Here is a 72,089-nt window from a genome sequence, read left to right on the forward strand (position 1 = left end):
TGTCCTAGACATGTACAGTGAGAATGAAAGAGGAATCAGGACTTGGAGGGGTGAGATCCTGTTTGCAGACAATTTTTAATCCTCATGGTCTTTGCTGCCTTTGGCATTATTGACCATCTTCTCCTTCTGTGTATTCTCTCCTCCTCATTTTTTTCCCTTCATCTGTGTATGAATGTAAATCAAGGTTATTTTCATCTCTCTCTCTCTCTCTCTCTCTCTCTCACACACACACACACACACACACACACATACACACACATACACACACACACTGCCTCCAACTATATCATTTCTTAATTACTCCACACACTCCCTCTCCTCAACCACATGGACTTTTTATGTTTTGGTAGAAAAGAGTGAGCATCAGGGACAGCTAGGTGGCACAGTAGATAGTGCATCAACCCTGGAGACAGGAGGAACTGAGTTCAGATCCAGCCTCAGACACTTGACACTTACTAACTGTGTGATGTGGGTAATCTGCTTAACCCTGATTACCTACTAAAAGAAAAGAATGAACATCAGATGGCAATCAAGTATGAATGAGTTGTGATATGTTTTGAAAATCTCATTACTTCATCTTTTCTCCAAAACCTGTTGCTCTTAAGAATTTTCAAGTTACTCTCCAAGGCACCACCATCTTTCCAGTCATTTAAGTTCACAATTCGTTGTCACTTTCAACACCTAACACTCCCTCACTCTATCTATCTAATCTGTTGCCAAGTCTGTTTTTTCTACCTCAGTCTTTTCCCTCTTTTCTTAGTTCATACAGACTCTCAACTCCAAACTTCAGGGCCTTATAACTTCTTATCTGTACTACCATAAGAGCCTCCTAATTGGTTTTGCCACCTCTGGTCTCTCCTCTCTACAAACTATCTTCTTTATTCACATGCCGTTGGTAAGTGTGACCATATTACTCTACTAAGAAGGTACCAGAGGCTTTGGGATCATATATTCTACCTATATCTCATTCTATAAAATATTTTGCTAAGTTTATGATGTATAAAATTATTTGTACTGTCGAGCATCTGAAATGATTAAATATACAAATATTGAGGATCCATATCCTTTTCCCTAATACCAAATAAGGATGTGCAATTAAAAAAAAAGATTTAGAGGTTACTTGTCAAGACCTAGGAGGAATACCATTTGGTGGCTTACCAGCACAATTGGAGTACAGCCAACCTGGGGTTTGGAAACCATTAGTACAAATGCAAAAGAAGGCCTCCCTCCTATGACATACATATCCCTTTACAGAAAATCTTTGTTCAACATTTCACTGTCAGAGGTTAAAAGAATAAAAGCTACATGGATTCATAAATAAACCTACAAGATCCCAATTGGCTATAAAATTCATCTGCGCAGGCGGTTCATTTATAATGCCAGTGGGATCATTTTGCATTGATCTACACCGTCTTTAGGTGGTTACGGTAAGTCATGATCTATGATTCCATTCTTCAGCCATCAAGAATTCTCATGACATATTCTTACATAATGTCAGAAATGGATCCCAGGAGTTATGAAATAATCTGAAGATAAGGCATATACCTGCAGGACATTAAAACTGTTACTCATATAATAAAAAATATATTCTACCTGGCCCTCCACTTGTATGGAGATGATGGAGAATGTCTCCATTGGAAATTTGACTTCATAGAGCCTTATTGCTTTGAGTTCATTTGCTCTTTATGCCCGGCAGAAGTACCTTCTGGAAACCAAGCTTAAGGTCTTGAGTCCTAAACGCATAGACGATGGGGTTGAGGGCTGGAGGGATGATGTTGTGCAGCACATTGAAGAGCACAGGGATCAGGGGATACTTTCTCCCTGCCAGGTGGGTGACACAAATAACAACAATGACTGTATAGAAGAAGAGGATGAGGATGAGGTGGGAGCTACAAGTTCCCATGGCCTTGGATGCAGCTTCTGCTGAATTCAACTTTAGCACAGAGCAGAGGATAAAAGTATAGGAAAGGATAATCAGGCTTAAGTCAGTCCCCATTACCAGCACAGCCACAATCATCTGGCAAATGCTATTGAGTCTCCTGTCATCACAGGCCAGGCTGGTGACTCCCAAGTTGGAACAAAGGCAGTGGTCTATTTCGTTGGAGGAACAGTAATCTCTCTGAGTAGCCAGCACAGGCACTGGGATAACAACCAGTCCATTTCTCAACATTATGAAAACTGTGGCTTTGAAGACAAAAGAACCTGTGACAATGGTGGGGTAGCGGAGTGGATGACAAATAGCTACATATCTGTCAAAAGCCATGCAGAGGAAGATGCCTGATTCTATGCCTACAAAGCAGTGTATGGCATAGATCTGAGCAAAGCACTCAGGGAGGCTGATGGCCTTGGCATCAAACCAGAAGATGGCCAGTATCTTGGGTGTGATGGTTGTGGCCAGGCCAATATCCACAACAGACAGAATGCTTAGGAATCGATACATGGGTTGGTGCAATTTAGGTTCCTTCCAGATGGTGATAAAGATGAGCAGATTAGCACTGATGGAGGAAAGGTAAAGTAATGCTAGGGGTAGAGATAACCAGTGTTGCCAACTATGGATTCCAGGGAATCCCATAAGGATAAATTCTTTCACCTGGAAGTGTGATCCATTGAAGAGTCCTGTAGCTGGAGTCATCATTCTCTGAGAAGAAAAGTTCCCCAGAATCATTATTGTACAGCAAGTTCTCTACCATTCAACAGGGCTTATTTGATGCCTGTTTGCATGTGGTATAGTATTTCAAAATGTATACATAGAATTCTAGCAATAGAAGTCCTGTCCCTTAAGGCCTTGAAGTTCTGGGAAAAAGCAGAATTCTGAGGTACTGCATACAAGGATCTAGGGTCTATTAATTGCCCAGATTCTGTATCCACTCATACAGCCAAGGCTAATAGGTGAAAGACTTTTTCATGAGTAAAATTCTTCTTTATCATGTGGTATTGATCATAATCATTCCTTCCATATACTTTGTTTTCAAGTCTACTTATAAAAACAAAAGTAAACAAAACTTCCCTGGGGACACAGGGAACAAAAATTTGTATACACATTAATATAAAAGGGAAAACTACCACAGAACAGGTGACCCTGAAGGCCTAGAGTAGCCTTCTATTTCAAACAGATTTTTATCTCAGTGTATTTACACTCTGATTTCAAAATAATCATGTCTAAAGTATTGATGTACTGGACTAGCTTTTAAAATAGAAGCTACAAGCCCAAGTCTCTTCCTGAACCAGTCTTTGAAGTGCAAGTTTCATAGCCTTTGGGTAAGACTGGTGGAGATGAGATGGTGAAGTTAGTAACAATAGCCATTGGCTTCTCATCTCTATAGCACAGCTACCTGATCTCTATCAGGAAGAATACATACCAGAAAGAACCTTTCCTCCCAGAGATTTGTGTGCCAGAGTGTCCAACTGCTCTTAGCTCTCTTCCCTAAAAGGGACATACCCACTCATTCACCCATACTCTGCTCCAACCTCACCTTGAACAATGTAATTCTCTCAGTCATTCAGGTTGGTGAGAACCTGAATTTGGTTCCATGAAAACCTTTACCAAATAAGAACATAAGAAATGTTCCCCTTCTTTCCCCCAGCCCAGGATCATAGCATCACCATGTTGTTCTCAATAGATTTTCTCCCTTTTATTGGTGCTCTGTAGCATTATATCAGAAAGTTTAAGGTACCACTATGTAACTCATGGCCTCCAGTTGTCTAGTTATATAGTGTTTTGCTACTTGGAGAGATTCCTAAAGTCTTCATGCAAGATATCTTGGTTTAAGTTATTAGGATCTCTCTGTCTCAGCCAACCATTCCTTTTAAGTAGCAGAACTCGTTGATATTCTCTTACGTCCCCAAATTTCCTAGATCACCTAAGCCTTTGCTATTATTTGCTACCACCCAATAAGACTTTTGTGTGTATTTGTTGCACTACTATTTCCCCAAACAATTGGAGGTTAAACTCAATGATAATAGGAATGGGGTTTTGATTTACTGTGTTAGTGGCATGTCAAAGAGTGTGGTGGTATAGAGATTAAAGCACTGGATTGGGAGTCAGAAAGACTGAGTTCAAATGCTGCCTCAGATACTTACAATCTGAATGAATTTAGGCAAGTCACTTAAATTCTCTCAGCCTCAGTTTCCTCATCTGAAAAAATGGAGATGGTAATACCTACCTCTCAGGGTAGCAGAGAGGAACAAATGAGATAACATCTTTAAAATGTTACATGATGTTTTAAACTAACACTCATACTGATTATATTTCTCAAACCTAATAGCATCTAGGGCATGGTAGCAACTTAATATAATGGTTTATTGACTTGAGTTAAATCAGTCATGGTTCTTTGTGATGGTTGTTCAGTATCATAGTTAATGTGTAACAGAAGTTATTTCATATGAAGATGAGGTAGTTATTCTTGTAGATTGTAAGTTCAATAAGTCAGTCATATTATATGGAAGTTAGAAAAAAAAGAATGGAATCCCAGCCATCAATAATCCAAGTATGATGAAGGTGATAATCTTGTTATCTCCTATCCTGCTTTGTTCTGATCTAGAATTCCATACTCTATTCTGATGGTGGCATTTAAGATGAGGCAGTGGAGGACAGGGGTTAATGAAGAGGAAAACAACATAGATTTACAAAATTTCTGTTGCAGCTCTTTTTTATTGTAGCCCCAAACAGGAAGCTGAAGGGATGCTCTCTTAAGGGTGTATTGCTGAAAAAAAATATGCTGTTTGTAGATAATGGAATAATATAACTCTATAAGAAATAATAAAATAATTTCAGAAGTAATTGAAATGACCTCTATGAACTGATGTCAACTGAAGTGAGTAGGACAAATGATGACAATATAGAGAAAAAACATCTTTGAAAGACTTTAAAAGTCAGGTTGATACATTGATAAATCATGAGTCCAGAAGACTGAAGATGAAACATCCTACAAATCTACTGGCAGAGAAGTGATGAACTCCAAATCAAGAATGATTCATACAAATTTGGACTGAGTGATGTGAACCTTTGTGGTTGATAGACCATGCACATTTGTTAGGAGGGTCTTTTTTTAAATTGTTCTATTGTGTTGTAGTGGGAAGAAGAGATAATAAATCCTGGAAAAAAATAAACAATTAATAAATAAACAGTTAATTAAAACGAACACCAAGATTCTACTGTTGTAAAATTGTAAAGTTCTTCAGGTATGGACACTTGCTACCCTGATTCAGACAAACGGTTCTGACATCTCTAAGACTTTTTCTTTTTCATGTGGAAACTTTTGAGTGTAGGAAACAGGATTAAAATGCTGCCTTAGTCTCATATAGTTAAAACAATCCTCACTCAGTCTTACAGAATGTTTTGTGATCTTTTCAGTTTTCTGCTAGGCTAGAGGATCATTGAATCACTGTTATTTGTGACCCAAAGAGAATTCTTTCATCCAGGTGCTAGTTGTATTTCAGTGCCAACACAACCTTGCCAAGCTCACCTTGCCACCCATGTAGCAGTTGATTCCCTCTCTTCTTTGGCACATTTCATAGTCAGTTTTAGGTAAAAGGACTAAGAGTTTTATCACTACTACTGCTAGCCTAGATCTTTTGTCATTCACTAAGAGAATGAGAGCATAGTAGGACTACCGTACTCACCATGGCCATTGACAGAGATGTGGGAGGCTACAGTAATTGACCCTACAGGAGTCAAGACAAGGAGCTGCACTGAACTCACAGTTTGGCAGTAACTACAGCCTCACAGGGGAGAAATGGGATTTTATAGCCCAGGCAAAGCAATTCAAGGGACTGAGGGAGGGCTTAGGAGCACATCAGACACTTGATTAAAGGGAGGAGGAAGGGCTAAAAGAAAGTCAGTGCCTCAGCGGAGTCAAGGGAGGTAAGCCCAGGAAGCAGAATAAATGGTTCAACTGACATTAATTATAAAGTTTGACTATGTAGTACAGATCTGGGAAACATAAATGCTACTGAAATGTATGCCAGTATTTTTTTTCTTGCTTGTCATTTTTAAATTCATGAAGATAATTTCACTACTTAGAGGAAGCATCTGACAAATTTTCTTGAGAACAAAACTTCCTAGTGCGAAACAAATTCTTCCAGTTCCCATCTAGCCCATGTGAAACCATTTTGTAGATTATTCTGAGACTTATTTATTCAGCCCTACCCTCTCTCATGACTGATCTGATATCTCCAATTGCCTCCTGGATATCTTCAACTAGATGTCCTATAGACACCATCACTGAATATGTTCAAAACTGAATTCATTATCTTACCCCCACTTCTCCACCAACACCCCCCTATCCCCAACACAAAGCCATGCATACACCCCTACCCTCCTTGCTCTCCTCCTGAACTTTTCTGTTAGTATATCAGTCCCCCAGGTTTGCAGCCTAGATACCATCCTAAAAGCTTCATCTGAACTGTCCTCCTTCCCTCTACCCCAGTCAATCTATTGCTAAGATATTGATTTTAGCTCTGCAACATCTCTCCTTGGTGATGCCTTCTCTCCTCTGACACTACCACCAACGTGGTGCAGGACCTCATCAACTAATGCCAGGATAATGACAATAACCTGCTGGTTAGTCTCCCTGCTGCAAGTCTCCCCTACTCTAGTTAGCTTCTACTTGATTATCAGAAGGATCTTTCTAACTGTGACTTGGTATCATTTCCAGGATCAAATGACTGTGTGGCTTGGTATCATTTCCAGAATCAAATATAAAATCCCCTATTTGACTGTGAAAATCCTTCAAAAACTGCTCTCTTTGTCTCTTTTCTGTCTTCTTATGCTATGTTCCTTTCACTGATCTATTGACACTGGTTTTCTTATTAGTAAAAATAATAATTAGATTTTACGTGGTACTTTAAGATTTACAAGGTGCTTTCCATATGTTATCTCATTTGATCTTCACAACAACTTGCAAGACAGGTGCTGTTGTCACCCCCATGTTATAGTTGAGGAAACTGGGGCACATAAGGGTTAAGTGACTTGTCCAGGGAAGCACAATAAGTGTTTGAGGTCAGTCTTGAAGTCAGGGGTCCCTGCCAGGCCTAGCATGCTATCCACTCCATCACTTTATTGTCTCAGTTAGGTGTTTAATAAATGCTTATTGACATGATTCCCCCCCAACTCAATCCTCCAATATCACATTACTATATAAGACTCACTATTCAGAGCTTATCAATACACCCCTTCTCTTTAAATGGAAATTATAGTGACTTCAACTAAAATTTAAGAAATACTTAGATATTTGCATTCAGATTTTAAGAAAATTATCTCCTGTTTCCCAGTTTCTTAAATCCCTAATCTATTTTGGAGTATATCATTACATCCATAATGGGAAGACAAAGGAATGAGTCAGCTGACTTGAGCTAGAATTTGAAGGTGTTCTACATTTTAATGCATTACCTTAGGGAGTGTTTCAGCTTCCTTGGGTCTCACTTTTCTCATCTGTAAAATGACATGGTAACTTGTAAGGTCTTTTTCAGCACTAAATCTTCAAGTCCTAGGATCTTATTTGCTGAATTATACTTTTAGAAAAATCTTTAAATTTCCATTTCACATATATTGTCTCTCATGACCAATCTTTAATTTCTCCTAGAGACTACTCAGCTATTCAAGCAGACCTGTAGGTGTAGGTGTATTATTTCAGCTGAGAAAAACAAATGAATCCAATGAAAATCTACTTACCTAGTTTCTTAAAAGACCCCAGCTATTAGGTGCTCTAGACTGACTTGAAAGTCACTAATTCTGATAACTTGAACTTTGTTTAATTAAAAATAGGTGCCCCTCAAATAATACAAGAAAATAATATTAAATTCTCACATCTCCACAACAATATCAACATATTTCACCAATATTTGTGTTGTGAGCATCAAAATCCTAACCTGAAAAGAAAATAGAGGTTTTGTACTAGGTCAGAGAAAGAACAAAATGCAGTTTTTTTTTCTTCCAGACAGATGCACATAACAAAGTCAAGAACATGGATCTGAAAATGAGCAGAGTTGGAGTAAGGGTGAGGCTATGTCTTTGTCTTCACTTAGTTCCAATTCTTGCTTTAGTTTGCATGCCAACCAAAGAAGATCTAGAGAGGGAGAAAAGCTTCCTGGCCCCAGCCTGTATCTACTTCTTATGTTTCTTTTTATTGAGGATAATGTGTAGATTTGGGAGCCACAGGATCCCAATCAAGAATCTAAAATAGATTGCTGTACTATTCTCTATCTGTAAATCATTTCTTTAAGCACTGAGAGGAGGAAAAGTTCAAAGAGAAAAGGGCGAAAGGAAAATATTCTGGGTCTTCCTATCATTTTAGATATATATTTTTTCCCTGATGGACTATTTTACTTCATCCCCCCAGAAAGGATACATTATCTTATCATCATACTTTTTTACATAGTTATTCCCTGTATGAGCTCTTCTTGTTCTCATTTCTTTTTTTAAATTTTATTTTTCATTTTTAACACAGTTTGTAACAGATAAAACCATTCAAACTTTTGGTCATGTGATACTTCCTTTTAAAGCATTTACAATATGGACCACAATAGAATTTTTTTTAAACATTAACCAGTTGAGGCACAAATAACATTTACCTTTGCTAACTTCACAAGCTCTTGACCTAATTATCTCCACAGTATTACTAAGAATTAAAGGACCCTAACTTATTGTTGTTGGTTTAAAGTTCTATGCCTAATAGCTTAATTTTAGACTTAACCTTGGACGTTCCCCTACCAATAATGTATAATTTAAAAGATCTGGTATTAAGCTTGCAAACCTTTCGACTATAGGAAATTGCCACCAAGAGTAGGAACATTGCAGGGAAACAATATCTCATCAACTTCATGTCAGTTCCAGGCAGGAGTAGATTGTCAACTTGCATTCAGTCAGGTTTAAAGTCTGCCAGATGTGAATGGGGAAACTGAGTCAGGAGAATCCTACCTCAGCCCAGGCTGAACAGCCACTCTCCCACCCTTCCCATGAGATCACCCTTTTGCAGTTCATACCAGCATCTCACAGGCTTACTGGCATCACGGATTTGATGCTTAGACTGCCTTTCTTGCTACCCATACCTGGAGTTAGACTCAGAATAACAGTCACTTAATAGTCCCATAGCATGTAAAAATGGCAAGTTCCAACAACAGGTTTCAGATAATGATTATAATTTCACTTTGGCTAAGGAACAATTTTTGAGGCAAATCTTAAGTGACTTACATGCTTTTCTATACATGTCCTAGTTCCTGATTAAATAGCAATCATAAAATCAAATTTACCGTTAAAATCTTAACTTTTCCATCAATGCCAAATTTTTCCCGAGGTTTCCTTCCTCTAGGAAATTTAGACTAAAATTCTTTTCCCCAAATTAAAGATGTCATTGATTTATTCTTAGTAATTAATTCAGTCAATTATTTTAATACTAATTGCTTTTACTTCACTTTGTAATATGTCCAATTTTTCTCCCCATCACTCCCCTCTCCCTGCTTCCTAATACCTTGCATTCTGATTACTCCTTCCCTCAATGTACCCTTCCTTCTATCACACCCCACCCTTCCCTTATCCCCATCTTCTCTCTTTTCTTGTAGGGCAAGATAAACTTCAATACCCCATTCCCTATATTTCTTATTTCCCAATTATATGCAATAAAAATTCTCAACATTCGTTGCTAATAGTTTAAATTCTCTCCCTCTCCCCCCTCCCTCCCCAACTCCACTGAGAAGGTAAGCAATTCAATACAGAATAAATATTTGTTTTTTTTTTGCAAAAGACTTCCATAATAATCATGTTGTGTAATACTGACTATATTGCCCTCTGTCGTACTCTATCTCCCCTTATTTTTCCCCCCTCAATTGACCTTATCCCTTCTCAAAAGTGTTTATTTTTAGTAACTCCCTTCTCCCATTTGCCCTCCCTTCTATCATTCCCCTCACCCCACTTGTCACCTCCTCTCCTACTTTCCTGTGGTGTAAGAAAGATTTTCATATCAAATTTAGTGAGCATGTTATTCCCTCCTTCAGCCATATGTAGAGAGAGTAACTTCACTTTTACCCTCTCTCCTTCTCCCTTTTCTCCTCCATTGAACAAGATTTTTCTTATCTATTTTATGAGTTATAGCCTTTCTGTTCCATTTCCCCCTTTCTCCTCCTGGTATTTTCATCCCTCACCTCTTAATTTTTATTTTGTTTTATTTTATTTTATTTTTTGAGTGTGGATATCATCTCTTCTGATTCCACATACCCTGTACTCTCTGTCTATATATGTATATGTGCATGCATGTGTGTGTGCGTGCATGTGTGTGTGTATGTACAATTTCTCCATCTACCCAAATATTAAGAAAAGATTCTAGTTATAAATATTTTCTTTCCATGTAGTAATGTAAACAGTTCACCTTTAGAAAGTCTTTTTATGATTTTTCTTTCCTGTTTACCTTTTCATGCTTCTCTTGATTCTTGTATTATAAAGTCAAATTTTCTATACCGATCTGATTTTTCCTCAGTATGAATGATTCAAAGTCCTGTACATCATTGAATGACCATTTATTACCTTGAAGTATTATACTCAGATTTGCTGGGTAGGTGATTCTTAGTTTCGATCCCAGTTCCTTTGACCTCTGGAATATCCCACTCCAAGCCCTTCGATCCCTTAATGTTGAAGCTGCCAGATCCTGTGTTATCCTGATTGTATTTCCACAATACTCAAATTGTTTCTTTCTAGCTACTTGCAGTATTTTCTCCTTGATCTGGGAACTTTGAAATTTGGCCACAATATTCCTAGGAGTTTCCCTGTTCAGGTCTCTTTCAGGAGGTGATTGGTGGATTCTTTCAATATTTATTTTGCCCTCTGATTCTAGAATATCAGCACAGTTTTCCTTGATAATTTAATGGACAATAATGTGTAGGTTCTTTTTTGATCATGGCTTTCAGGTAATTCCATAATTTTTAAATTGTTTATACCAGATCTATTTTTCAGGTCAGTTGTTTTTCCAATGAGATGTTTCACATTATCTTCTATTTTTTCAAACTTTTGATTTTATTTTTTAACTGCTTGGTTTATCTCATAGTCATTCATTTCCCTGAACTCAATTATCTCTTTCAACAAATTATTTTGTTTAGTGAGCTTTTGAACCTTCTCTTCCATTTGGCTAATTCTGCTTTTTAAAGCCTGCATCTCTTCATTGGCTTTTTGGACCTCTTTTCCCAACTGAATTAGCCTCTTTTTAAAGTTGTTATTTTCCTCAGCATTTTTTTCATTCTCCTTTTGGTAGGTCTTAACTTGTTTTTCAAGCCCTTCTATTGCCTGAGTCCAGTTTAAGTTCCCTTTGGAGGCCCTGGAGGCAGGGGCCTTGACTTTCTCTGACAGCATGCCTTGTTCTTCCTCATCTGAAAGGATGGGGGGAGACACCTATTCACCAAGAAAGTAAGCTTCCACAGTCTTATTTTTTTTGTTTGTTTGTTTTTTTGGGCATTTTCCCAGCCATTTACTTGACTTCTGAATTTCCTCCCCACATCCACCTTGCCTCCAGTTCCACCAAACCAGCATGGGGGGCTGAGATTCAGATGAGCTGCTCCAATACCTCAGGGGCTTTAGGTGGGGGCAGGGCTGCTATTCAGTGTGAGATTAAGATCACCTGCTTAGGTGGGGGCAGGGTCACTACACAGGGCTCAGTTCCCTCAGGGGCTTTACAATGAGACCTTCAACAATGGATGTGGGATGTTGCCTGCCTTGGGAGCCCTGTTTACTGTTGTCTCCACTGCTGCCACCTGAGGAGACCTGCATTATGGGGATACCCTACTCCCTTCTCTGCCAGCTGAAAAAACCCACTCATTGACCCTTAGCACCTATGGGTTGAGGGATCTGTGCTGCTGCTGGAGATTCTGTCCCTGTAGCCTGCTCAGTTCTGCTCTTCTTGGTGCTGCATAGGCAATGCTGGACTGGGCTCTGTTCCGTGTCCAGTGCAACAGACCTTTCCCATTGTTCTTTCAGGTCACTCTGGGCTAGAAATCTCCTCCACTCCATTGTTCTGTGGCTTCTGCTGCTCTAGAATTTGTTGAGAATTCTTCTTTATAGGTATTTTATGGGCTGTGGGATAAGAGCTAGTGTATGAGCATCTTTCTACTGCACCATCTTGGCTCTGCCCCTCTTATTCTCATTTCTAAGACTGCCATTATATAGTGTTCAATCAGTTCTATTTATTTTCCTTTAATTCCATATATCAATTCTAATTTTTACCATGCTATTTTCTGTGAAGTTCATGCTTATATTTTTGCATTTTTACATTACATGTTCAGGTTTTTTCCTCCTAAAATTACCTCCCAATACTAAATAATATGTAACATCTTTCATATTCCCCTTCCAATGATGCTTAACAGTTTTAAAACTAATTTTTCCAACAATTTGTTCAGCTTGACACTTTCTCTTTGTTTTGTAGGATATATACAGCTCTGAGAATGGAACAATAAAATCTCCTATATGTATTATTTTACTTTTGCAGCTTTATTAACCTTTAATTTGGGAGTATAGATTCTTTATCACTTAGTGCCATGGTGTCAAACTCAAATAGAAATAAATTCCTATGGGCAGCATTTTGACTTAGAAATTCATAAATTAACTTTATGTATGATGTTCTGCATATTTAGTTACTCAGTTAAACATTTCCCAGTTACAGTTTAGTATCTCTCAGGATATCCTCTGGAGTTTTGTTGGCCATGCATGACTGGCATCTCTGACAGTCCATGTCTATTAAATGGTGATATTGTTTTATTTTATATGGTGCATTTAAGCACAGTAGAGATTCTCTCTCTATCTTTCTATTTATCCTTGTTGATTTAGCTTTGTCTGAAGTCATGACAGCAACTCCTGCATCTTAGAAATTACCTGACAAGTAGCAAATTTTCCCCTTCATAGTCCTTGATATTGCTTTGTTTGCTTTAAAACCAACTATATTGATTAATAATAATATTAGTATTAAAACCAACTTCATTTAAAGAAAAATACACAATAACTGCAACAATGCAAATAGAAAATAACAAAAATAAATACTAAGTGTGGCATCAATGTAATAATCAAATGTGACTCTAAAGTAGAGATAGCAGAATCTATCTCCTTGTCTTCTTTGCACACTTGGGGAAAAAACTCTGTAGAAAACTACATAAACTGACAAATTTAATTGGTTTGTTAGCTTAACTGCATTGTTTTTCTTTCTCTTTCTCTTTTCTTTCTTCTTTCAAGGACAGACTCCCTCATTGTGTCACATAAAGGATATATTAGAAAATTATGGTGGTGTTCATCCTTCATATTTGAAGAAGACCACAATATCAGAGAAATGATGACAAGACTTTCACTTGACTTTGTTTTGAGTGAGGGAGGGCTGTGCAAGGTCACCAGTCTCACTTTCTCCTCCTGAGTCATCTGGATCCAGTGACCAGATATTCATCAGGATGACTGGAGATGGCCCAGGATGCATTGGGAGATGTTGGCCTTTTTAAGATAGGCCTTTTAAGGTATTCACTTAGAGGGAGGTAATGAGCATTGAATGAATGGGCCTTTTTAAGAAGTAGTCAGGGAATGGCCCAGTCAGGGAATGGCCCTTTTAATGAGCAAAAGAAAAAAAAAATAACTGAATTATGCTGGGAGGGAAAGAGGAACTGTTACTATTGATAATCATTCTAAGCCAGCCATTAAGTGGAGCTTGAGCAGGGACCTATTGTTGTTCAACCTATTGCCTTCAGAGTTCACTGGGTTTAAAGTTTTGGGGGAAGGAAGGAAGGAAGGAAGGAAGGAAGGAAGGAAGGAAGGAAGGAAGGAAGGAAGGAAGGAAGGAAGGAAGGATGGACATCTAGTTAGTAAACCCAAAGGAAGGGGATAGGGGGACAGAAGGGACAGGATGAGCTGGGTTACCCAGCTAACTGGGTCCCCACTCAGGCAGCTTGGTATGTTCATCTTTTGTTTGCAAGTAGACCATGATATGAGAGAAATTATGACATGACTTGCATTTGACTTTGTTTTAAGTGTCAGAGGGCTGTTGAAGGTCATAAGCCTCACTTTCACTTCCTGAGCCATCTGGATCCAGTGACCAAATATTCATCAGGGTGGCTGTAGACAACCCAGGAGGCAATTGGAAACCTTGTTTTTTTTAGGCTAAGCCCTTTTCAGGTACTCACTTGGGGTTAGGAAATACCCTTTCAGTGAGTAAGCCTCTTTAAGAAGTAATCAGGGAATGGTGCCTTTAATAAGCAAAAGAAAAAAAAATAACTAAATCAAGCTGGGAGGGAAAGAGAAACAGCTACTACTGATAATAATTCAAAGCCAGGAGGATCCAGAAATAAGCCACTGAGTCGAGCTTGGGCAGGGACCTATTATTGTCCAATCTATGGCCTTCAGAGTGCCCTTGGTTTATGTTTTGAAAAAGACAAGAAAGAGTGAAAGACAAAAAGACAGACAGAAAGGAAGGAAGGAAAGAAGGAAGGAAGGAAGGAAGGACTCAGGGGACTGAATCACTGGCAGCTGTAGTGGTTTCCAGACTTCTCAACCCATAAATGCCAAAGGCAACTTAGAAAATCAGTAGGAAAGGCCCATCAGACCTGAGTGAGAGAGGTCTGGCCCCAGACCAAGGGCAGTGGAGGCAGAAGCAACACAGCTGCTTCCAGAGCTTTCAGCCAACAGACAGTAGAGGGATGAAGAGGCTGAGCAGAGGGGGGATTGCAAGGATTTCTTTGCTTGCACTAAGGCTGGATTCTCTTGCTTTGCCCATGTTTGGATCTGGGTCACAGCTCTGCGTGGTGGGCCTAGAATGAGGAGGAGTTCTGGCTTGGCAGAGCTTGTGGTGGCAGTGGAAAGGGAATAATCCTCCTCGCAGTTCCAAGACAGAAAAGATTGCTTGTAGTCACACATGGATGGAAGCATAGGCCGGGAGAGGAGTAAACACCTCTCCTTTGATTATACTGCCTTGGAAAAACTGAAAATGTACAGATCCCTAGAAGTATCTCTGGAAACAACCACACAAAACCCCTGAAACATGGGACAGTACACCCTCTACACTGGGAGGAGATTGCTACCTTAACAAAAAATTAAATGGTCAAGTAATTGGCTGGGAAAATGATCCAACAGTGGAAAAAAACATCAGACTATAGAATCTTATTTTGGTGAGAAAGATCAAAACATTTAACCAGAAGAAGAAAACAAAGCCAAAACTCCTATATCCAAAGCCTCCTAAAAAATATGAATTGGTTCCAGGCCATGGAAGAGCTCAAAAAGAATTTTGAAAATCAAGTAAGAGAAGTAGAGGACAAATTAGGAAGAGAAATGAGAGTGATGCAAGAAATCGTGAAAAATGAGTCAATAACTTGCTAACGGAGATGCCCAAAATACTGAAGAAAATAACACCTTAAAAAGTAGACTAACCAAAATGGAAAAAGAGATCCAAAAAGCCAGTGAGGAGAAGAATGCTTGCATTCTTGGCAAAATTGTCCAAGTGGAAAAGGAAGTCCAAAAGCTCAATGAAGAAAATAATTCCCTAAAAATCAGAATGGAGAAAATGGAAGCTAATGACTCTATGAGAAATCAAGAAATTATAAAACAAAACAAAAAGAATGAAAAAAATAGAAGATATTGGGGGAAAAAATCTGACCTGGAAAATAGATCCAAGGGAGATAATTTAAAAATTATTGGACTCTCTGAAAGTCATGATCAAAAAAAAGAACCTAGACATCATCTTTCAAGAAATTATCAAGGAAAACTGCCCTATTTTTCTAGAATAAGAGGGTAAAGTAAATATCGAAAGAATCCAGTGATCACCTTCTAGAAGAGATCCCAAAAGGAAAACTCCTAGGGATATGATAGCCAAATTCCAGAGTTCCCAGGCCAAGGAGAAAATATTGCAAGCAGCCAGAAAGAAACAATTCAAGTATTGTAGAAACACAATCACGATGACACAAGATTTAGCAACTTGCACATTAAGGAACTGGAAGACATGGAATATGATATTGCAGATGTCAAAGGAGCTAGTACATTAGACAGAGGGCACAGCTATGAGTTAAATATGAAAGACTGACATCTAAAAAATAAAATTAAGGGGTGAGAGAATAATATACTGAGAGAGGGAGAAAGAGAGATGTAGAATGGGGTAAATCATCTTAATTAAAAGAGGCAAGAAAAAAGTTTCACAGTAGAAGAGAAGAGGGGGACAATGAGAGGGAATGAATGAACCTTACTATCATCTAATTTGGCTTAGCAAGGAAATTGCATACATACTCAATTAGGTGTGGAAATCTATCTTATCCTATAAGAAAGTAAGGGGGGAAGGGGATAAGAGAGGGAGGGATGATAGAACAGAGCACAGATTGAGGGAGGGGGGTAATCAGAAGCAAATACTCTTGAGGAGGGGGCAGGATAGGATGGAGGGAAATATAGTTAGTTTTTCACAACATGACTATTATAGAAGTGTTTTTCATGACTACACACACATTTATAACCTACATCGACTTGCCTTCTCAATGAGAGTGGTGGGGAGGGAGGAAGGGAAAGAATTTTGATCTCAAAGTTTAAAAATGAATGCTGAAAATTGTTTTTACATGCAACAAGTAAATAAGATATACAGACAATGGGGTATAGAAATGTCTTGTCTTCATGAAAATAGAAGGGGAAGTGGAAAAGAAGAAAAGGGGTGTGATAGAAGGAAGGGGAGATTGAGGGAAGGTGCAATCAGAATGCATGCCATCTTGAGTGGGAGGAGAGAAGAGACGGAGAAAACTTGGAATTCAAAATCTTATGAAAGTGAATGTTGAAAAATAAAAATAAATTTAAGAATTAAAAAAAATACTTTCAGATCACTTCTGTCTATCTGTCTCTATATACATAAATATATGTGTCTAATGGTCATCTCTAGTTTGGAGGAAGGGAAGAAAAAAATTTTAAAAATTACATAATCATTTTATTGTATATTTAAAAGGAATATCAAGTTATGCATAGCAGATTTGCAGTTTCATACATAATTTTCTTTCTTATTATTCTGTCTTATGAAAATGTTGTTTTATTCCATGAATTAAAAATAAAAGAAAAAGAAAAATATCCTTTCAGGTCACTCAAAGTGGGAAAAAGATAAAAAGCTCAAATAGATTGAAGGACCAGCCATTTGATGAATTGTGGATTATTGTTGGGCATATTCACATCCATACACAGGACAGAAATCTAAAATAGGGCACTAAAATATCCTAGACATGTACAGTGTGAGTGAAGGAGGACTCAGGATGTAGAGGGGGGAGATTCTGCTTGCAGACTATTTTTAGTTCTCAGGCTTTCTGTTGCATTTTGTATTAATCATCAATTTCTCCCATACATTTTCTCCTCCTTTTTTCCCTAGTTCTTTTACTTATGATTCTTTCTTACTTTTGTTTACTGTACTGTCACCCATGTCCCATCATCTGTGTGTGAATATTAACCAACGTTCTCTCCTGGTTTTCTCTCCTCCTCCTCTTTCTGTTCTCTTTCTTGCTCCTCCTCCTTCCTTCTCCTCCTCCTTTTCTTCTCTCTCATTAAGTCCTTTCTTTTTCTCCCCAACTCTGCCTTAAACTCTATCATTATTAATTGCTATAGATGCTCCCTCTCACCCCCCCATGCAAATTTTGCTTTTCGTAAAAAAAAAAAAAATCAGAAGATAAGCAGGCATGAGTGAGTTGCAATTTACTTTGCAAATCTCATTACTTCATTTTTGCACCAAAACCTATTTTTCTTTAGAATTTTCAGGTCACTGTACAAGGCAATACCTTCTTTCTAGTCATTTAAATTCACAATTTTGGTATCATTCTAAACTCTAACACTCCCTCACCCTTACCCATCTAATCTGTTGCCAGATACATTCTTTCTATCTTTTCCCCCCTTTCTTCATTCACACAGATTCTAAACTTCAAGCTTCAGGGCTTCAACACTTTTGTCTTTTCATCAGAAGAAACTCCTAATTGGTCTCCCTTTCTCAAATCTCTCCCTGCTACAATCAAACCCTTCTAACTGCATCCATTGGTAAATGTGGCCATGTTACTCCCCTTACAAGGTCCCAGAGGCTTTAGCATCAGATATTCCATCTTTTCCTCATCTTACACATTTTTTGTTTTGTGTCAGTTTTATTAGGTATACAAGTAACAGTACTGCAGAGCATCCAGAAATTATTAAATATACAAATAATGAGGATTCACATCCTTTCCTCCTCTACTAAAGAAGGATGAGCAATTTTTAAAAGGTGATTGGGGCTTGGAGATCACTTGCCAAGACCTTAGAAGGAATACCATTTGCTGACTTACCAGCCCAAATGAGTTACTGCAAACCTGGAGTTTATAAACCATTAGTGCCAATGCAAAGCAAAACATCCTATGGCATACATATCTCTTTACACGAAATCTTTATTCAATACCTCACTGTGAGTGGATAAAAGTGTAAAAGCCACACAGATTCACAAATGGACCTAGAAAAAACCAATTGGCTACTAAGTTCTCCTGCCTGGGCTATTCATTACAACCAACACAAGTGGAAACATTTTGCATTCATCCAAGGCATCTTTAAGTGGTTACAATAAGTCATGATCTATGATTCCATTCTTCAGGTCATCAAGAATTCCCATGATGCATTCTGACATAATGGTAGAAATGAATCCTAGGAGCTATAAAATAATTTAAAGATAAGTCAAATACTTGTGGGTATTAAAACTGTTGCTCACATAGTAAAAAATTCCACCTGGGCCTCCACTTGTCTGGAGGAGATGGAGATTGTACACATTGGATATTTGACTCCAGAGAGCCTGGTTTCTTCGAGCTCAATTGCTCTTTATGCCTGGCAGAAACACCTTCTGGAAGCCAAGCTTGAGGTCTTGGGTTCTAAATGCATAGACGATCAGGTTGAGGGCTGGGGGGATGATGTTGTGCAGCACATTGAAGAGCACAGGGATCAGGGGATACTTTCTCCCTGCCAAGTGGGTGACACAAATAACAACAATGACTGTATAGAAGAAGAGGATGAGGATGAGGTGGGAGCTACAGTTTCCCATGGCCTTGGATGCAGCTTCTGCTGAATTCAGCTTTAGCACAGAGCAGAGGATAAAGGTATAGGAAAGGATGATCAGGTTTAAGTCAGTCCCCATTATCAGCACAGCCAGTATCATCTGGCAAATGCTGTTCAACCTCCTATCATCACAGGCCAGGCTAGTGACCCCCAAATTTGAGCAAAGGCAGTGGTCTATTTCATTGGAGGAGCAGTAATCTCTCTGAGCAGCCAGTACAGGAACTGAGATGGCAAGCAGTCCATTTCTGAGCACCATGAAAACTGTGGCTTTGAAGACAAAAGAGTCTGTGACAATGGTGGGATAATGGAGGGGTTTGCAAATAGCTACATATCTGTCAAAAGCCATGCAGAGGAAGATGCCTGACTCTATGCCTACAAAGCAGTGTATGGCATAGATCTGAGCAAAGCACTCAGGGAGGCTGATGGCCTTGGCATCAAACCAGAAGATGGCCAATATCTTGGGTGTGATGGTAGTGGCCAGGCCCATGTCCACAACAGACAGAATGCTTAGGAATCTATACATAGGCTGGTACAATTTGGGTTCCTTCCAGATGGTGATAAAGATGAGCAGATTGGCACTGATGGAGGAGAGGTAGAGTAATGCCAGGGGTAGAGATAACCAGTGTTGCCAACTATGGATTCCAGGGAATCCCATAAGGATAAATTCTTTCACCTGGAAGTGTGATCCATTGAAGAGTCTTGTAGCTGGCGTCATCATTCTCTGAGAGAAAAGTTCCCCAGAATCATTATTGTACAACATAGTTTCTACCATTCAATAGGGTTTATTACGTACCTCTTTGTATGACATACAGTATTTCAAAATGTATACATAGAATTCTAGCAATGCCCCTTAATACCTTGCAGTCAGTTCTAAGATAAATCAGAATTCTGACATGCAGCATACAAGGATCTAGGGTCTGTTAATTGTCCAGATTCTGAGTCCACTCACAGTCAATGCTAATAGAAGAGGGGAGTGATGAAAGACCTTTTCATTGGTGAAATTTTTCTATATCTAGCAATAGTGATCACGATCATTCCTTCCATGTTCTTTCTTCTCAAGAGTACAGGAAACTGATCACAAAACTTGGTACACAAAACTTCCCTGGAGATACGGGGAATGAAAAAAATTGCATACCCATCAATATAAAAGGAAAACCTACCACAGAACAGGTGATGCTGAAATACCCACTATTCTATTTTGAAGAAAATTTGTATCTCTTTCCTTGCATTCCCTATTTCAAGATAATTAAGTCTAAAGTATTGATGTACTGGATTTGTTTTTAAAATAGGACTACAAGCCCTGATCTCTTTCTTGTCCTGTCTTTGAATTGCATGGTTCATAGCCTTTGAGTAAGACTGGTGGATATGGGGTGGAAGGGTTAATGACAACAGCCATTCCTCTCTCATCTCTATAGTACAGCTACCCTTGCTCTAGAAGGAAGAAGAATGGATGTCAGGAAGCTTTAATCTACCTTTCCTCCCAGAGGTTTGGATTCCAAAATGACCAACTGCTCTTGCCTCTCTTCCCTAAAAGGGGCATACCCTCTCACTCACCTATGCTTCCTCCAGCCTTAGCTTGAACAATGCAGTTCCCTCAGTCATTCAAACTGGTCAGAACCTGAATCTGGTTCTATGAAAACTTGTTCTCAATGGATTTTTTTCCCCTTTTGTTGACCCTCTGTAGCATTATACCAGAGAGCCTGAGGTACTACTACATAATTCATGGTGTCCAGTTGTCTGGTTACAGAATGATCTGCTACTGGGGCAAGTTCCTAAAGTCTGCATTCAAGTTGTCTTTGTTTATGCTATTAAGATTATTCTGTCTCAGCTAACAATGTAAGTAGCAGAACTCATTGACATTCTCTCATGTCCCCAAATTTCCTAGATCACCTTGTTTATAATTTACCTTTGCTACTATTTGCTACCAGCCAAGGAAACATCTGTATACTTTTTGCACTACTGTCTCCACCCAAAATTGGAGTTTAAACTCAGTGATAACTATTGTGGTTATGCTTTCTTTTCCGTATGACTGACTATGTATGACATGTATTTATATATCAGGGACGTAGTTGGTATAGGGATTAGAGCACTGAACTGGGAGTTAGAAAGACTAAGTTCAAATGCTACCTCACTTAAAATCTGAACGCACTTAGGCAAGTTACTTAAATTCTCTCAGCCTCAGTTTCCTCATCTAAAAAAAATGAAGATGATAATGATAACACCTACCTCTCAAGGTTACAGAGAAGAACAAATGAGTTAACATCTCTAAAGTATTACATGATGTTTTAAGCTAGCACTTATGCTTATTATATTCTCCAAACCCAGTAGCATCTAGGGTATGGAAGCAACTTAATATAATTGTTTATTGACTTAAATTAAGTAAGTCATGGTTCTTTATGATGGATGATCAGTACTATACTTAACGTGAAACAGAAGTCATTTCATATGAAGATGAGGTAGTTATCCTTGTAGATTGCAAGTTCAATAAGTCAGTCATATTATATGTAAGCTAGAAAGAAATGATTGGAATTTTAGCTTTCAATGATTCAAGTATGATAAAGGTGATAATCTTGCTTTACTGTACCCTGCTTTGCCCTGATCTAGAAATCAAAACTCCATTCTAATGGTGGCATTTAAGATGAGAGAGTAGAGGACAGAGGTTAATACAATAGGAAAAGTATGTAGATTTGCAAAATTTCTATTGTGGCTCTTTTTTTTTTCTTGCCCCAAGTAGAAAATCAGATGGGTTATCTCCTAAACATGAATATTTAAAAATTAAGATGTATATGGATAATGGGATAATATTGCTCTATAAGAAATAATAAAATAGACAGTTTCAGAGGTAATTGAAAAGAAATCTGTGAACTGATACAAACTGAAGTGAGTAGGACAAATGATCAAAATACTGAGAAAAATGACTTTGAAAAACTTTAGAACTCCGGTCAATGCACTGATAAACCATAAGACCAGAAGACTAATGTTGAAACATATTATAAATCTACTGTCAGAGAAGTAATGGGCTTCAAATCAGGAATGATTCAAAAATTTCAACTGACTGACATGAATCTTTGTCATTGATAGACTATGCATATTTTTATGAGGCTCTTTTTATTGTCCTATTAGGATCAATGGAAATGAGAGATAAAAATTATTGCAAAAATAGAACAGTTAATTATAAATAACACCAAGATTCTACAAGTCTATCATTGTACCATGCGTCAGGCATGGACACTTGCTACACTGATGCAGAAAATAGTTCTGAAATCTCAGACTTTCTCTTTTTTCATGTGGTAGTTTTTTAGCCTAGGAAACAAGATCAAAATTCTGTCTCATTCCCATCTGATTAAAATAATCTTCCCCCAATCTTAGAGATTGTTTTGTGATCATTTCAATTTTCTGTTAGGTGATCATTAAATGACTGATATTTGACTCACAGAAAATTCTGTTTTCCATGTGCTAGCTCTAATTCAGTGCCAGCACCTCCTTGCCAAGGTACCTGACCTCTGTGGGACCTGGGCCCCTGCCTTCTATGCCATTTGTCATTGTCAATTTTCTATAAAAGAAGTAAGTGTTTCACTACCATTACCTAGCCACGTTCTTTGGAATTCATTATTAGACTGTGAGAAGAAGAGGAATCTAGTACTTACCATGACCATTGACAGAGATGTGGGAGGCTACAGTAAGCAACTCTGCAGGAGTTAAGTCAAGAAGCTGAGTTGAACTGTGTTAATTATAACTGCAGACACAGAGAGGAGAAATGGAATTTTATAGATAAGGCAAAGCAGTTGAAGGGAAGCATGAGGATCTTATGAGGCACCTGATTAATGGGAAGAGGAAAAATTTTCTAAAAAGGCTATTGCTTCCCTCAGAGAGTACTGTTTTCCCAGATGTAAAAGGAAGTAAGCCCAGGAGGCAGACAGTCAGGGCCCATGAGTCTACTGACAATTATAAAGTTTGGTTATGCAGTACAGAATGCTTTGATCTATGAAATACGAGTACTGATGAAATTTGTGCCAATATGACTTTGTTTGCAAGTCTTATTTAAATTTAAGAGAACTATTCACTACTTATAGAAAGTATCTGACAAACTTTCTTGAAAACAAAATTTCATAATGTAAAGCAGATTCTTCCTATTACCATCAAGCCCACGTGAAACCATTTTGCAGATTATTCTGAGATCTATTTATATAGTCCTACACTCTATTCTGCCTGCTGATCTTACACCCCAAATATTCTCCAGGATTGTTAACTGGATGTTCTATAGAGTCCAACATTAACATGTTAACAAATAAAATAATTTAGGGTAGAGCAAGAATGGCAGAGGAAAGTCAGGGACTTGGTTGAGCTTTCCTAAACAACCTTTAAATAACGCCTTACAACAAATTCTGGAGTTTCAGAGCCCAAAAAAGGACGGAGTGAAACAATTTTCTAGTTCAAGGCAACTAAAGAGACAGCAGGAAAAGACTATGGCATAAGGGTGAGAGTGGCCTGCTGTTCAGTGCAGGATAAGTCAGAGCAGGCCACCCCTACCAAACCAGCAGCAAACCTTGGGAATGACTGAATCAGCAGCTGCAGGAGTTGCTTCCAGAATTCTCAGCCCACTGATGGTAAGGGGGTTAGATAACTGATCAGAAGGATATTTCAGGGGTCCCTTTGCTGACACTGGGACTCTATTACTTTGCCCATACTCAAGTCCACATCTTAGTCCTCAGTAGCAGTCCTGGGGCAAGAAAGAACCCTTAGCACATCAGAGCGTGTGACCACTGGAAAGTAGGGACCCTGATCACAGTTCCAGGGCAGAAAAGAGTGCTTGTATTCACTCATAAACCAAAGCACACACCAGGAGAGTAGTAAGCCAACTTCTTTTTAGATCAAATCACCTTAGAGAAGTTGAAAGTTTACAGATTCCCAGAACCAATTCTGAAACCAGCTGTACAAATACCCTAAAGCTTGAGAAGGTGCATCTTCTATCTGAGAAACAGAAATCCCCTTTAACAAAGAATTGATTGCCAATAAATAGGTTGGAAAAGTGAGCAAACAACAGAAAAAAATTCTGGTTATAGAAAGCTACTATAGTGACAAGGAAGATCAAAAACCACACTCAATAGAAGACAACAAAATTAAAATTGCAACATCCAATAGCTCAAAGAAAACTATGGTTTAGTCTCAGACCATGGAAGAGACAAACAAGGAATTTAAAAATTAAGTAAGAGAGGTAGAGCAAAAATTGGGAAGAGAAGCAAATGAGATGCAAGAAAGTCATGAAAAAAGAGTCAACAGCTTGGTCAAGGAGGTACAGAAAGTACTAAACAAAATAATCCTTAAAAAACAGATAAGACCAAGTGGTAGAAGAGATATAGAAATCCAAAGTAGAGAAAAATGCCTTGAGAATCAGAATTGGTCAAAAGGAAAAAAAAAGTACAGAAATTCACTGAAGAAAAGAACTCTTTAAAAAGTAAAATTGGTCATGTGGAAAAGGAGACAGAAATACTCACTGAAGAAAACAATTCCTTGAAAATTAGATTTGGGCAAGAAGAATCTAATGAATTTTGAGACATCAATAAACAATAAAACAAACACAAAAGAAAGAAAAAATAGAAGAATATGTGAAATATCTCATTGGAAAAACAACTGACCTAGAGAATAGATCCAGAAGAAATAATTTAAAAATAATTGGACTACCTGAACATCATGATCAAAAAAGAGCCTAGACATTATCTTTCAAGAAATTGTCAAGGGAAACTGCCCTGATTTTCTAGAGTAAGAGGGTAAAATAGAAATTTAAAGAATCCACCATCACTGCCTGAAAGGGATCCTTAAATGAAATCTCCCAGGAATAGTCAAAGAGAAAATATTTTAAGCAGCCAGAAAGAAAGAATTCAAGTAATGTGGAGCCAGAGTCTGAGTAACATAAGATTTATCAGTTTCAGCATTAAAGATTGGAGAGTGCTTGGGATATGATATTCCAAAAGGTCAAAGAACTGGGATTACAATTCACCCAAGAGAAACTGAGGATAATTCTTCAGGGCAAAAAAAAAATGAAGTCAATAAAACAGAAGATTTTCAAGTACTCATGATGAAAAGACTAGAACTAAATAGAAATTTTGACTTTCACATAGAAAATTCAAGAGAAGCATTGAAAGATAAACAGGAAAGAGAAACCATAATGGTTTCAATAAAGTTAAACTTTTTGTACTTCTATATGAGAATGTAACTCCTAAAAACTTTCTTGCTACTAGGACAATTAGACAGAGGGCATGGGTATGAGTTGAATATGATGTCATGATTATTTAAAATTAAAAAAAAATTATATATATTTTAAAAAATTAAGGGTGACAAAGAGGAATGCACTGGGAAAATGGGAAAAGGAGTGGTATAATGAGATCAATTATCACATATAAAAGAGGTAAAAAAGAACTTTTAGAGTAGGAGGGAAGACTTGAATAGGTGGAGGTTGAGGCAGAGAGATAAAGTGAACCTTATTCTCATCAGAATTGGCTCCAAGAGGGTGCCTCTCTTGGCCACACACACTCAATTGGGTATAGAAATCTATCTTCACCTACAAGAAAGTGGGAGGGGAAAGGGATAAGAGAATGTTGGTGGTGATGGAATGAAGAATGACTTGAGATAAGTAAAAGACAGAAGCAAAACTTTTAAGGATGGACAGTGTGGAGGGAGAGAGAAAGTAGGATAAACTGGGGAGGGAATGGGATAGAGAGAAATACAAAGCATTTATTACTGTGAAAAAAAATTAGAACAAATTTCTCTGATAAAACCCCATTTCTCAAATGTATAGAGAACAGTCAAATTTACAAAAATAAGAGCCATTCCTCAATTGATAACCAGTCAAAGGATATGAACAGGCAGTTTTCAGACAATGTAATCAAAGTTTTCTATAGTCTGTGAAAACATTTCTTTAAATACCTATCCATTAAAGAAGTGCAATTCAAATAACTCTGAGCTACCACTCCACACCTATCAAATTGATCAATAAGACAGAAAGGAAAATGAAACATTGGAGTGGATGTGGGAACATTGAAACAATAATTTACTGTTGGTGAAGTTGTATACCGATTCAGCCATTCTTGAGAGCAATTTGAAACTATTCCCAAAGGGCTATAAAACCATGTACACCTTTGGACCAAGCGTATCCTACTAGGTCTATATCTTTAAACAGATTTTTAAAAGAGGAAAAGGAACTATGGATACAAAAATATTTGTATCAGTTCTTTTAATGGTTGTAAAGGATAAGAAATTGAGGGGATGTCAATCAATTGGGGAATGGCTTAACAAGTGGTTGTATATGATTGCCATGGAGTATTATTATGATACAAGAAATGATGAGCATTTTGCTTTCAGAAAAACCTGGAAAGACTTATATATACTGATGAAAAGTGAAAGAATAAGAACCAGAAGAACATTGTACATAGGTACAGCAATATGATAATCAACTGTGAAAGATTTAGCTTATTTCAGCAATACATGGATTCAACACAATTCCGATGGACTTATGTTTAAAAATGTTATCCATCTCCAGAGAGAAAACTGATGGAGTCTTAATGCAGATCAGCAAATACTTTTTTCTTCCCTTTCTTTTTCTTTCTTTCTTTTTGAGCTGCCTTTTCCTTCATATGACTAACAGGGAAATATATTTAATATAACTGGATTTGTATTACCTATATCAAATTGCTTGCCTTCTCAGTGAGGAGAGAGAGGAGAAAGAGTTTACAACTCAAATTTTTTTTAAATGAATGTTAAAATTGTTATATGTAATTGGGGAAAAAGAAAATATTTTTTAAAAGTCAAAAAAAATAAAATCATTATCTTCCCCCAACATCTACCATTTGTTCTCCTGAATTTCCATATTACTGTAAAGTATATAGTCAAACTTCCTGTCACCCAGTCTTTCAACCTACATGTCATTTTATAAGGGTGATTCTTACCTTCTCCCCTATATTCAATCTATTGTGAAGGCTTATTGACTTTAGATCTGCAATATTTTTCCTTGGTGTCCCCTTCTCTCTTCTGACACTACTACCCACTTGTTGCAAGACCTCATCAACTAATGCCAGGATTGTTGTGATAGCTTGTGAGGTGTTCTCCCTATCTCACATCTCCCCTAATTTAGTCCATTGGATGTCAAAGTGATCCTTCTAAAGAAAAGTGGCTAAGTCAATGCACCATTAACTCCTGTGTGTTAATTTCTAGGATGAAATACAAAATCTTCAGTTTGACTTTAAAAGTCCTTCATAACTTGATCTCTATTTACCTTTTCAAACTCCTTATGACTTCTTATCTTCTGTGATTTAGTGACACTGGTCTTCTTACTGGTAAAAATAAGTTTTTATATATATAGCACTTTTAAGGTATACAAGGTGTTTTCGATATGTTAATTCATTTGATCCTCACAACAGCCCTACAATATGGGTATTGTTATCATTCCCATTTTAGAGTTGGGGAAACTGAGGCAGGTAAGGCTTAGGGGATTTGTCCAAGGCAGTACAGTAAATGCCGATAGCTCATGTTGAAGTCAGTCTGGCTCCAGGGCCAATATACTATGTGCTACATCACTTAGTTGCTTCAAGAAAGTGTTTAACAAATGCTTATTGACTCGACTCCCTCCCCCCATTCTTTCAATATCACATTACTATATAAAACTCACTATTCAGAGCTTATCAATCCACCCCTTCCCTTTAAATGAAAATTGTTCTGACTTCAACTATAATTTAAGAAATATTTAGGTACTTGGATTCAGATTTTAAGGAAATATTTTGTTTCCCAGATAGTTTAGCTTCCTAAATCCCTATTCTATTTTGAAGTATTTCATCAAATACGTAATGGGAAGGCAAATGGGTATGAGATAGAGGCCTTGAGTTTGAATTCTGAGGTGTTCTATAACTTCATGCATGCCTTTGGGGAGTTTCTTAGATCCCAGTTTCATCATCTGTAAAATTAAAAAGTGACTTCTAAAGTCTTTTCCAGCACTAAATTTTACACTCTTAAGATCTTATGTCCTAAATTATTTTTTTAGAAAGATATCTTTATCTTTACATTTCAAATTTATTGGCTTTAAGGACCTGTCTTTAATTTCTCCTGGAGACTACTGTGCTATTCAAGCAGGCCTCTAGGTGGAGATGTGCTATTTCAGTTCCTAAATAGAAAAGAATCTTGGGAACAGCCACTAAATTTGTTTCTTAAAAACCTACTGTTAGGTCTTCTAAGCTGACTTACAAGCCTTTGTTTCAGATTGCTTGAACTTTGTTTAATTAAAAATAGGTTTCCCCAAAAAGTAAAAGAAGAAAAATTATTTAGTTTTCTCCTCCCCACAAGAAAATCAACAAATTTCACTACCATTAGTTTTGTAGGCACTGCAATTCCAACCTGAAGTGAAAAAGAGAGGTTTCACACAGGCCAGAAAACAGAACAAAATGTGTGTTTTTTTCTTCATAGATATACATAATAATATTTAAAAATATGGATCTAAAAAGTTCTTGTTTTTGACTAACTTAGTGTGCACACCAACTAAAGTGAGAACCTAAAAGTGAGAAAGGTTTCCTCACCCCAGGTTCCATTCAGCGCACACACACACACACTCACACACACACACACACACACACACATACCACATACACACACACATTTATGTTTTGGTTGAGGACTACGTGTAAACTTTGTGGACAATGTAGACAAATGATGCTAATCAAGGAGTAATAGAAATTGGTCTACCATTCTCTATCTGTGAATCATTATTTATTATTATTATTTTCCCCAATTTCATGTAAAAATAATTTTTAATATTTTTAAAAAATTTTAGTTCTAAAATCTATCCCCCCTTCTGCCCCTTCCTCTTCCTTGAAATTGTAAGCAATCTGACACAGATTACATATTCTCAATCATGTATAATTTCTCCATACTAGTCATTTTTTGTGAAAAGAAATGAATAAAAAAGGAATAAGAGAGAGAGAGAAAAGAAAGAAAGAAAGAAATTGGCAAATAGTATTCTTTGGTCTGTATTCAGATGTCATTAGTTCTTTTTCTGAAACGGATAGCATTTTTCAACCTGATTCCTTTGGAATCGTCTTGGAACATCACATTACATTGAATAGCTGAGCCATTCCCAGTTGTCCATTGTACAATATTACTGTTACTTTGTCCAATGTTCTTCTCATTCTGCTCACTTCATTTTTATCAGTTCATGTAAGTCTTGCTAGGTTTTTTTTTTTCTGAAATCATCTCACTCATCATTTCTTATAACACAATAATATACCATTACAGTTGCGATGAATGAAAAACCCAAGAGACAGAATTTCTGGGAAATTATTAATCAATCAGGACAAATGGCAATCAAAAAATGATAGCTATTTCTCTCATTAATCAGGGACCCCAAGAGAGACCCTGAAATGCCTTATATACCTTCTGAAAGGGAATTCCCCTGAGAAGTGAAATTCAACCTCGATTGGATGACATTTAATGAGATGGACTAAAAGTCTTCAGCTCCTTCTGCTGAGAAGGTTGTTTCATCATAAGACCTCAGCACCCTCCAGCAATCTAAACAGGAGAAACTTTTTCAGTCTGGACCTTGCTGGCTGGTTTTCTCCTTCATGAACTGAATTACCCTAAATTCTAATTTAATATTTTACTTTTCTCTAATTACATGTAAAAATGATTTTTAATATTTGTTTTTAAAATTTTTTGAGGTCCAAATTTTTTCTCCCTTCCCACACCATGAAAAATGCAAACAATTTAGTATAGGTTATACAGGTGTAGCCATGCAAAACTTATACACCATAAACTCTAAAGAAGGGGGACCAAGAATTTCCTCAAGGTAAGGGCTTGCCCAGAGTGAATTTCATTTATAATCCAGAAAGAAATTAATTTGCCTAGGTGGGTGAGGTCCTGCTCAAAATTGATGAGTGTGCTTCTTGGGACATTTCAATTTCATCAATCAGTCATGCTCTCCACAGACCGAATTTAATAAGAGTTGGACCATTACAGATAATAGAATGAAAAAGGTGGATCATGAATTCACAATTAGTTGTTAGTATAACACATAAAATGTCACATTTCTCAGGCTCTCATTATATAGCAACCAAACAGTTCAATTTTTTCTGTATATTCCACATGTTAATGACATTTTTATATTACTGTTGTCCATGAAGATTATATTTTATCTTTTTGTCTTTTTATATCACATGATCAGTTTTTTTTCCTGCTAAGGTTACCTTGCAGCAATAAATGATGGGTAAGGTGTTATTTTTATTGTGTATACACATTCCAAATTGTCTCATAGTTTTTAAAATCTACGTTTTTCGACAGTATTTTCAGCTTTACATTTTCTGTTTTGTTTGTCTTTCAGATGCATTCACCTTTAAAAGAGGAACATGAAAATCTTCTACAAGTATTATTTTATTTTTTCAATTTGATTAGCTTTTAATTTAGGAGTGAAGATTATCACGTAGTGCAATAGTATCAAACTCAAATAGAAATGAATTTCTATGGGCTACACTTTCAGTTTGAAAGACATAAATTAACATTATGTATGTTATACTGCATTTTTATTTATTTACATACATATTTCTCAATTACAATTTACTCTGTTTCAGGATAGTCGCGAATTTTGTTGGCCATGCACAGTTGGCACCTCTGATATAGTCCATGTGTATTTACTGGTGATTTGTTTCATTGTATATGATGCATTGAAACATAATATAGTTTCTCTCTTTATCTTTCTATATGTCCTTGTTATTTTTGCCTTGTGAAAATCATGACCACAAATCCTGCTTCTTGGAAATAGCAAATTGTGTTCTAATCCTTCCTAGACCCTGGTATTTCTTTGTCTTTAAAGCCAGCTGCACTGAAACCTTCCTTTTAAGAAAAAAAATGCAAAATAACTATAACTAAGGTTGTATTCTACCTTCTGGATTTTCCATCTCTAAACTGATTATCCAATAATCAGTGTGGTATGGTTACTATAGATTCACTTAATCAGAATCAGCCTTTAAGTTCCTAACTATAGGAATTGTGCTTTTCCCCAAGTCTGCAATATTTTTCAGAGTGCTGGACGCAGAAGAGGCTCTGTTTTTTATCTCTCTTGACTTTGTCAGCTACCTTTTCACACTGGAAGTTCCCTTATTGCTGATGGTCTCCTGGAATATCCCTCTCTGTCTGTGATCTTCTTCCTTTGGAAAATCTCTCTGCAACTTTGGCTCACTTCTCCCATTATTAAACTCCTCCCAGAACCTCTACTTTGAGGAAGGACAGGAGAGTTATCTTTCATTCCTCTCCTGGCTTTGCTTCTAACTTGGCAACATTACTATACCCTCCACTGAGTACCTTCCCCCATCCTTTTCACTTCAGCTTTTAAACTCACTTGATGTATTATCTTCCTCCATTAGAACTGAAGCTACTTGCAGGCAGGGATTGTCCTTCTTTTACTTTTTGACTATGTTTGTATCCCCAGAGCTTTGCACAGTGCCTGGCGAATAGGAAGCTCTTAACAAATGCTTATTGACTCATTGATTTAAGAAACTCTGGATTAGGACCCTCTTTTGTCTTCTCAGAGGCTTGACTGTTGAGACCTCTCTCATCTGTCTACCAGGATATTCTCAGCTCCAAATCCAAAGTGCTTTAGAACAAAGATCACCTTGCTAAAGCATGCAGACTTGGTCTTTTCTTTGAAATTCTCTTCTCAGTGAAAGGTTAACTGCCCATGATCAGAAACTTTAACCTAGCTTAAAGTGACCATTCCATTTCCTTCCCAAATCTTCACCTAGGAATACTAAACTATAAACTCAATCTTAAGTATTTGCTCAGTAACTACCAGACAGATGAATGGTTTGGGTTCCTTACATTTGAAGCATTAAGGTTTTTTAGTTCTCATATGTGGATAAATGGATGTGGAAACTGACCCACAGAGAAAATATGCCCAGGAGACAAGTTCATTATTTCTGCTATGTGCTCTTTCTCATTTCTTTCATCTTTATGTGAAGGTAAGTCCAATTCAATTCTGAGAAGAGCTTTACCCTATGAACAAACATTTTGGTATGTTTTTCTTTTCTTTTTTTAAATTATTGCTATTATCATAATCACTTTTTACACCTTACTCCCCTCCATCTACTCCATGATCCATTGACACTGGTTTATATTCTATTGCTCCCAGAAGACACTCCATCTCCCAACTTGGCCATTCTCATGCCTTATATTCTCTCCTTGCTTTTCTCTGCCCCTCATACTCATAGATTCCTTCAAGTCTCAAATTTCTTCTTTCTCAAGAAGCTTCTCCTGATCCCCCTTTGATGCTAGTGCCTTACCTCTGTAATTATCTTCAGTCCATTCTGTACATATCTTGTTCATTCATCATTGTTTGAATGTTGTCTCCCCTCCTAGGTTTTGAATTCCTTGAGAGCAGAATTTTTTTTTTCCTTTGTTTGAATCCAAGCATTGAACACAGTGCTAGGTACATGATATACACTCAACAAATGTTTACTTAATTTGATATCCACTCAATAAATGTGTACTTGATTTTTTAAAGCTTATTTTGTTTTATTTCTCTAGCTCTTTTTTGATGTACCAGGGGATACATGGGTCTCATAGACAGCCACTTACCAGACTGTGCAACATGGGAGATACTGGCACAGGACTGTTCAGCATGGCATGCTCGCATCAGAAAGGGTGTTGTGCTCTATGAGCCAATCAGAAATGAGACAGCACCAATTAAACACAGGATGTGAAAATTTGGGATATCCACCCCAAATATTCATGCTGACTATCTGTGCCCAATCTGTGGTAGAACATTCCAAGCTCATATTGGTCTGATCAGTCACGGGCCAACACACTGAAACTTTACTTTATCCTGGTGATGTCATTTTGGTCCTCTTCAAAAATGGACAACAACCAACCATCTTGGTAAAAGTTTGGAGCCCCTGGAGCAATATGCTTAAGAAACTTTCTAATGACTTGTGGGAAAAGACATCTTAAAAAAACAACTGTTTGTGGGCCTCTCCTGTAACCATGCTGTGAAGTATCCAGCAGACTGCCATTTACCTGCCATTTGCTATGCTCCTGAAGACTCTATTGAGACTGCAAGGGAAAGTCAATGGAGGTCTAGTCAGATGGGATGAAGCACATGTAGTGTGATCTGAGAGAGAGACTGCTTGGACACCTTTTTCTTAGAGATGACAGTGCTTTGGGATGTGTATGTGTAGGGAATCATGATTTTGTACCTCCATGGGTGCAGAAGAATGGATGAGATTTCAGACCCCATTAGGATCATCAGATTTCATTTTGATGAGGGTTTCAAAGTCAGTGTTATTATTTTTGTTTGCTCTAGTGCACAGAGTCTAGTTAAGTTGCATGTGAATTAGAAATCCTTTCAGGTCACAGTAAGTTGGGAAAGAGATCACCTCTATAGGTTGAAGGACCATCCATTTGATAAATTGTGTCATTGGGCATGTTCACATGCTAACACAGGACTGAAATCTAGAATGAGGCATTAAAATGTCTTAGACATGTACAGTGAGCATGAAAGAGGACTCAGAATGTAGAGGGTGAAGGTCCTGCTTTGAGACAATTTTTAGTCCTCAAGCTGTTTGCTTCTTTGCTGTATTTTTAATATTATTGACCAACTTCTCCTTATGTTAATTTTCACTTCCTCATTTTTTCTTGTTTCTCTTACATATATGATTATTTCTCATAATTTTAATTTTGAGAAAAACCTTTCACATTCTATGCTCTGTATGTGATTGTAAAACAAAGTTCTTTTCTGGCTTCTCTCTCCTTTCTGTCTCTGTCTCTGTCTCTCTCTTTCTCTCACCTTCTTCTCTCATGCCCACAAACAGTATTGCAATTTTGAATTTTTTGTGTGTGTAAGAGTGAGTAACAGAGGATAAGCAGGCATGAGGGACTGGCAATATATTTCCTAATCTTATTACTTCATCTTTCCCCAAAAATCTCTACTGTTCTTTAGAACTTTCACATTACTGTCCAAGGCACTACCAAAACTTTCCAGTCATCTATACTGACATCTTTTGTGACATTCTCAACTCCTAGCACACTATCACTCTACCTATCTAGTTTGTTGCTAAATGTGTTCTTTCTATCTCTAAAAACATCTTTTACAGTTCTCCAATTTTCTATTTTTACACAGACTCTTGACACCTTGCCTCAGGACCTCATGACTTGCTTATACTATCATAAGAGCCTCCTGAGTGATTTCCCTGGCTCAGGTCTCTAACTTCTACAATCCATTCTCTTTACACACAAGACATAGATATGAATGACCATGCCACTCTTCTTACAAAGCTCCAGGGGTTTAGGATCAAATATTTCACTTTTATCTCATCCTTTAAACTTTTTATTTTGCATAATTTTTATAATGTACATAATTTTTACTACAATAGAACATTTATAAATATGTAAATTCATAAATATGGAGTATCCATTTCCATTTTTCTCCCACTAAAATATAGAAAAGTGTGATAAAAGAAAAAGGGACTTAGAGTTCACTGGTCAACACCTGGGGATGAATATTGTCTTGTGTCTTTATCCCAGTCCACTAGGATTTCAATAAACCTGGAGATACCATCAGTGTTAAAGCAAAGCAAGTCCTCCTAGGATATGCATAACCCTTTACAGTCTTTATTGAAAAACTCTTGTCAAATGTTAAAAGGGTGGAAGTTACATGGATTCAAAAATAAATGTTTGTTGTTGTTCGGTCACTTTGGCAAGGATACTGGAGGGTTTTGCCATTTCGTTCTCCTGCTCATTTTCCAGATGAGTAAACTGCAGCAAACAGGGTTAAATGATTTGCCCAGACTCTCACAGCTAGGAAGTGTCTGAGGCCAGATTTAAATGAAGAAAACCAATTTTTTTGACTCCAGACTCTGCATTCCATCCACTCTACTACCTACCTGCCCATAAATAGATGTATAGATTTCACTTGTGTACAAAGTCTTCCAGCTTACACTATTCATTATAACCCAAGTATATGATGCATTCATCTAAGGCATTCCTAGGTGGTTCCAATAAGTCATGGTCTGTGATAAAATTCTTAGGGGCATTGAATATCCCATGAGATTTTGCTTTTAATTTAGAAAAAAAGAATTTTATTTTATGTCTAAGAAGATAGGAAATATGACTTTCAAGCAGAGCCAGGCCCAAGTCCCTCTAGTATCTTTAGATATAAGGGTAAAATGAATCATAAAAGCTAGGAAACACTCTGAAGATATAGCAAACACATGTGGAATATTAAAACTATTGCTCACACAGTAAAAGGAAGAATTCACCTGGGCTTCTACTTATCTAGAGGAAGTGGTTATTGTATACGCTGGAAATTTGATACCAGAGAGCCTTGTTGCTTTAAGCTCATCTGCTCTTTTTGCCTGGCAGAAACACCTTCTGGAAGCCCAGTCTGAGGTCTTGAGTCCTAAATGCGTACACAATAGGATTGAGGGCTGGGGGGATGATATTGTGCAGCACATTAAAGAGCACGGGAATCAGGGGATATTTTCTCCCTGCCAGGTGGGTGACGAAGATTACAACAATGACAGTATAGAAGAATAAGATGAGGATGAGGTGGGAGCTACAGGTGCTCAGGGCTTTGGATGCAGCTTCTGCTGAGTTCAGCTTTAGCACAGAGACAAGGATAAATGTATAGGAAAGGAAAATCAGGCTTAGGTCACCCCCCATTAATAGCCATGCCAGGATCATCTGGCAAATGCTGTTGGGTCTCCTATCATCACAGGATAGGCTGGTGACACCCAAGTTGGAGCACAGACAATGTTCAATCTCATTTGAGGAACAGTAATCTCTCTGAGCAGCCAGCACAGGCACCGGAATAACAGCCAGTCCGTTTCTCAAAACCATGAAAATTGTGATTTTGAAGACAAAAGAGTCTGTGACAATAGTGGGGTAGCGGAGTGGATGGCAAATAGCTACATATCTGTCAAAAGCCATGCAGAGGAAGATGCCTGACTCTATGCCTACAAAGCAGTGTATGGCATAGATCTGAGCAAAGCACTCAGGGAGGCTGATGGCCTTGGCATCAAACCAAAAGATGGCCAATATCTTGGGCATGATGGTGGTGGCCAGGCCCATGTCCACAACAGACAGAATGCTTAGGAATCTATACATAGGCTGGTGCAATTTGGGTTCCTTCCAGATGGTGATAAAGATTAGCATATTGGCACTGATGGAGGAGAGGTAGAGTAATGCCAAGGGTGCAGATAGCCAGTGTTGCCAACTATGGATTCCAGGGAATCCCATAAGGATGAATTCTTTCACCTGGAAGTGGGATCCATTGATGGGTCTTGTAGCTAGAGTCATTTTCTGAGAAGAAAAGTTCCCCAGAATCATTGACAACATATTCTCTTCCATTCAATAGGGTTTATTAGGCACCTGTTTGCATGTGGTATAGTATTTCTAAATGTACATACAGAATTTTAGCAAGAGAAGCCCTGTTCCTTAAGGCTTTGGAATTCAAAGAGAAAGTAGAATTCTAACAACAAGGATCCAGGGTCTGCTAATTGTCCAGATTCTAAGTCCACTCATACAGCAAAGGATAATAAAAGAGGGAACTGGTGAAGGGCTTTTTCATAGGTGAAATTGTTCTATATCTAGTCATAGTGTGATCATGTTCATTCCTTCTGTGTTCTTTGTGCTCAAGACTACAGGAAACTTATAACACAACCTAGTAAACAAACCTAGCCCAGAACATAGGCAACAGAAAGTTGAATACACATTAGCATGTGGGGAAAACCTACCATAGAACAGGTGACCCTGAATGACCCTCTATTCTGTTTTGAAGAAGATTTTTATTCCACATTATCTGCACTCCCCATTTCAGGATAATTAAGTCTAAAGTATTGGTATGCTGGCCTTGCTTTTAAAATGGAAGCTACAAGTCCAGGTCTCTTCCTGGCCCTGTCTTTGAATTACATGTTTCATAGCATTTGGGTAAGACTGGTGGAAATGGGGTGGAGGGGTTAATGACAACAACCATTCCCCTCCCAGCTGTGTAGCACAGCTACCATGCCTGTAGCTAGAAGACTAGATAACAGGAAGTATTACACTACCTTTCCTCCCAGAAGTGTGTACTCCAGAATGACCAGCTGCTCTTAGCTCTTTCCTAAAAGAGGCACACCCTTCCATTCACCCATGCTTTCCTCCAGTCTCACCTCAAACAATGTAGTTCTCTCAGTCATTCAAGCTGGTCAGAACCTGAATCTGGTTCTGTGAAAACCTGTTCCAAGTGAGAATGTAAGAAATGCTCCCCTTCTTCCCCACAACCCAGGATTATACCATTTGCAGCATCCTTGCTCTCAATGGATTTTCCCCTTTTTATTGGCTCACTGTAACATTGTATCAGAGAGCCTGAGGTACTGCTCCATAACTCATGGCCTCCAGTTGTCTGGTTATATAGTGTCCTGCTACTAGAAGAGGTTCCTAAATTCTTCCTTCATGGTATCTTGGGTTATGCTGTTAGGGTCACTATGTCTCAGTCAATAATGCCTTCTAAGTAGTAGAACTCGTTGACATTCTCTCATGTCCCCAAATTTCCTAGATCACCTCTTTCTACTTTTCCTTTACTACTCTTTGCCACCACCCTATCTCTGCATGAAACTTATTGGTGTACTTGTTGTACTACGGCTTCTCCAAACAATTAGAGTTTAACCTCAAAGATAATAGAAATGGGGTTATGATTTCTTGTCTTATTTATGTATTAGGGAGCTAGGTTGTATAGAGATTAAAGCACTCAATTGAGAGTCAGGAGGACTGAGTTCAAATGCTGGCTCAGATACTTACTAGTAGAATGAATCTTAGGGAAGTCACTTAAATTCCCAGCCTCAGTTTCCTCATCTGAAAAAAATGGAAAAATAATGATAGTACCTACCTCTGAGGGTGGCAGAGAGGAATAAATGAAATAACATTTCTAAAGCATTAAATGATATTTTAAACTAGCACCTATGCTTATTGTATTCCCCTACCCTAACCACATCTAAGTCATGGTAATAATTTAAAATATTGTTTATTGAATTTTAATTAAATAAGTCATGTTTCTTTGTGATGGCTGCTTAGTATTATAGTTAATGTGTAACAGAAGTCATTTCATGTGGAGATGAGGTAGTGGAGTGGTTATTCTTGTAGAATGCAAGTTCATGAAGTCAATCATATTACATGGAGACTAGAAAAAATGAATAGAATCTGAGCCTTCAATAATCAGAGTACGATGAAGGTCATAATTTTGCTATTCTCTACCTTGCTTTGTCCTGATCTGCAATTCCATACTTCATTCTAGGGGTGGTATCTAAGATGAGACAGTAGAGTATAGAAGGTAATGAAAAAAGAAAATAATGTAGATTTTCAAAATTTTCTTTGCTGCTCTTTTAATGGAAGTCACAAATAGGAAACTAAGATGAGCCTCTCCTAATGGTGGATAGCTGAAAAATATGGTCTATGTAAGTAATGGAATGTTGAGAGCCAGGGTGGAGTGAGGTTGACAAGATCAGGACAGACCTTTGGGGAAACTGTTCTTTGAGACTGTGCTCATTTTCTTCTGGAATGGCTCTAACTGCCCCCCAGATGTTGCTGTCTCCCTGAGACAAACAAGACAATTACAGAAAACAAGGGATATGTTAAATAGATGCCCTCTAGGCTAACAGTCTTTAAAGACAATAAGACTGGCCAAATCACTGGGACTGGAGAGGAGCAGAATGTCAGGTAGACTTGCAGTTTCTGTCTATATATACCCTAACTCTCAGATCAATAAATGGAATTGGTCTATCTTTTCCCGCCTCCCATGTCTTTCTTCTTCACCATATCACCGAGCTATGTGGGGATGCAGGCCATCCGCTGTAATGGAATAATATTGCTTCATAAGACATAATAAATTAGACAGTTTTAAAGTTGTTGGGAAGATCATTATGAACTGATGCATACTGAAGTGAGTAGACCAAATGATGACAATATAGAGAAAAACAACTTAGAAAGACTTTAGAACTCTGGTTGATGCAGTGATAAACTGTAAGTCCAGAAACCTAAAGTTAAAACATCCTACAAATCTACTGGCAGAAAAATGATAACCTCAAAGAAATCATGATTCATATAATTTTGGACTGACCTATGTGCATCTTTGTCATTGATAGACTGTTTACATGTGTTATGAATGTCTTATTTTTTGACATGAAGTGGGAAGGAGAAACAATGAATCTTCGTAAAATCAAACAATTAATTAAAGATAGCACCAAGGTTATATAGTTCTATAATTGCCCAGTTCTTCAGGCATGGATACCAATTCAGATAAACCAATTCAGATAAACAGTTCTGACATCTCTAGGACTTTTCTATTTTCACATGGAAACTTTGTAGTCTAGGAAAAATCAAAATTCTGCCTTGTTTCCCTCTAGTTAAAATAATCCTCCATCTTAGAGAATATTTTGTGAACATTACAGTTTTCTTTTGGGGGGATGATTAAATGACTGTTCAATTCACAGAAAAATTTACCAGGTGCTAGTTCTAATTCAGTGCCATCACCCCCCTTGCCAAGGTCCCTACCTCTGTGGGATCTGGACCGTGCCTTCCATGCCATTTGTCATTATTTTTGGATAAAATAACTAAGAGTTTCACCACCACCACTCAATCAAGGTCTTTGATAATCACCAGAAGAATCAGAAAACAGGAGTGTGGAACTCACCATGACCATTGACAGAGATGTGGAAGGTCAAAGTAATCAACACTGCTGGATTTAAGTCAAAGAACTGAGCTCAAGTCTGTTAACAGTAATTGCCGACTCACAGGAGAGAAATGGGATTTTGTAGACAAGGCAAAGCAATTCTAGGGAAAGAAAGGGATCATATAATGAACCTGATTAATGGGAAGAAGAAGGACTAAAAAAGGTTATTGTCTCTTCTGAGTTCACTGCTCCCAGATGTAAAAGGAGGTAAGCCCAGGAGACAGACTGAGTCAGGGTCAATGACTCTACTGATGTTAATTACAATAGTACAGAATGCTTTGTTCTATGAAAAGTGACTGTTGCCGAAATGTGTGCCACTATTTTTCTTGCAAGTCATTTTTAAATTCAGGATGATAATTCTCTAATAGGAAGTTTTTGACAAATTTATTTGAAAATAAAACTTCCTAATGCAAAGTAGCTTCTTTCTATTACCATCAAGCCCAGATGAAACCATTTTGCAGATTATTCTGAGATCTATTTATATAGTCCTACCCTCTATTCTGACTACTGATCTCACATCCCCAATATCCTCCAGGATTGCCAACTAGATGTTCTATAGAGACTCCAACCTTAACATGTTAACAAATAAAATCATTTGAGGTAGAGCAAAAGTGGCAGAGAAAAGTCAGGGGCTTGCCTGAGTTCTCCCAAAAAGCTATCCAAACAGCTTTAGATAATTCCTGAAAACAAAATCTGGAGTTGCAGAGCCCACAAAAGGGTGGAGTGAAACAATTTTCTGGCCCAAGGAAACTAAAGAGCCTCCAGGAAAGGTCTATGGCATCAGAGTGAGAGTGGCCTGTTGTTCCGGGGAGGCCACCCTTAGCAAACCAGCTGTAGCAGCCGCATCTAGAACTCTCTAGAACTCTCAGCCCACTGATGGTAAAGGGTCAGAAAAATGATCAGAAGGAGATTTCAGGGGTCCCTTTGCTGACAGTTGGGGCAGGACTCTGTTACACTGCCCCTACTCAGATCCACATCTTCTTCCTGGGTAGCAGTCCTAGGGCAAGAAGGAATCCTTAGTACACCAGAACTTGGTACTACAGGGAAGTAGGGACACTGGTAACAGTTCCAGGGCAGAAAAGTGTGCTAATGTTCACTCACATACCAGAGAACAGGCCAAGAGTGTAGTAAGCCCACTTCTACTTAGATCATACCACCTTGGAAAAGCTGAAAGTTTATAGACCCCTGGAATGAGTTCTAAAACCAGCTGTACAAAACGCTGAAGCTTGGGTAAATACACCTTCCACTGCACAAACAGAGTCCTCTTTAACAAAGAGTTAAAAGTCAAGAAATTAGCTGGAAAATGAGCAAACAACAGAAACAATTCTCAATATAGAAAGTTACTATGGTGACAAGGAAGATCAAAACCCACACTCAGAAGAACACAACAAAGGTAAAACTGCTACGTCCAAAAGCTCAAAGAATAATATGAATTAATCTCAGGTCATGAAAGAGACCAACAAGGATTTTAAAAATTAAGTAAGAGAGGTAGAGCAAAAATTGGGAAGAGAAATGAAAGAGATGCAAGAAAGCCATGAAAAAAAGTCAACAGCTTGGTAAAAGAGGAACAAAAAAAATACTGAAAAAAAGACACTTTAAAAAACCAGACTAGACCAAATGGCGAAAGAGATAGAAAAATCCAATGAAGAGAAAAATACCTTGAGAAAAAAATTGGTCAAGGAGGGGAATTACAAGAAAATTCCCTGACGAAAAGAACTCCTTAAAAAGCAAAATAGGTCATATGGAAAAGGAGATATGAGTGGTCACTGAAGAAGATAATTCCTTGAAAATTATTTGGGTAGGTAAAAGCTAATGAATTTTGAGACATCAAGAAACAATATAGCAAAATTAAAAAAATGAAACAATTGGAGAAAATGTGAAATATCTCATTCGACAAATAACTGACCTAGCAAGTAGATCCAGGAGAGATAATTTTAAAAGAAATATACTACCTGAGGGATATGATCATAAAAAGGGCCTAGACCTCATCTTTCAAGAAATTATCAAGGAAAATTGCCCTGATATTCTAGAATTAAAGGGTAAAATAGAATTTGAAAGCATCTACCAATCACTGACTGAAAGGATCCCAAATGAATACTCTCAGGAATATTATAGACAAATTCCAGAATTCCCAGGTCAAAGAGAAAATAATGAAAGCAGCCAGAAAGAAAGAATGCAAGCAATGTGGAAGTCATAGTCAAAATAACACAAGATGTAGTGGTTTCTACTTTAAAGGATTTGAAGGTTTTCAACATGATATTCTGAAATACAAAGGAACTAGGATTAAAACCAACAATCACCCATGGAGCAAAACTAAGTATAATTCTTCAGGAAACAAAATGGATATTTAAAAAACAGAAGACATTCTAACACTCATGATGAAAGGTGCAGATGTAAATAGAAATTTTGACTTTGGGATGCAAAGTTCAAAAGACACAAAGAAAAGTAAACAGGAAAGAGAAATCATAAGTGTTTCAATAAAATTAAACTTTTTATACTCCTTCATGGGAGAATTATATTTGTAATATAAACTTTCTCATTACTATGGAAGTTAGAGGGAGGATGCACAGACAGAGAGTATAGGTGTGAGTTTAATATGATGGGATGATTACCTAAAAATGTAAAATTAAGGGGTGAGAAAGAGCAATGCACTAGGGGAAAGGGAAAAGGGGTGGCATCTCACATAAAAGAGTTGAGAAAGAGCTTTTACAGCAGAGGGGAAGATTGGAGACAGCAGGGAGGGGGAATGGGAGAGAACTTGACTCTTGTCAGAATTGACTTCAAGAGGGAATAACATACACAATCAGTTAGGTATAGATATCTATTTTCCCCTACAGGAAAGTAAGAGGGGAAGGGAATAAGAGACGGGGAAGAGTTGATAGAAGGGAAGGCAAACTCTTTAATGGCTGAACAGGGTAAAAACAGATATTGTAGGATGAATGGGGGAGAATAGGATGGAAAAAAAATACATGGTAATCACAAGTATTAAAAAAATTAGAGCAAGTTTCTCTGAGGAAGACCTCATTTCTCAAATATATAGAGAACAGAGTCAAATTTATAAAGACAAGTGCCATTCCTCAATTGATTTATGGTCGAAGGCCTTAAACAGGAAGTTTTCAGACAAAGTAATCAAAGTTTCCTATGGTCTATGAAAAAAAAGCTCTAAATCTCTATCCATTAAAAAAATGTTATTAAAATAAGTGAGCTACCACTCCACACCTATCAAGTTCACTAATAAGACAGAAAAAGAAAATGACAAACATTGGAATGCATGTGGGAAAATTAAGACATTAATCTACTGCTGGTGAAGTTATATACTGATTCAACCATCTGGAGAACAATTTGAAACTATTCCCAAAGGTCTATAAAACCATAAACACTCTTTGACCAAGAAGGAGCACTGCTAGGTCTACATCCCCAAAGAGATTAAAAAAAAAGGAAAAGTACTTACGTGTAAAAAAATATTTATAGCAGCTCTTTTAATGGTTGCAAAGGATTGAAAATTGAGGGGAATGGCTGAATGAGTCACTATGTATGATTGTGATGGAATACTATTATGATATAAGAAATAATGAGAAGGATGCTTTCAGAAAAACATGGAAAGACTTATATGACTTGATGAAAAGTGAAAGGATCAGAACCAGGGGAACATTATATGTAGTAACAGCAATATTGTATGATCAACTATGAAGGACTTAGCAATTCTCAGCAATACAAGGATCCAAGACAATTTCTGAAGGCCTTATAATGAAAAATGCTATCAATCTCCAGAGAGAAAAGTGATTATTGCTTATTTTAGCATATGACTCATATGTCAACCAATGGAATTCTGTATTTTACTAATCCTCTTTTGCATATTTTGGTACCAAAGGCTATAAATACAATGTCCTAGAAGAAGGGGGCATCTCTGATCATGAGGAAGACTGGTTTTATTACAGTGGACCATGGACCCTTTAATAAAGTGTCATTGGCTTAGAGCTTCACCTCAGTCTCTTTTACTGTAGGGTGGCAATTTTTACCACCACACTAATCAGCCTTCAGCAACCAGAGCAAGGGTAGCCTTTTCCATGTGGACCTTTCTGGTAGGTTTTCTCCTTTATGAGCTGGATCATGATAAACTCAAATTTAATATTTTATTTTTCCCTAATTATATGCAAAAAACAATTTTTAACATTTAACATTTGTCTTTTTTATTTTTGACTCCTAAATTCTCTCCCTTCTCTTCACCCCCATTCCATTGAAAAGACAGGCAATTTAATATAGAGTACAAAGTGTAGTCATGCAAAACACATACACACCCTAAATCCTAGGAACCAAGGACAGGAGTTCCTTTCCTCAAGGTTAAGGGTTCAGCCAGACTGCATTCTGTTTATATTCTAAAAAGAGATTAATTCTAGTTGTGTGAGATCCTGCCCAAAATTGATGAGCATGTTCCTTGAAGGCTAGAGGCAATTTCATCAATCAGCCTTGCCCCCCACAGACTGACTGACCTTAAAAAGAATTGGAGCTTTACAGATAAAAGAAGGAAAAAGGTGGATCACAAATTTAGAACTGGTTGTTAGTATAATAGTATAATATTAATTTCTCTACAATCCTATATCATAACTTGTTTAGCCTTTCCCCAAATGATGGGAATGTCCTCAGTTTTCCACTTCTTAGCCAAGACAAAAAGAGCTGCTATAGATACTTTTGTACAAACAACTTTCCCTGCTCTCTCTTGTATTTTATCTCTTTGGGATACAGACTTGTTAGTGGTATTCCTGGATAAAAGAGTATGCATAATTTTATAGCCCTTTGGGCTTAGTTCCAATTTGCTCTTCAGAATTATTAGATCAGTTCACAACTCTACCCACAATGTATTAGTGTTACAGTTTTCCCAGATCCTTTACAACATTTGTATTTTCCTTTTCTGTCATAGTTGCCAATTTGATGGCTTTGAGGTGATACCTCTGAGTTGTTTTCATTTGCATTTCTCTAATTAACCTTGATTTAGAGCTTTTTTTCATATGACTATAGATAGATTTGATTTCTTTGTCTAAAAACTGTTCATATCCTTTGAGCATTTATGAATTGGAGAATAACTTGTATTCTTATAAATTTGGTTCAGTGCTCTATATATTTGAAAAGTGAGGTTATTATCAGACATACTTGTGGTTCTGCTTTTCTTCTAGTTTTCATTGCTCTGATTTTGTTTGTGCAAAAACTTTTTAATTTTATGTAATCAAAATTATCCATTTTGCATTTTGAAATTTTCTTTTATCATTTGTTTGGTACTAAATTCTTCCCTTACCCATAAATCTGACAGGTAAAGTGTGAGACGTTGCTCTATACCTAGTTCCTGCCATACCATTTTCCAGTTTTCCCAACAGTTTTTGTCAAATGATGACCTTTTGTTCCAAAAGCTTGACTCTTCGGGTTTATCAAACACTAAATCGCTATGGTCATTTACTACAATGTTTTGTGTACCAAATCTATTCCACTGATCCACCACTCTATTTCTCAGCCATTGCCGGATTGTTTTCATGATTACTGCGTTATAATATAGTTTGAGATTTGGTATGACTAGGATATCTTCCTTCACATTTTTTTAAGTTGATTCCCTTGATATTCTTGATTTTTTGTTATTCCAGATGAATGTTGGTATTATTTTTCTGGCTCTATAAAATGATTTTTGGTAGTTTGAGAATGCCATTAAATAAGTAGAATAATTAAGTTAGAATTATCATTTTTGTTATGTTGGTTTGGCCTACACATGAGCAATTAACATTTTCCAGTTGTTTAGAAATGACTTTGTGTGAGAAGTGTTTTGTAATTATGTTCATATAATTCCTGGGTTTCTCATGGTAGGTAGACTCCCAAGTACTTTATATTGTTGCCAGTCATTTTAAATGGAATTTCTCTACCTCTTGGTGCTGAACTTTGTTGATAATAAATTAAAATATTGATGATTAATGTGGATTTATTTTATACCCTGAAACTTTGCCAAAGTTGTTCAGAATCGCAAGTAGTTTTTTTAGTTGATCCAGTAGGATTTTCTAAGTATGCCATCATATCATCTGCAAAGAGTGATAGTTTTGCTTACTCATTCGTATTCTAATACCTTCAGTTTCTTTTTCTACTCATTGCTATACCTAGCTTTCTAGTACATTATTCAGTAAAAGTGTTGATAATGGTAATTCTTGCTCCATCCTTGATCTAATTGGGAAGGCATCTAGCTTATTCCCATCACAGACAATTCTTGCCATTGGTTTTATATATATACATATATATATATATATATATATATATATATATATATATATATATATATATATATATATGTATATATATAAAACTTATTATTTTAAAGAAAGGTCTATTTATTCCTACTCATTAATATTTTTAATATGAATTGTTGCATTTTGTCAGAGGCTTTTTGTGCACCTATTGAGATAATCATATGATTTCTGCTTGATTTTTCTTTAAACATTGATAGGATGAAAAGTTCAAAGAGAAGAGAGGGCAAGTCAAATTCTCTGGGGCTTCTTAAATTTTCACAGATAAAATTATTTTCCCCAGATGGACTCTTTCATTTCATCTTCCCTAAACTGATATGTTATCATATTGTTATCATGTTCTTTCGCATAGTTATTGTTTCTATGATTTATTCTTCTACCATATCATTTCTCAGGTTGCCATTATATAGAGTCAAATGAGTTCTATTCATTTTCTTTTTATTCTGTATGTTAATGATAACTTTTACCTTGTAACTATCTGTGAAGCTTATGCTTCACCTGTTTGTGTTTTTGTATCACATGATCAAGTTTTTCCCCCTGCTAATGATACCTTGTGGTACTAAATGATATGGAAGTGGTTTCATATATATTCACTTTCCAAGGAGTCTAACAGTTTTTAAAATCTAAGTTTTTCAAAAGTATTTTCAGCTCTGAACTTTCTGCTTTGTTTCTCTTTTGGATGCATTCATCTCTGAAAGGGGAACGTTGAAATCTTCTTCAAATAATGTTTTATTTTTCTAGCATTGTTAGCCTTCAGGAGTATAGGAGTATAGGAGTTTAGGAGTATACTCCTGTTTAGGAGTATAGTATCTTTATCAGTGCAGTGAAGTCAAACTCTAGAAATGGATTCCTATGAGCTACATTTTGACTTTGAGAGTCATAATTTATTATCATAGTATGTTGTACTGTGTTTTTGTTTGTTTAGCTAAAACATAAAGGCTTAGGCTTTTCTTTGAAATCCTCTTCTCAGTGAAATGTTTACTTCCCATCAGAAATTTTAACCTCACTTAGTGACTATTCCATTTCCTTCCCAAATCTTTGTCTAGGAATACTAAACTATAAGCTCAGTCTTAATATTTGCCCAATAACTAGCAAACAGATCAGGTGTCTGGGTTCCGCAGTTTTCAAACTTTAGGGTTCTACAATTCTCTCATGTGGATAACTAGATGGGGAAACTGGCACAGAGAGAACCTTTGCTCAGGGACAACACTGTTCTTTTTTTTTTTTTTCTGCTACCTTCTTAATTTCATGTCTTGCATTTTTATGTGAAGATAATTCCAATCAAATTCCAATCAAATCATGGAGTTTTGCCCAATGAACTTATATTTCATCATCTTTCCCTTTTCATTTTTTAAAATTATTGCTGTTATCATAATCACTTTTTACACCTTGCTCCCCTCCATCTACCCCATGATCCATTGACACTGGCCTATATTCTATTGCTCCCAGAAGACACTCCAACCCTCAACTTGACCATTCTCATGTATGCAGTTCTCTCCTTTCTTTTCTGTGCTCCTCACTTTCACAGATTCTTTCAAGTGTAAACTTAAATTTCTCCTTTCTCAGGAAGCTTCTCCTGATCCCCTTTTCATGCTAGTGCCTCACCTCTGGTCCATCCTGTACATTTCTTGTTTGTTCATTGTTGTTTGCATGTTTTCTCCCCTCATAGACTTTGAATGTCTTGAAAGCAGGAATTTATTTTGCCTTTTTTTGAATTTCTTTATGGTCTACTTTCCTCCTTTTTCTTATTTCTTTTACTTATATGACTTTTTAATCATTTTAATTATGAGGACAACCGTCTGTGTTCTCTCCTCTATGTGTGGTTGCAAACCAAGGCTCTTTCCTGACCTCTCTCTTTGTCTCTGTCTCTCTTTTTCTTGCCCTCCCCTCTCATGCCCACAAACAATAATGCAATTTTCAAATTTTTTTGGTGTGAAGGAGTGAGTATCAGAGGAGAGGCAGGCATAAGTGAGTTGCAAATCTCATTAATTCACTTTTCTCTCAAAACCTACTCTTCTTTAGAACTTTCACATTACCATCCAAGGCACTATCAACTTTCTAGTCATCCTAATTCACATCTTTGGTGTCACTCTCAACTTCTAACACTCTCTCACTTTACCTATCTAATCTGTTGCCAAATCTGTTCTTTCTACCTCTAAAACCATCTTGAAATCTTTTCCCCTTTTCTACGTTTATGCAGATTCTTGAACCTCCAGCTTCAGGACCTCATGACTTCTTGCCTATACTATTATAAGAGCCTCCTAAGTGGTTTCCCTGGCTCAGGTCTCTCCCTTCAACAATCTATTCTCTTTACACACAAGCCATAGGTATGTGTGACCATGTTACTCTCCTCCCAAAATTCCAGGGGCTTTAGATCAATTATTCCATCTTCATCTCATCTTCTAAATTTTCTATTTTACATGTTTTATAATGTACATAATTTTTGGTACAGTAGAGCATTTGTAAATATGTAAACTAGTATTGAGTATCCACCTCAAAATTTTCCCCATGGCCAAATAGTGATGTGTGATTTTAAAAAAAAAGGACTTGACGTTCACTGGTCAAGACCTTAGCATGAATATCATCTTGTGTCTCACCAGCCCACTTGGGTTTCAGCAAGCCTGGAGTTTGTAAACTTTTAGTGTCAATGCAAAGCAAGTCTTCCTGTGACATACATATCCCTGTACACAGAGTCTTTATTGAACAACTTATTGTCAGTCATTAAAAGGATGGAAGCTACATGGCCTCAAACATGAATGGTTTTTGTTTTTCAGTCATTTCTGATCCCTTCAGTTTTTGTGGTAAAGATTCTGGAGTGTTTTGCCATTTCTTCCTTCTGCTCCTTTTCCAGATGAGTAAACTGCTAGAAACAAGATTAAGTGACTTTCCCAGACTCACACAGCTAGTCAGTGTCTGAGGCCAGATTTGAATGCAGAAGATTAGTCTTTTTGATTCCAGACTCTGCATTCCATCTACTCCACCACCTAGCTGCCCATAAATAGATGTATGAGATCTCATTTGTGTACAAAGCCCTCCAGTCTCCACTGTTCATTATACCCCAAGTGGGATCATTTGTATTCATCCAAGATATTCTTAGGTGGTTTCAATAAGTTATGATCTGTGATAAAAATTTTTAATTCATCAGAATTACCTTGTTGTATTCTGACATGATGTCAGAAATGAATCATAATACCTAGGAAACCCTCTGAAGACATAGCAAACACTTGTGAGATGTTATAACTGTTGCTCACAGAGTAAAAATAAATCCATCTAGGCCTCTACTTATCTGGAGGAAATGGAAATTGTACAAAATGGAAATTTGACTCCAGCCTGGTTGCTTTGAGCTTATCTGCTCTTTTTGCCTGGCAGCAACACCATCTGGAAGCCTAACCAGAGGTCTTCAGTTCTAAATGCATATACAATAGGGTTGAGGGCTGGAGGGATGATATTGTGCAGCACATTGAAGAGCACAGGGATCAAGGGATACTTTCTTCCTGCTAGATGGGTGACAAAGATTACAACAATAACTGTATAGAAGAAGAAGATGAGGATGAGGTGGGAGCTACAGGTGCTCAGGGCTTTGGATGCAGCTTTTGCTGAGTTCAGCTTTAGAATAGAGCAGAAGATCATGGCATAAGAAAGGATGATCAGAGGTAAGTCACCTCCCATTATGAGTGAGGCCAGGATCATCTGGAAAATGCTGTTAGGCCTCCTATCATCACAGGCCAAGCTGGTGACCCCCAAGTTGGAGCACAGGCAGTGTTCAATCTCATTTGAGGAACAGTAATCTCTCTGAGCAGCCAGCACAGGCACTGGAATAACAGCCAGTCCATTTCTCAACACCATGAGAACTGTGGCTTTGAAGATGAAAGAGTCTGTGACAATGGTGGGGTAGTGGAGAGGTTGGCAAATAGCCACATATCTATCAAAAGCCATACAGAGGAAGATGCCTGACTCCATGCATACAAAGCAGTGTATAGCATAGATCTGAGCAAAGCACTCAGGGAGGCTGATGGCCTTGGCATCAAACCAAAAGATGGCTAATATTTTGGGCATGATGGTCGTGGCCAGGCTTATGTCCACAATAGACAGAATGTTTAGAAATTGGTACATGGGCTGGTGCAATTTGGGTTCCTTCCAGATGGTGATAAAGATGAGCAGATTGGCACTTATGGAAGAGAGGTAAAGTAAAGCCAGGGGTAGAGATAACCAGTGTTGCCAACTACGGATTCCAGGGAGTCCCATAAGGATGAATTCTTTCACCTGGAAGTGGGATCCATTGATGAGTCTTGTAGCTAGAGTCATCATTCTCTGTAAAGAAAAGTTTCTCAGAATCAATATTGTACAACACGTTCTCTGCCATTCAGTAGGTTTTATTGCCTGTTCTTATGTGGTATATTATTTTTAAATGTACACACAGAATTCTAGCAAGAGAAACCTTGCCCCTTAAGGCCTTGAAGCTCCAAGAAAAAAGCAAAATTCTGAGATATAGACTATGAGGATTCAGGGTTTGTTAGTTTCCCAAATTTTGAGGTCATTCACGTAACAATGACCAATAGAAGAGGGAATTATTGGTGAAAAGCTTTTTTTATGGGTAAAACTGATCTATAAGTACTGCTGTTGATCATGATCATTCTTTCCCCATTTGTTCTTCTCAAGACTATAGGGACCTTAAAACAAAACCTAGTCTGCAACACTTCCCTGGGGCCATATCCAAGTAAAGAAAATATACCCATTAATATACAAGGAAACATTACCACAGAACATGTGACCCTGAACGCTCCACTATTCTGGTATGAAGATGTTTATCTTTGGTTACTGTCACTTCCTATTTCATGAAAATTAGCTAAAGAATTAGTGCACTAGACTTGTTTTAAAAATAGAAGCTATGGTTGCAGATGTCTTTCTGGATTGGTCTTTGAATTACATTTGTCATAACCTTGAACTAGGACTGGTGTACTCCTTAGGGAGTGGAAAGGAATAGTTGATGCTTTCTCATCTCTTTAGCTCACCTACCTTACCTATAACAGGAAGAACAGATATCATGTAAGGATTAGTTTTACTTTTCCTCTCTTTCCTTTTATTCCACTTTGACTTTTGCTTTTAGCTATCTTCCATAAAAGTGGTATATATACCCACTCACCCATACCTTCTTTCTGATTCACATTGAGCAATATTGTTATCTTAGGCATTCAAGCTGACCTGAACCTGAAATTGTCCATCCTGCTTTTGAATATGATTCTATGAAAACATGTGTCAAGTGAAAACACCCCACCCACTTCTGTCTCTACCACTGCCCCAGGTTTTTGTCAGTGTTCCCATTCTCAGTGGACATTTTCCCTTTCATTGATGCACCTTAGTATTAGATCAGAAGGCCCAGGATAACATTCTATAACTTAAAGCCTTCAGCTTTCTAATTTTATGGTGCAATGCTACAATGACAGGTTCATAAAGTCTTTCAAGCTGTCTTTGTTCATGCCATTAAGAAAATTTTGTTTTAATAATAAAAATTCATTCACATCCATTCAAGCAAATCACATTCTCTTATGTCTTCAAATTTTCCTAGATCACTTAGTTTATATTTTTCCTTGGCTATCATTATCCCTATCCCTACATGAAACTTTTCTGTGTACTTGTTGCCCTACTCCTTCCTCAAACAACTGGAGTATAAACTCCTTAATAATATAAATGGGGTCATGTTTTATTATCTTAGTTACATATAATGAAGCTAGGTGGTATACTGCATTAGAGCAGTGGATTTAGAGTCAGAAAGACTGTGTTGAAGTGCTTCCTCAGATACTAGTTGACTGAAGCTAGTCAAGTCACTTAAACTATCTTAGCCTCAGTTTCCTCATCTGTAAAAATGGAAATGATAATAATAGCACCTACCTCTCAGGGGGGCAGAGCACAAAAGAGATTACATATATAAAACAGTACATAATATTTTAAGCCAGCTATTATGCTTATTATGTTCCACAAACATAAAATCATCTAAGATATGGTAGAAACTCAATGCAGTTGTTCATTGAATTGAATTAAATTAGTGAAGATCCTTTGTTATGGCTACTCAGTTTTATAGTCAATGTGTAACAGAAGTCATTAAATGTGAAGATAAGGTTTTACTTGTGAAGATGTGGATTTCAAGTTCAGTAAGTGAGTCACATTGCATGAAAGCTAGGGAGAAAAAATGTAATCTTAGCTTTCAATAATCAAAGCATACTAGAAGTGATAATCTTGCTCTCTGTAACCAAGGTTTTGCTCATCTGGAGTTCCAAGTCCCATTCTGGGTATAGGATTTTAGGTGAGGCAGTGGGGTATAGAAGTCAACAAAACATGAAAAGGATCAAATGTACAAATTTTTTTCATTTTTATTTACATATTCTTTTCATTGTAGCCTCAAACTGGAAACTGAAGGGGTACTCTCCTAATGGTGAATAGTTAAAAATTATGGTGTATGTGTATGATGAAACAGAATTCCTGTATTAGAAATGATAAAATAGAAAACTTCAGAGATAATTGAAAAGACCTTTGTAAACTGATGCAGACTGAAGTGAGTAGGACAAATGATGACGTTATAGAGAAAAATAATTTTTAAAGACTTTAGAACTCTTGTCGATGCAGTAATAAACCATGTGTCCAGAGGACTGAAGATAAAACATCCTACTAATCTACTGGAAGAGAAACAATGGAATTCAAATCAAGAATGATTCATGTAAATTTGAACGGATCAATTTGAATCTTTGCAATTGATAGATTATATCTATTTGTTATGAGGGTCTTATGTAAATATTTTTCCAATTTATTTATTTTCTTCCCCTCCTTTTTCCCTCCCTCCCCAAGATGGAAAACAATCTGATATGGGCTCAAAACATACATTCCTATTAAACACATTTTTTCACATTAGTCATGTTGCATAGAAGAATTATAATGAATGGGAGAAACCATGTGAAAGAAAACAAAACAAAATAAAACAAAAAAGAGAATACTCTGCTTTACTCTGTATTCTGACCCCACAATTCTTTCTCTGCATGTGGATGGTATTTTTCATCATGAGTCCTTAGGCATTGTTTTACACCTTTGCCTTGCTGAGAAGGACTAAGTCTATACAAATCAGTCATCGTACATTGTAGCTGTTTCTGTGAACAATGTTCTCCTGGTTCTGCTCACTTCACTCAGCATCACATCATATAAATCTTTCTAGAATTTTCTGAAATTCATTTGTTCGTCATTTCTTATAGTACAAGTATATAGTATATATAGTATTTCATTACATTCATATACCACAACTTGTTCAGCCATTCTCTTCAATGGGGAGCATCCTCTCAATTTCCAGTTCTTGGCCACCACAAAAATTTCCAATTCTTGGTCCAAATTCTTGGCTGCTATAAATGTTTTTGTACCCATGGGGTCCTTTTCCCATTTTTATGATCTCTTCAGGAGATTAGTTTTTCCTTTTATATTATGTATATATATTATATTTTTATTGTTCTATTGGGGTACAGTGAGAAAGAAAGATAATAAATCCTTGCAACAATCAAATAATTAATTAAAAATAACTCTAAGATTCTACAATTCTATAACTGCACAATGCTTCAGGCATGGACACTTACTACACTGAATCAAACAAATGGTTCTGACATCTCTAGGACTTTTCCTTCCTAATCTGGAAGATTTGTATTCTAGGAAAGAGAATCAAAATGCTGCCCTTTTCTTTTCTAGTTAAAGTAATCCTCAGTCTTATGGAATGCTTTGTGATCATTTCATTTTTTTCTGTTAGGAGATTAAGTGACTGATGTTTGACCCACAGAGAATTCTTTGATCTAGATGCTAGTTCCATTTCACCTCCTTGCCATGGTTCCAGTCTTTGTAGCAGCTGATTCTCTCCCTTCTTTGGCACATTTCTTGGTCAATTTCAGATAAAAGGACTATGAGCTTCACTAGCAGCAGCAGCAGCAGCAGCAGCAGCAGCAGCAGCAGCAGCAACAACAGCAGCAGCAAGAGCCTAGGTCTTTGGTAACCACCAGAAGAATCTGTGAAGACCTGGACTGTTCTACTCACCATGACCATTGACAGAGATGTGGGAGGCTATGATAATCAGCACTACAGAAGTCAGGTCAAGGAGCTGAGTTGAATCCAGAGTTAATCTAGAGTTAAGAGCAACTGCAGACTCATAGTTAAGAAATGGGATTTTATAGACCATATAAAGCAATTAAAGGGGCTAAGGGAGAGATGGGGATCATATGAGTCACCTGAGTATTGGGAAGAAGAACTAAAAAGGGTACTGCCTCCCTCAGGGATGTACTGCTCTTTCAGATGTAAAGGGAGGTAATCCTAGGAGGCAGACTAAATCAAGGGCAATGGTTCCACTGGCATTAATTACAAAGTTTGATTATGCAGCACAGAATTCTTTGATCTATGAAATGTGAGTGCTATTGAAATGTGTGCCAATGTAATTTTTCTTGAGTCATGTTTAAATTCGTGAGGATTATTCACTACTTATAGGAAGTATATGACAAATTTCCTTGAACACACAGCTTCCTAGTGTAAAGTGGATTCTTTCTATTCCTCTCAAGCCCACATGAAAACATTTTCTAGATTGTTTTGACATGTATTATACAGCCCTACCATCTTTTCTGACCATTGATCTTGCATCTCCAGTTGCCTCCTGGACATCTCCAACTGGATTTCCCACAGACACCCTAGCTGAATATGTTCAAATTTGAACTCATTATCTCTCTCCTCCCCCAACACGTAGAACTATTCTCTTCTCCTCCAAACTTCTTTATTATTATAATAGGTACAAACATACTTCCAATCCTCCAGGATTGAAACCTAAATATTATCCTAGAAGCTTCAATTTAACTGCCACCCCCCTGTTCCCATCCAATCTATGGCCAGGGGTTATTGATTTTATGTTTGCAACACCTTGGTGCCCCCTTCTCTCTCCTGACACTGCTACCAATTTGTTGCAGGACCTTATTTACTAACGCCAAGATTATTGTGTTAGCCTGTTGGTTGAAATCTCTACTTTGATCTCTCCTAATCCAGCCCATCTACCACTTGGCTATCAAAGTAATCTTTCTAAAGAAAAGATCTGGCTTTGTCAATCTACAATTAGTTAATTCCAGTTGCTCTGTATTATTTCCAGGATCAAATATAAAATCTTGTCTCTGACTTTGAAAGTCTTTCATAAATTTGTCTCTTCTCACTTTTTTGGTTATATGATATATTCCTATCACTGTTCTCTATGATCTTGTGACATTGGTCTATTTACTGGTAATAATAATAATAGATAGTATTTATATAGAATTTTAAGGTTGGCCAGGTACTTTCCATTTGTTAACTCATTTGATCCTCCCACTAATTTTGTAGGTACTATTATCTCCATTTTACAGAGAAGGAAATTGTTCCTTTTAAAAAACACTCTATTTCCATGCTCAGTGAATTTTCACTGACTGTCTCCCATACCTGGAATATACTGACCTGCTTATCTTCAGTCCGTGGCTTCCTTAAGTTCCAACTGAAACCTTTCCCTACCTTCCATAATACTAATGCTTTCCTTCTCAAATTAACACAAGCAGCAGAGAATCCATGCATACTTAGCTGCTTCTCTGCTTCAGAGGCTGAATTGAATGCACAATCATCTGCAAACAGAAAATCAGGCACCAACACACCTTTCACTTTAGTCTTGGCTTGTAGCTTTATCAAGCTGAAGAATTTACCATGAGTGCAGTAGCTGACTTTGTTACCATGTTCATCCTTATTGAAAGCATTTGACAACATGGGAAGACATCATGCTAAAAAGCATGGGAGCAAGCACACATCTTTGTTTGACTCCTTAATGACTAGGAAAGCACAAGAGCATTGTCCATGATCTAGAACTCGGGCAAGCATGCCATCATGAAATAGACATACAGTGTTGATGAACTTCTCTGGGCAACCAAATTTTGACAATTAACCCCAAGAAAACACAGGTGCTCCATCAGCCACCACTACATCCGTACATGCAAACATTGGTTATAGCAAATGGAGAAATGTTAAATGCTGTAGATAAGTTCATTTACTTTACATTGATAATGAGATTGATGCATGCATTATTAGAGGTAGCTCAGTGTTTGGAAGGCTCCAAAGAGAAGTATGAGAGAGAAGTTTTAGAGTCACTACCAAACTGAAGGTCTACAGAGTCATTGTACTGACCTCATTGTGTGCGTATAAAGCCTGGAAGGTATTCCAGCACCGTGCCAAGAAACAGAATCACTTCCATTTAGATTGTTTTGGGAAGAGTCTGAAGATCACCTGCCAAGATAAGATGTCTGACACTGAGGTACTTTCTGGATCTAAAATACCAAGGATTCAAATTCTGCTTCAGAGAACGCAACTTTAATGGGCTGGCCACATTGTTAAAATGTAAACCATATACTTGCCAAAAAGATTATTATATGGAGAGCTCACACAGAGCAAACATTCACATGGTAGTCAGAAGTGATTCAAGAATACTCTCAAGGTTTCTCTCTTGAGAGCTTTGAAACTGATTGTGTGACATGGAATTGTGTGGCATAGGTTTGCTCAGCATGGCATGCACACATCAGAGAAAGTGATGTGCTCTATGAGCAGAGCAGAATTGAAATAGCTCAAAAGAAATATAAGATATGCATATTTAGAGAATCCACCCCAAATGTTCCCAAGGATTACTTGTGTCTTACCTGTGGTAGAACATTCCAAGATCATAATGGTCTGATCGGCCACAGTCAGGCACATTGATATTTGACTCTAGCGTAGTGATGTCACTTTGATCCTCTTCAAAAACAAAGGACAACAACCTTCCCTCTGATATTATCTCCATTCTATACTGTATATATCTGATATACAAGTAGTTGTTCACATGTTTTCTCCATTAGACTCTGAGCTCCTTCAAAACAGGGGTTGTTTTTACCTTCTTTATTTCCACAGGAATTAGCATAATAACTGGCACAGAGTAGTGGAAAAGGGGAAGAAATAAGCTTTCTATAGTGCCTACTATGTGTCAGGCACTGTGCTAAGTGTTTTATGAGCATTATCTCATTTCCTCTGCACAACAACCCTGCAAGATAAGTGCCCCATTCTACATCTATGGAAACTAAGGTAGATAAGTGTTAAAAAAAAAGACTTGTCCAGGGTAACAAAGTAAGTGTTGAGTGAGATGAGGAGATTGTGAAGACTTTTCATAATAAAAATATGGGGAATATTGGATTTTCTAAATAAAATTTCTCTTCCATAAGGTCTCTCTCCTTGAATAACTGAGTTTCAGGTATCCAGGGCTTGTGAATGGTCATTTGGTTCCAACCCCCCGCCCCACCACCTTACCAGCTACCAGCTTTGTGAACGTGCCGAAACTTGGAAGTTACTCAAATATCCCCTGTGTTTGTTGTGCTGTTGCTGAAGAGGTTGAGGGGTTATGGGGGACCCCAAAATATTGACAGTCCGGGTCATGCTCAAATGAATTCGACTCAAGCTTTCTCAAAGCCAAAGAAAACAAAGTTTTTTAAATATTCTCCAAATTGGGTTGCCTCTTAAGGAGCCTAAGCATTTGTAATGCTTGTATTCACAAGAGGGCCAGATAGAATTGCAGCTAGATAGAGTCTGAGCTGGATTGAATCTGAGGGCCTGCATGGAGGCAAGGTGGGACTTAAATACAGAAAAGACTATAGGAGGGATGGGGGGTGGGGGTGGGGGTCTGGTAGTCTAGAGTGATGGGGGAAGAAGTTCAGGAAGGGACTCTAAGGAGGATCAAAGCCTGGAAACAACTGGAGGTAATCAACAAACATCAGACAAGGAGGTGCCTAGGTGGGAAGCAGATAGGGCAATCAAGAGATAACAGACCATGGTCACAGATTTGAGTATGAAAGGTCAGACTCTGTGAAGAGATACAGGGAGAGCTCAATTTGAGTATGAAAAGTCAGTTTCTGCAGGGAGAGTTGATTCCAGGGGAGCTCAAGGAAGTTCCCAGAGTCATTGCCACATCAACGCTACCAGCTCCTGCTTCTCCTCCTCCTCTCTTTTCTTTTCTTTTTTTTAAATTAAATTTATTTATTTAACTTTTAACATTCATTTTCACAAAATTTTGGGTTACAAATTTTCTCCCCTTTTATCCCCTCCCCCCCAAACACCAAGCATTCTGATTGCCCCTATGACCAATCTGCTCTCTCTTCTATCATCCCTCTCTGCCCTTGTCTCCATCTTCTCTTTTGTCCTGTAGGGCCAGATAGCTTTCTATACCCCTTTACCTGTATTTCTTATTTCCTAGTGGCAAGAACATTACTCGACAGTTGATCCTAACACTTTGAGTTCCAACTTCTTTACCTCCCTCCCTCTCCACCCCTTCCCTTTGGAAGGCAAGCAATTCAATATAGGCCAAATCTGTGTAGTTTTGCAAATGACTTCCATAATAGTTGTGTTGTATAGGACTAACTATATTTCCCTCCATCCTATCCTGTCCCCCATTACTTCTATTCTCTTTTGATCCTATCCCTCCCCATGAGTGTCGACCTCGAATGGCACTCTCCTCCCCATGCCCTCCCTTCTATCATCCCCCCCATACCCTGCTTGTCCCCTTATCCCCCACTTTCCTGTATTGTGAGATAGGTTTTCCTACCAAAATGAGTGTGCATTTTATTCTTTCCTTTAGTGGAATGTGATGAGAGTAGACTTCATGTTTTTCTCTCACCTCCCCTCTTTATCCCTCCACTAATGAGTCTTTTGCTTGCCTCTTTTATGGGAGATAATTTGCCCCATTCAATTTCTCCCTTTCTCCTCCCAATATATTTCTTTCTCACTGCTTGATTTCATTTTTTTTAAAGATATGATCCCATCCTCTTCAATTCACTCTGTGCACTCTGTCTCTATGTATGTGTGTGTGTGCGTGCATGTGTGTGTGTGTAATCCCACCCAGTACCCAGATACTGAAATGTTTCAAGAGTTACAAATATTGTCTTTCCATGTAGGAATATAAACAGTTCAACTTTAGTAAGTCCCTTATGACTTCTCTTTGCTGTTCACCTTTTCATGGTTCTCTTCATTCTTGTGTTTGAAAGTCAAATTTTCTTTTCAGCTCTGGTCTTCTCATCAAGAAAATTTGAAAATCCTCTATTTCATTGAAAGACCAATTTTTCCCCTGAAGTATTATACTCAGTTTTGCTGGGTAGGTGATTCTTGGTTTTAGTCCTAGTTCCTTTGACTTCTGGAATATCCTATTCCATGCCCTTCGATTCCTTAATGTAGAGGCTGCTAGATCTTGTGTTATCCTGATTGTATTTCCACAATACTTGAATTGTTTCTTTCTAGCTGCTTGCAATATTTTCTCTTTGACCTGGGAACTCTGGAATTTGGCCACAATGTTCCTAGGAGTTTCTCTTTTGGGATCTCTTTCAGGCGGTGTTCTGTGGATTCCTTGAATATTTATTTTGCCCTCTGGTTCTAGAATCTCAGGGCAGTTTTCCTTGATAATTTCATGAAAGATGATGTCTAGGCTCTTCTTTTGATCATGGCTTTCAGGTAGTCCCATAATTTTTAAATTGTCTCTCCTGGATCTATTTTCCAGGTCAGTTGATTTTCCAATGAGATATTTCACATTATCTTCCATTTTTCCATTCTTCTCTCTTTGTTCTGTGATATCTTGCTTTCTCATAAAGTCCTTAGCCTCCATCTGTGCCATTTTAATTTTGAAAGAACTATTTTCTTCAGTGAGCTTTTGAATTTCCTTTTCTATTTGGCTAATTCTGCTTTTGAAAGCATTCTTCTCCTCATTGGCTTTTTGAACCTCTTTTGCCAATTGAGTTAGGCTAGTTTTCAAGGTGTTAATTTCTTCAACATTTTTTTAGGTCTCCTATAGCAGGGAGCTGATCTGCTGTTCATGCTTTGACTTCATGTCTCTCATTTCTGTTCCCAGTTTTTCCTCCACCTCTCTAACTTGATTTTCAAAATTCTTTTTGAGCTCTTCCATGGCCTGAGCCCACTGTGTGGGCTGGGACACAGAAGCTTTGACTTCTGTGTCTTTGCCTGATGGTAAGCATTGTTCTTCCTCATCAGAAAGGAAGGGAGTAAATGTCTGTTCTCCAAGAAAGTAACCTTCTATTGTCTTATTTCTTTTCCCTTTTCTGGGCATTTTCCCAGCCAGTGACTTGACCTCTGAATATTCTCCTCACACCCACCTCACCTCCTGGTTCTCCCAGCCAGCATTTGGGGTGCGATTCAAATGCTGCTTCCCGCATTAGGGCTTTTGGCGGGGACAGGGCTGCTATTCAGTGTGAGATTAAGGTCAGGTGCTGAGGTCGGGGGCAGGGCCACCTCTCAGGCTCAGTTCCCTCAGGGGGTTTATGCACAGACCTTCCACAATGGATTCAGGCTCCCGCCCGCTTGGGGAGCCCCTGTCTGCAGCCACCTCTCAGCTTCTACCTCCTGGGGGGGCCTGAATTATGGGGGCACCCCACTCCCCTCTCGACCCACCATCACCTGTGGGTGGAGGTACTTGTGAGGCTGCTGGACATCCCATCCCTGAAGCCTGCTCGGATCTGTCCCTCTCGGTGCCGCAGCCGCGGCAGGTCTGGGCTGGTCTCCGCGTCTGCAGTGCGACGGACGTTTTGCGAGAGGTTTGCAGGTCCCTCTGTGGGTGGAGGGACCCGCGTGGCCACTGGAGATCCCGTCCCTGAAGCCCGCTCGGATCTTTTCCTTTTGGTGCCGTGGCTGCGGCAGGGCTGCACTCAGCTCCCGGTCCCGGGGCCCAGTCCGCAGCATGAAGGACCCCCCGCGAGAGGTTTTCAGGTCTCTCCGGAAACAAAAATCCCCCTCGCTCCAATGTTCCGTGGCCTCTGGGTGCAGAATTCGCTGTGAGTTACTTCCTTGTAGCCGTTCTATGGATTGTAGGTTCAGAGCTACGAGTATGTGCGTCTTTCTACTCCGCCATCTTGGTTCCGCCCCCCTTCCTCTCTTTTCTAAAGCCACATCAGCAGTTAAGTTAGATATTAGATGAGGTAGTTGTGTTACGATAGGTGAAGATTTCCCAGGGTTTGTCTAGTTTTTCACGCTTAGATTGTGAGTCCGCCTCCCAGCCAATGCAGAGGTGGGATAGTGGGGAGGTGGGATTCTCTGCATTAGGGTATAAAAATTATGCTTTGATTTCTGTAAGTTGCCTCCTTCCATCAGGTTTCCCCAACCTGGTGGAAGGAAGTCCCTTTTTCGAAAATTGTAATAAATCCTTTTCTTTCTGTTCTTATTGAGAAGCCTCTTCATTTATTTAAGATTTTGAGTAAGGGTCTTTTTATCCCACACAGTGTCAAAGGCTAGTTTTGAAGTCAGTTCTTTTTGATTTCTAGTCCAGGGGTAGAGAACCTTTTCATGTTGGACCACTGCATTAATTTAGCTATGAAGATCACATTCAAGAAACTTCAATTAGACGTACTTAAACATGTTCATTATTTTGTAAAAATCTAACTACTATGCGCTTAATAATACCAAAAAGTGAAAACTATTTGTTAATTTTAAAGTTAGGTAGCCTTTTAATGACTTTGTTATGTTGACCTTCATAAACTCTTGCCAACCAGCTTGGTGTGGTAGTGGTGTCAATCAGGCAGGAGAAGTTAGAGCTAAATCATGAGAGTAGCTGCAGCCAATTTAGCCATTATGATTTACTAATATTCTAATTGCTCTGGTCAATCTGGGAGCATTATTTCATTGAAACTTATTTTATTCTTTGGTATTTTAAGTATGTTCATTTTAAAAATAAAATAAAAATACAAAAAACAAAACAAAAATGTATTAATGAAAATAAAAAAATTTGTGGAAAACAAAAGAAGGAATTCTGTTTCCACGAGATTAAAATTGCTCCCAGTTTTGAGTGATAGAGGTGACTTGTTCTAATCAGAGTTGTGACCTAACAGAACCAGGTTTCTGATCAGGTAAAAGGTCAGCAGCTTATACACATGCTTAACAAGCTCTTTGATGGGGAACCAACATGAAGTGAGATGTTCAGGACACTGCATCCAGCCAATGGAGAGCAAAGTAGGAAATTTGAATTGTGAATAACATAAAAAGGCTTGCATTGGTCTGAACAAATGCAGCAGTTCGTTAGGAACTACCCATTCATTCAAGGGGAATGAATGTAAAAATTAATAAAAAGCTTTCCTGATTTCACAAGTATTATTCTTTGTTTAAATTAAGCGTGTTTCCCACAGATTGTTCTGTAAAATTTGGATTCAGTCAAAAGTTGCACTTAAGGACCTAAAAGGTCATAATTTCCTCATCCCTGTTCTTGTCCTATGTCTATTCATTGTACTATTTAGCTTCCTCAAATAGATAATAATAAATAATAAAAAATAATAAATTGACTTGACTTCCCCTTCCCCACTCCTCCAATATCACATTACTATGTAAGACTCACTATTTGAAACCTATCAATATCTCTTTCCTTTACCTGCAAATTATACTGACTTCAACTGTAATTTAAGAAATATTTAGGTATTTGGATTAGATTTTTAAGGAAACATCTGTCATCTACCAGATTTGAATTTAGTTTCTTAAATCCCTAATCTATTCTGAAGTATTTCATCAAGTACATACTGAGAAGACAAATGTATATGAAGCAGAGGACTTGAACTTGAATTCTGAGGTGTCCTATAACTTGATGTATGACTTTGGGCAGTTTCTAAATTTCCTTGAGCCTCAGAGTTTCTCATCTGTAAAATGACAAGGTCTTTTCCAGTGTTAAATCCTAAAATGCTAAGATTTTATGTCCTGAATTATTCTTTTAGAAAGAAATCTTTAAATTTACATTTCAAATTTATTATCTCTTAAGGATCTGTCTTTAATTTCTCCTAGAAACTACTCTGCTATTCAAGTAGGTCTCCAGGGGAAGGTGTATTGAATTCAAAAGCAAATGAATTTTGGGAAAAGCCACTTACCTTGTTTCTCAAAAATCTACTGGAAAGTCTTCTAGGTTAAACTGAAAGCAACTATTTCAGGTCACTTTAATTTTGTGTAATTAAAATAGGTCCCAAGAAAAACATAAAACCAGAAATATATTTAATTCTCCCATCCCTTCAACAAAATATGCAAATTTCATGAATATTAGCATTGTAGGCATTGAGATCTTAACTTGAAGGGAAAGAATAGAGATATTGTACTACTCAGGAAACAACAAAATGCAGGGTTTTTTCTTGCACATAGATATACATAACAAAGTCAAGAATATGGAACTGAAAAGTGGGAGAGTATGTATTTGAATTCCCTTAGCTCTTGCTCTTAACTGACTTAGTTTGCATTCCAACTAAAGAAGATCTAGAAATTAAGAAAGGCTCTAAACCCTTTGACCCAGCAATATCACTACAAAGTCTTTTCCAAGGATGATCAGGGGAAAAGGAAAAGAACCTTTGCGGTGGCAAAGAACTGGGAATTGCAGAGATACCCATCAATTGGTGAATGACTGAACAAGTTTTGGTATATGATTTTGATGGATTGCTACTGTGCTGTAAGAAACGATGAGCTCAATGATCTTAGGAAAATATGGAAAGAGACAAAATAATGAAGAGTGAAATGAGTAGAACCAAGAGATCATTGTATACAGTAATATCAATATTAAGATTGACTTTGAGTGACTAAGTTATTTTGACTATTGTAAATATCCAAATCAGCCTCAAAGGGAATATGAAGACACTAACTGTACCCAAAGAAATAAATGATAAATAGAATTATATATGGAATAAGTTATTGACCTGAAAACTTGGTTAGAGAAAAGGCAACAGGCTAAATGCATACATTTTATGATTTAATTAATTAATCAATTCCCCGTAAAGATAACAGTTACATAGCACTATGGAGCCAAGGTCAGAACTGGCTTACTTAGTACAGAAACTGACTGTCTTAAGTACATTTTGCCACGAGAAAGGAGTTCTCACATTGTAAAGACATTGTAAACAAGTGGCGTCAATTGGGTTTTATGACCCCAGGCTATGGGCATCTTCCTTCCTTAGCATGCCTTTGTGATTCAAGATAAGGAAAAGTCCCATTACCCACACTGCAGACATCCTGTCCTAAACAGGCCTTTGAATTTGTTTATCTTAACAGAGTTTGACAAAAGCTGAAGACACACCCCAAGGTATTTGTGTTTTTCTCTTAACACTAGGATGAAGGGTCTGATAGGGAAGTCCCATCTGCCCATCAAAAGGCATCCTCTAAACAAAGGAGACTATTAGGTCCAGGCTCTTCTTAAGTCAAACTTTGGCCCTTATTAAAGTCTAAAATTTGTATTAAATATTATCAAAGCATAATATATATTTTTATAGATATAATTATACTTACATGTGTATATATATTTTATATATACTATTTTTTGTGCAATGGTACCCATCTCTAGGATCGTTGTGGGAGAGGGAAGAAAAAATAAATTTACATGATAACTTCATTTTTTAATAAGATTTTTTCTCCTATTACATGTCAAGAAAATTTTTAGCATCTATTTTTACAAGATTTGGGTTCCAAGTTTTATCTCCCTTTCCTTTCCTGAAAATGGTAGGCAGTTTGATAGTTTATACATGTGTTATCATGTAAAAAGTTTTCCAAATCAATCACAGATGTGAAAGAAGAAACAGATTTAAAAAAAAAACCTGGGAAAGAACAAAGAAGTAAAAAAAATATACTTCAATCTGTATTCAGAATCTATCAGTTCTTTATCTGGATATGGTTAGCATTTTCCTTCATGAGTCCTTTGTACCTTTCTTAGCTCATTGTGTTGGTGTTGAGAAGAACTGAGTCATTCATTGTTTTCCTGGTTCTGTTCATTTCATTTTGCATTATTTTGTAATGGTCTTTCCAGGTTTTTCTGAAATCTGTCTATTCATCATTTCCTACTGTGCAATGGTATTCCATTACATTCATATATCACAGCTTCTTCAGCTATTCCCCAATTGATGGACTTTCCCTCAGTTTCCAGTATTTTGCCACCAAATAAAGAACTGCTATAAATATTTTTATACACATAGGTCTCTCCCCTTTTCTGTAGTCTCTTTGGGATACAGGTCTAGTAGTGGCATTGCTGGATCAAAGGGTATGCACAATTTGGTTGCCACAATGGGGAATGGTCCCAAATTGCTCTCCAGAATTGGATCTTCTCCAGTATTTATCATTTTCCTTTCCTGTCATATTAGCCAATCTGATAGATGTGATGTGGTACCACAGGGTTGTTTTAATTTGTGCTTCTCTAATCAAGAGTGATTTAGAGCACTTCTTCATATTCCTATAGATAGCTTTCACTTCTTCATCTAAAAATTGCTTGTTCATATCCTTTGACCATTTATCAATTAGGGAATGGTTTGTATTCTTGTAAATTTGACTCAGTTCTCTATTTAAGAAATGAAGCCTTTATCAGAGACACATTGTAAAGATTGTTTCCCATTTTTCTACTTTCCTTCTACTCTTGGTTACATTGGTTTTGTTTGTACATAACTTTTTAAATTTAAAATAATCAAAATTACCTCCTTTTTATTTTGTGATACTCTCTATCTTTTTTGGTCATGAATTCTTCCCCTCCCCATCTCACAGGGAGACTATTTCTTGGTCTTCTAAACTGCTTATGGTGTCACCCTTTACGTTTAAATCATGATAAAGGTCTGGCATATCTAACTTTTCTAATATTATATTTACCTCCTTAGTTTCTTTCTTATTTATTTTGTGGTGGAATTTATTGAGTTCTGAGAAGGGGTGGTTGAGGTCCTCCACAAGTATTGTTTTACTGTCTATTTTTTCCTGCATCTCACTTAACTTTTTCTTTAGGAATCTGGATGCTATCCTACTTTGTGCATTTATGTTTAGTATTCATATTGCTTCATTGTCTATTGTAACTTTTACCAAGATACAGTTTCCTTCTTTATCTCTTCTAAGAAGATCTATTTTTGCTTTTACTTGTCTAACATCAGCATTGCTACCACTGCTTCTTTTACTTTTGCTGAAATAACATATTCTACTCCAGCCCCTTACCTTTACTCTGTGTGTTTCTCTCTGTTTCAAGTGTGGTTTTGGTAAACATCATATTGTAGTATTCTGATTTCAGAACCACTCTGCTATCCATTTCTATTTTCTGGGAGAGTTCTTCCCATTCATATTAGTTATGATGACTACCTGTGTATTTCCCTCTATCCTGCGGTATCCTGTCAGGTAAGATAGATTTCTATATTCAGCTGATTGTGTATATGATTGTATCTTTGAGGAAGTACTGATGAGGGTAAGTTCAAGTGATTCTCATCACCCACCTACCCATCTTTCCCTCTATTGTAAAAGGTCTTTCACATCTCTTCATATGAAATAATTTACCCCATTCTACCTCTCCTTTTCTTTTGTACCTATTGTACTCTTCTTTCTCATTCCTTAACTTTTTTTATGTCATTTCCTCAAATTATTTTTATACCTGTATCCTCTGTCTGTCTATATTCCTTCTAACTGTACTATTCGCTTTGCAATATTTAAGAATTGTAAGTATCATCTTCCCCTGTGGGGATGTAAATAGCTAAACTCTATTGAATCCCTTGTGTTTTCTTTTCCCTTTTTGCCAGGCCTAGAGGCCTGTGTGGGCTATCCGAGTCTTCTTACCTCACCTCCGAGGTCTTCGGTTGGCCAAAACTGGATGCTCATATGAGAGAAACGACGTTCCAGAGTCGAACAAGGGTTGAGCTTTATTTCAGGGTCTCGGTTAAAAGTGCAGGGTGGTCTTCCTTAGGAGGAAGAGGGGGAGATTTCCTAAGGAGGCTAGGATCTTAAGGGATTGGAAGTAGAAGTACAAGTGGGGAGAGAGGGGGAGGGGAGAGAGGAAAGAAGAAAAGCGGAGCCTATTGTCCTCTTGGCTCCTCACGTGCTAAGAGAGCTTTCAGGCTTCCTCAATCCTACTTAACCTTCAGCCGCATAGTTTGCATCTGAATACCGTGCTGTTAGGTAACTAAGTGTGCCCAGATCCAGGACAATCTTGAGGGCGGGGAGATCTCTCTCCCATCACGTTTCTCACGGGAAGAGGCGGAATTACTCGAGATAGCTCGGTTCACCTCGATTCTCTGCCGTTTCCTGGGGGGGTCTCGTGAGAGCTCTAAGATTTAGAAGCTCCCACCTTTACCCGCCCGAGACTGTCCACACGGAATTGAGCTTCCAATCCCAACACCTTTTTCCCTGTTTGTGCTTCTCTTGGGTCTTAATATTGGAGGTCAAATTTTTGATTTAGTTCTGGTCTTCTCCTTACAAAAGCTTGAAATCCTTTAAATGACCATTCCCCTTTACCCTGATGTATTATGCTTAATTTTGCCAGGTAAGTGATTCTTGGTTGTAGTCCTAGTTCCTTTGCCTTCTGAATGCCATGTTTCATGACTTCCAGTCCTGTGTAATCCTGATTGTCACTCCCTGATATTTGAATTGTTTCTTTCTGGCCACATGTATTATTTTTCCTTGACCTAATAGTTCTAAAATTTAGCTGTAATGTTCCTTTGAGTTTTTATTTTGCATTCTCTTTCCTGAGGTAATCAATGGACCTTTTCAATGTCTACTTTGCCTTCTGGTTCCAGGATATCAGAGCAATTTTCCTTGACAAATTCTTGAAAGATGTTGTTCAATTTCTCCTTTTGATTATGGCTTTCAGGTAGTCCAGTGATTCTGATATTATCTCTCTTGGGTCTATTTTCCAGGTCAGATGTTTTTCCCCAGAGATATTTTCCATCTTCTTCCATTTTTTCATTATTTTGAATTTGTGTGATTGATTCTTGATGTCTGATAGAATCATTAGCTTCCAATTGCCCAATTCTCACTTTTAAGATGGAGTTTTCCTCAATTAGTTTTAGTACTTTCTTTTTCATTTTGCCAATTGCACCCTTTTTGGATTTTTGTATCTCCTTTTCCACTTGACCAATTCTATGAGGCAGCTAAGTGGTGCAGGGAATAGAGCATCAGTGCAGGAGTCAGGAGGACCTGAGTTCAAATCTCACCTCAGACACTTGACACTCACTAGCTATGTGACCTTGGGCAAGTCACTTAACCCCAATTGCCTCATCCTGGGTCATCTCTAGTCATCCTGATGAATATCTGGTCACTGGATTCAGATGACTCTGGAGGAGAAATGAGGTTGTGACCTGCACAACCCTCCCTCACTCAAAACAAAGTCAAATGCAAGTCATGTCATCATTTCTCTGATGACATGGTCTTCTTTGGCAACAAAGGATGAACACACACACACACACACACACACACACACACAAGATGTACTCATTCTCAGAATAATTTCTTAAATTGATAATTGAAAAAGATTCTAAAATTCAGTTATATATTAGTGACAAATTCAATTTTTTTCCTGACCTAAATTCACTTATCTCCTGAAATTTATACTCAGAATGCACCTATGGACTCTAGATAATTTCCCTGCTCTAGATGAAGATTTTCTTCAACTAGTATATGGCATGCTAAACAAGAAACCATGAATTTTATGAAAGACTTTGTTAGTTCTTTCAGCTTTAGTACTGCTACTTATTTTCTTGAGAGTGGGCAAAAGAATGAAGGCAATACAGCACCATTCCCACATGATTTAAAAAAAAAGTGTGGAATTTAGGAAGACCATTCATTAGATGAAGAACTGAGGAGCTTTGGTTCTTGGACTTGGCTTATGCTTGTAGTATGTAAACAGGTATTTGGAACACTTCTGTCCCACTACACTACCCAGCTGAGACATTATTTCCTGTGACCATTGATAGGAGATTTTGTAAGATATTCTGTCACTGACAGAATGGTTTTCTCTACAGCTAGCTTACTCTATGTGCATAAAAAGAATTCAACTCAAAGGTAGGTCCCTGGAAGAAGAGTCTTCTCTTCCTTTTTCCTATTTCCTCCCCTTTTTCTTGAAATTCCACAGTATGTCTCTTTAGTTGACACATCACTTTCCTCACTCTCTTTTTTCCTATCCAGCAAATGAAGCCCAAGCAATACTAAGGGGGTGGGGGTAGAAAGGGAATGAAATGTGTTCATTATTATTTTTATTATCATTGCAAAGTCTTTTTTAGCATCTTTATGTCAGGCTGCACTGACTACTACATGAAAGCACGTCTAAATAAATATGATGCCAAGTTCCTAGAATCAGCTTCTATATATATTCCAGTATGCTATCAATAGGATCCTGAAATGACAAGGAGATATCTATTTTTTTCTGATTTTCTATTTTTCTTCCATTTTTTCTTTTTCTTTTTTATTTTTGTTCTAGTCTCTATTTACTATTACTTCAACTTAGAGGCATTAAAGAGCCACCTACAATAAAGAGCTTTTTGTAAAGAGGCCAATGTCTAGAAAACAGATTGATGTAGTGATATCAACATGGTGTAGATTCTGTAATCTCAGACGCTCACTGCATAAGAACTTAGAATGAGTCCATGCCTTCAACCTAGTCAGGTTGTAAAGGACACAGAATATGTGCATGGATTGAGAGGCCATTGTGAGGGCCATGCCCAGGGTTTTATCTGTACTCTTTGTGTACCCTGAGCAATTTTAGGGAGCCCAGCCTAAGTTCCTTTGTCCTGAGTGCATATACAATGGGGTTGAGGGCTGGGGGAATGACGTTGTGCAACAGATTGAATAGCACAGGTATCAGAGGAAACTTCCTTCCTGCCTGATGGGTGACAGATAACACAACAATGGATGTATAGAAGAAGAGGATGAGGATGAGGTGGGAGCTGCAGGTGCTTAAGGCTTTGGTTGCAGCTTTTGTGGAGTTCATTCTCAGTACAGACTTGATAATCAGGGCATAGGAAAGGATTATTAAGCACAGGTCACCACCCAGTAGTGTCCAGGCAATGACCAGTTGACAAATTTTATTGACTCTCCTGTCATCACAGGCCAGGCTGGTGACCCCCAAATTGGAGCACAGGCAGTGTTCAATCTCATTTGAGGAACAGTAATCTCTCTGAGCAGCCAGCACAGGCACTGGCATAACACCCAGTCCATTTCTGAGCACCATGAATACTGTAGCTTTGAAGACAGAAGAGTCTGTGACAATGGTGGGATAGTGGAGGGGATGGCAAATAGCCACATATCTGTCAAAAGCCATGCAGAGGAAGATGCCTGACTCCATGGCCAGAAAGTAGTGTATGGCAAAGATCTGAGAAAAACACTCAGGGAGGCTGATGGCCTTGGCATCAAACCAGAAGATGGCCAATATCTTGGGCACAATGGTGGTGGCCAGACCCATGTCTACAATAGAAAGGATTCCCAGGAACTGATACATGGGCTGGTGCAGGCTGGGCTCCTGTTGGATTGTAAGTAGGATGAGGAGGTTGGCACCAAGAGATGAGAGGTAGAGTAATGCCAGGGGTGGAGAGAGCCAATGTTGCCAGCTATAGATTCCTGGAAGCCCCTTAAGGATGAACTCAGAAACCTGGAAGTTAGAACTGTTGGAAACTTTCATAAATGGAGATATTTTTACCTAAAAGAAAAAAAGAAATCCCAAATTTTCCTTTTTAGTGACCCATTTTTAAACAGGTGTAAATAAAAAACTGTGAAGCCCTTCTGGGCAAAGAAACCAACCTTAGGGAATCAAAGGTAGGGCTTACAGTGTGCCCAGTGCAGTCTGAGACCCCAAGCTATAGGATTTACATGTATTTATGATTCATGTTTGGTGTAACATGGCTAGATATGACTCAATTATCATACCTATGCTTTTTTAATTTGCCTTTTTGCATTATTCATTTTGTCACACTCCCAACCATCTTTTACGCAATAGGTCAGGGTAGCTGATTACATCATGAACCTAGGGCAGCTCGGTACATTTTAATACAAAGATGATTATTATGATTACCCACTTAAAATATACTTTATAATGATTTAGTCATACTTCTAAGAACTAACTTAATATAAGAATTCACCTGGGACTACGTCTTAGCTGTGGTTACACAGGTTTTTCCCCAGGCCTATATCCTTAATATAAATTACAGTTACTTCTTATCTTAATAAAGTGATTATAGCTGATAAATGATTAGCAAGGCATTTCAGAGAAAAACCACTCAAGGTATTGATTATTGATCTTTTCCCTTTCACAAGGTATATCAAAGGCCACAATGTTGTGTACGCAGAAAATTGCCAAGAAAGTTTCCATATCCTATAGAAATTTACAAAGGAGATACTCTCAGTTTCCTGTGACCAGTGATAACAGCACATTAGACAATTCGTATAGTTAAACCCAAGGCAAGAGGGAACACCACACATAGTTTGTGAAGGATGTTGTTTTTTCCTGACCTCACGGAACATAATCATAACCATCAAACCTTGTTGAATCCTCTGTGCTCTAGATCTCAGAAAAATCAGAGTATAACCTTGACCATGACACTTTGATAAAAGCACAAAGAACAAAAGGAAATGTGGCACAACGCTGAATGAGCAAACTGATACAAAAAGTCTATAGCCATATTTTTCTCTCTTGGATCATTTTTTTTTTTTCAAAAACAACCATGGCTGCAGCAACAACAAAATGAGACATTCTTCAAACTTCAACCATAAACCCTGTTCTCTTCCTGCTTAACTGCTCATGGTAGAGAGCCCAAGATGTCTACAATTGGCTGCCAAAGGAATGGCTTCTCTATACATTAGAGAAAGGTTGGTCCACTGCTCAAGGCTTCTGGAAATAATGGTTATCTTCTTTCTCCACAGGTCAATTGTTTTGCCTTTCATATCATAGTAATAAGATCTGACCTCTAAGACTAACCTGTTCTCATTTCTCTGCCTTAGGTGAAGTGGGTATTAAGAGAAAAGTATCTACCTGAGTCTCTTTTATTACTCAGCAACTCTATCTACCAAATTCAGGAGTGTAGATATAGTTTATTAACTCACAGGTGCCTAGAGCAGTGAATTGTACTACTTGGTACCCAATCTGTAATTATTTTATTTTTAATATTGCAGAATGACTAATCAATGATGAAACATTGCATCCTATGGCAGCTAAACTATACCAGTAATGATCTTAATTACTGTCTAAATTTTAGAAAGTATTAATAAAAATTAACCTTTAAAATGCTTTTATGCACAGTTTTTTAAAGGA

The 72,089-nt window shown here is 37.7% G+C and overlaps 5 protein-coding genes across 5 annotated transcripts in view; all 5 read right to left on the reverse strand.

The window, feature by feature from the left end:
• Positions 1–1,672: 1,672 nt before the first annotated feature.
• On the reverse strand, positions 1,673–2,635 carry LOC140508668 (olfactory receptor 56B1-like). The gene has a single exon (XM_072616555.1). The coding sequence runs from the start codon at positions 2,633–2,635 to the stop codon at positions 1,673–1,675; it is 963 nt and encodes a 320-aa protein (XP_072472656.1).
• Positions 2,636–18,727: 16,092 nt separating this feature from the next.
• Positions 18,728–19,736, reverse strand: LOC140508669 (olfactory receptor 56B1-like). The gene has a single exon (XM_072616556.1). The coding sequence runs from the start codon at positions 19,734–19,736 to the stop codon at positions 18,774–18,776; it is 963 nt and encodes a 320-aa protein (XP_072472657.1). The 3' UTR covers positions 18,728–18,773.
• A 15,644-nt stretch (positions 19,737–35,380) lies between these two features.
• On the reverse strand, positions 35,381–36,340 carry LOC140508670 (olfactory receptor 56B1-like). The gene has a single exon (XM_072616558.1). The coding sequence runs from the start codon at positions 36,338–36,340 to the stop codon at positions 35,381–35,383; it is 960 nt and encodes a 319-aa protein (XP_072472659.1).
• Positions 36,341–49,366: 13,026 nt separating this feature from the next.
• Positions 49,367–50,329, reverse strand: LOC140508671 (olfactory receptor 56B1-like). Its single transcript, XM_072616559.1, has one exon. It carries the CDS (start codon positions 50,327–50,329, stop codon positions 49,367–49,369), a length of 963 nt encoding a protein of 320 aa, XP_072472660.1.
• Positions 50,330–69,515: 19,186 nt separating this feature from the next.
• The window catches only part of LOC140507545 (olfactory receptor 56B1-like), a 5,101-nt gene continuing 2,527 nt past the window's right edge, over positions 69,516–72,089 (reverse strand). The window contains exon 2 of the mRNA XM_072615595.1: positions 69,516–70,481. Within this exon, the coding sequence (XP_072471696.1) occupies positions 69,516–70,481 (966 nt within the window). The remainder of the gene's footprint in view (positions 70,482–72,089) is intronic.

The sequence above is a fragment of the Notamacropus eugenii genome, chromosome 5 (genome assembly GCF_028372415.1).
Source record: "Notamacropus eugenii isolate mMacEug1 chromosome 5, mMacEug1.pri_v2, whole genome shotgun sequence".
Lineage (NCBI taxonomy): Eukaryota > Metazoa > Chordata > Mammalia > Diprotodontia > Macropodidae > Notamacropus > Notamacropus eugenii.

Coding starts and splice junctions, on each gene's coding strand:
- LOC140508668 (XM_072616555.1), bottom strand. CDS start 2,635: ATGATGACTCCAGCTACAGGACTCTTCAATGGATCACACTTCCAGGTG.
- LOC140508669 (XM_072616556.1), bottom strand. CDS start 19,736: ATGATGACGCCAGCTACAAGACTCTTCAATGGATCACACTTCCAGGTG.
- LOC140508670 (XM_072616558.1), bottom strand. CDS start 36,340: ATGACTCTAGCTACAAGACCCATCAATGGATCCCACTTCCAGGTGAAA.
- LOC140508671 (XM_072616559.1), bottom strand. CDS start 50,329: ATGATGACTCTAGCTACAAGACTCATCAATGGATCCCACTTCCAGGTG.